The following is a 72,089-nucleotide window of genomic DNA, read 5'->3' as shown; positions in this document are numbered from 1 at the left end:
TGGTTGATTTACAGGAATTATAAATGCTTTCTTGTTGATTCTAATTCCATAGACATATAGGAGTTAGGTTAGCTTGAATAGGCGAGTAAGAACTCGACAAATTCTTATGAGCAATATTAACCCTGTCAACCAATAAACTAGATAAATTAGTTAGTCAATTCAATTGAAGAATACAATAGGAATGTTAGATAGCCCATAACCCTAGATCGTTTTCATTACATTGATATCATAAAAATCTGCTCTTTTTCTGTTAAAAGTTTATTATTTATATTTTTTTATTTAATTAGTTTAGAATCAAATATTTCTAGGTTTAATTCTTGTTTAGATAATTATGATCGTCTAATTTAGTTAATAATTAATCACAAGTCCTCGTGGGTTCGACATCCGACTTTTAGTCACTTTATTACTTGACGACCGCATATACATGCGTGTGCGTTTGGCCGCAACAAGTTTTTGGCGCCGTTGCCGGGGACTTAGAAATTAACTATTCTACTAGATTGGATTTTTACTCTTTGCCTATTCAAGTTTTTATTTTTTTAATTTTAACTTAGTTTAATATTTTATTATCTTTGTTGACATGGCATCTTGGAATGAGAATTGGTCAAATATTGGTTACTCTTATTATAGTGATCCTTGTCCATATTGTGGAGGACCACACTTGTGACAAAATTGTGCATCTCAATTTGATGTGTGGAATTTTTGTAATATGTGTGGTGGTCAAGGTGGCCATTGAGATGGTTGTCCTAATTCTTATTATCCTTCTCATAGTTCTTATTATAATATTTTTAATAATATTTATGAGTTTGATAGGAGCAAGGAAGTGGAGGATATGGAAAGCATGACTCATATTATGGACATGATGAGGCAAGTAGTCGAGCTACAAGATGAAAATCAAAAGGCTGCACAAAGAATTAGTGCATCAATCATGAGAATGAAGGCCGAGGCGGAGGAAGTGGCTGAAGAGAACGAGTTCCCACCAGCAAAATAATTTTGAAGAAGCAGATATAGTGAGCCAATCTTGGCTAGAGGAACAAGCTCAACTTATAAAATCTCATGAGTTTCTCCGTGATGGTCTTTCAAATATGACAGAACAACTAATAAAAGCAAGAACTGAGCTCAGGCAAGAGATAGACCAATTTGGCTCAGATATCCATGACTTGCATGCTCGATTGAATAAAAAGGTTGAGGCGTCTGATGCCCTACAACCAATTTTTGTGGATACTGGCCAGCTTGTGGAGCGGAAAGAGGAATTCCAACTATTTGACCAAAATATTATTAATGATGCCAAGGTTGACGAAGAGCTCAAAATTGAAGATGTCAAAAATAATGCAATTTTGGAGTTGGAGCGTATTGGACCTCATTCTAAATACTTTTCAACATTATGTTTGGTTGGTGACATGGAAATTGATCCATTCGAGCATATGGAGGAGTCAATAGATGAGGAACAAAGTGTTTATATTCTGAAATTTGTCACACCAAGGAGACAAAACGACATTCCTCACTTAAAGGCCAAGAAGTGCAAGATGCGATACCTACTACTTGGGTTCTTTATTTTTACACCACCGCCCCATGAACGTGACAGAAAATTTGATGCAAAATTGGGGGCGCAATTTATATCCTCAAGGTGGAGGAAAAAGTGGTTCACGTCGCGCCGCGACGTTAAATTAGGCGCTTGTTGGGAGGCAACCCAACTTTACTGCTTTCTTTTATTTATGTCTATTTTATTATTTTTATTATTTTTGTAGTGTTGTTTTATTTTGTAGGATTTTGAGCATAGGAAGAAAAGCCACTGGAAGTGTGCAAAAGTGAGCCATGTGGTTAGAACTTAATGTGGGGTGCCCGCACAAAGGACTGTACCTGGGAGAAGTCTGAGTATCCCGTGAGCTGCTAATGCTTCGGCCTTTGGCCTACCAGGGAGTCTCTTTTTCCCTCTTGTTATTTTCACTGTGCATTGAGGACATTGCACAATTTTAAGTGTAGGGTGAGGAGATTGTCTGGGTGATTCTCTGTGCTATGTTAGCTTAGTTATAGTACTCGTTCTTAGTGTAGTAATTAAAAAAAAAACAAAAAAAATCGAAAAAAATTGGACTTTTCCCGACGATGGATTTTGTGGACAGCTTTCTTGAGGGATTAAAGTCTAAACAAAAAAATCCAAAAATATGTCTTTTAGTTTCCTTTAGGTAGTAATAATCCCCTGTGGTTTTTCTTTGCGCCTCGGTTCTTTTCCATGGGATGTAGTTTAAACCGGGTAGTTTTTTCTTTTAGAGTAGTTTAGGGAATAAAATGGAGGAAGAAAGATGAGATTTCTAGGCGCCATTGACTTGTTTGATAGTAACATATTTAGGCTTTGGCATGTGTAGTGTCTTCCCTATGATTTGAAATTATTGAAGATGCCTTGCTTAGTTGGATAGCATGTCTTGTGATGCCTATGTCTCGTTTTCTTACTTATGTTCACTTTGTGCTTAATGCTTAATATATCGTGGCTTTGTGAATACTTGCATTTGTTTGAGAGTCGGAATGAGATCGTCCTTAGTGAGTCATGTGCCATGTGTGAAGTGAGATTTTTGTGTAGTCCATGTATTGTACTTGTGTCTAGAACTTGCCCGGTTTGTGAGTCGAAGCGAAATTTTAGGTGATGCTCGATTTGAAAAATAATTTTAGGCTTTCTTTGATCTTTTTGAGCTTTATTGCTTATCACAAATAAAATTTATCCCTAGTTAACCCTTTTGAGCCTGTAGACTTTTACTTGGCACCCACATTACAAGCCTACACCCTTTTTGTTCTTAATTGACATTGTTTTGATCCCTTTTCCTCTTAAAGCACTTTAATTGTGAGATGAGCGCTAAAAGAAGTAAGAATGAACTAAGAGTGGGGTGGCTTTTGAGTGGAGCCAATAAAAGGAAGAAAGGAGCACTTGTTTTTCTTTTAAATAATACACCACTAGCAAAAATTGAAAAAAAAAAGAATAATCTGGAAGAAAAAAAAAAGAAAAAAAATAGAGATGAATAAATTGTTGTCTTGTTCTTGCTAGTGGGTATGAATTAATGTAGTGCGTAAAGAAGAAGGGAGCATTTTTGGGGTGATATTGTTTGTGAAAGTGAAGTGGATTGAAGAATTTGCGCTTAAGGTTGATTATGTGATGTGTTAAAGTGCTTAGGAGGGTTAGTCACTATTCCTAAATATACCCTACCCGTCACTTAGCCCACATTACAACCATGAAAAGTCCTAATTGATTTTAGATCGAGCGAGCCTACATTAGTAGAGATTTACATTATGGGCAAGCCTATGGTACCAATTATATGCATGTGACTTCTTTTGTGAGGGTGAGCGATATTTTCTTTGATATATATGAGTCCTTAAAATATATTTGATCATGAGATTCGAATGTGTGGATTCAACTTACTCTCTTGCCTTGGTTGTGAGGGCTCATGGTTTCACGAAGGATAGGTAACATTATTAGACTTCTCTAGGATGTTGGGTGTTCAAGCCATGAGTGCATTGTGACATTGAGTCGGTTTTTGAGGCTAGAATTGTGTGAGCATATTGTCTTTGTTTGAATATTTTTGAAGAATGACATAAGTAAAGGGAAGTGTATGATGATTGCATATGCTAGAGTTTAATTGTTACTATCAACCATAATCATTGGTGTAGTGTGCTTCGAATATGTTAAGTGCTCATAGATAGAGTAAATTTTTGTTGACTCGAGGACGAGCAACGTTTAAGTGTTGGGTATTGATGATAGGCTATAATTACGTATTTTAGTCGCTTATTACACTCTAATTTACTGCACTTTAGTTGAGTTTGCGCTTTAATCGCTTGTGTCTTGCACTAACTGTGTGTTTTATGCCTTGTAGGAGTAATTCCGAGCAATATAGATGTTATGCAATGAATTCAAGTGATTTGGAGCTTTGAAATCTGAGTAAAGTCCCAAGGATACAAGCCGGGATCGCGTTTGGGGGTCAACGGATGATAGTTAGAGCGAACGAGGAATCGAGCAGGCTTATTGTGTACTGTCTAGTAAAATAGATATAACTTTTTGCTCAAAACTCCATTTTGGCTCCACAATATATGGTTGGAAAGCTAACTCAAAGGGTTACAACTTTCATGTTTTACGTTTTTCCAAATTCGGAATGGAACAGGGTGACAAATGCGCAATAGCGCGGTCGCGCTAGTTTTAGCGCGCCCAGAATCAGAACACTTGTCAACTAGCGCGCCCAGATGCGCGTCCAGGTGCGCGACCGCGCTAGTTAAGCCCGAGAAAAGTGTCCTTTTCATATTGGAGAAGGTATAATTGTTTGGCCCCAACCCTACTCGATATATATACATAGGAGAACGTTTTTTAGAGCAATTTTTGACCAAGGAAGAGCACAGAGCCGCCATGGAGGCCGGGTTTCATCTTTTCTTCCACCAACTTAGTCTTTTTATGTTTCTTTGTATGATTTGTTGTTTTGCTACCATGTCTATGTGGAGCTAAACTTCACGTTCTAGAGTTGTGGTTCTTTCATGACTATTGTTATTCGGATATTGATTTTGATTTCTTAGTTTATCATATTGGTTTATTTATTCAATCCTGCAATTAATTATTTGATTGCTTGATCACCAATTGAATACTATCTACGAATCTAGAATTGAACTCGAAAGTGAGAATTCTAGATTGCATATAGGATTGAGTAGAGCAAGTTCTTGAACCTGGTCCTCGGGGAACAGACTCGCGGTTAGGATAGACATATACCTAATTGCCTTGCTTGGTTGGTTTATAGGAATTATAAATGCGTTCTTGTTGATTCTAATTCCATAGGCATATAGGAGTTAGATTAGCTTGAATAGGTGAGTAAGAACTCGACAGATTCTTATGAGCAATATTAACCCTGTCAACCAATAAACTAGATAAATTAGTTAGTCAATTCAATTGAAGAATACAATAGAAATGTTAGATAGCCCATAACCCTAGATCGTTTTCGTTACATTGATATCATAAAAATCTGCTCTTTTTCTGTTTAAAGTTTATTATTTATATTTTTTTATTTAATTAGTTTAGAATCAAATATTTCTAGGTTTAATTCTTGTTTAGATAATTATGATCGTCTAATTTAGTTAATAGTTAATCGCAAGTTCTCGTGGGTTCGACATCCGACTTTTAGTCACTTTATTACTTGACGACCGCGTATACTTGCGTGTGGGTTTGGCCGCAACATCCCATTTGGGGAGAAGCGCATCCTATCAAGGATTTTTCTATACCCAGGGCTCGAACCCGAAACTTCTGATTAAGGGAGGAGTAGTCACATCCACTGCACCACATTCTTTGATGGTGACCAATGTGATACTTACTATCTTGGACTTTGGAATCTAGACGTACTACCAAAAACAACTCTAGTTTAGCACTAAATTTCATTGTATCAGGTGTAAGATACCATCAATGTGGGACTTTGGAATACTCCCAAAATACCTTTTTCCTTTTTCTATACTCTTTAACTTTCAAGGATTAAAGAGTATTAATAGGCAATAATATTCAACTTAATACCATTCTTGTATTTACGACGATGTCTAAACAATTATATGATGGTTCAGACTATCATTTGTGACCCTTTTGTAGTAGTGTACTGAGATTTTTTCTTAAAAGCTTTTTCTTTTATTACGTCAGGAGAGGAGGACGGGAAAAAGGAAAGGAGATACTATGCTAAAAAGGTCTAAACCCTCCATCTCAATTCTCAACAGTAAAGGCAAAAAGAATTTACCAAGTGAGCTAATTCTCAACCGCAATATATTGGAACTGCAATTATGGTTGTTTGAGTCAGGGGTGAGCGTTGGCCGGTTCAGTTCGATTTTACAAAATTCGATTCGGTTTGTTCGGATTTCGATTTTCTATTTGGTGCACCAGTAACCGAACCAAAATTAGTTCGGTTTCTTCGATTTTTGCTAATTCGGTTCGGTCGATTTTCGGTTCAATTCGATCGGTCCATCGCAGGTGCGGCCAAGGGCCAGTCCAAGGGAAACCGTAGAAGCGGCCCAGTTTCCGCCGAAGCGGTTCCGCAGAAGCGGGACCCAGACCGCAGAAGCGGTCCAGGCATTTTTGGGCCAGGTTCGCAGAAGCGATCCTAATTCCGCATAACTGATCTTCGCAGAAGCGGTTAGTGCACCGCAGAAGCGAAAATAGCTGAGGCAGTGAGGTCTTTTAAAAATTCGGGGTTGGGTTCATTTCAACCCTATTTTCTTCCATTGGAGTCGATGGGGAGCAGCTTTGAGGTGCCATTGGAGTCGATGGGGAGCAGCTTTGAGGTGCCATTTTCGTCACTCATCATGAGGTAAATAATTTATGCTAGCTTTAAGTTAAATATCAAGTTTTCGTCACTCATCATGAGGTAAATAATTTATGCTAGCTTTAAGTTAAATATCAAGTTTATACATGGATTTAGGCAAGAAAATTATGGAAAATTTAGGTTTTAGTGGAAAACCTAGAAATTGGCATTTCTTGGAATTTGGCCACGATATTGAGTATGGAATTTAGTGAAAATTATATATTTGAGTTCTCAAGGTCATGGGTAATCTTTTTCTTCGAAAAATTTCGGATTCCGGGCACGTGGGCCCGAGGGCGTTTTGGTCAACTTTTCGATCAGAGTTAGGAATTGCTATAAATTAGTTTGTAATGAATATTTGAGCATAAATTAATGGATTTGCGTAACCGTTGGCTAGTTTTGGAGCATGGTGCATCAATTAGAGTCCCCGGAAGGGCATGGATTGCCGGTCATGGATCTTCGGAGCGAGGTGAGTCTTCTTCTAACCTTGTAAGAGGGAATTGTCCCCATAGGTGAAATAATTGATTATGTGCTCCTATTGGTGGGGGCTACGTACGCACGAGGTGACGAGAGTCCGTGCGTAGCTACTATTATGCTATTGTCCGGGTAGTCTAGGACCCAAAAGCATGCTATACTTTGAATAGTTGTAATCTTATGGATAGTTGAAACGCTTAAACCACATCAAAATAGTAAATGAATTTCTAACAAGATCCAAACCTCATTTTCGTAAATTGTTGAAAGAGAATTAGCTTTTCCTTGAATAATTGCCCCATGTTGGCTTCTTGATTGAATGTCTCTATGTGTTTATTTTGGAACGGGCCGAACACCTCGGCAGATTAAATAGATGCATCTATAGGCGCGCCGTCGACCCTCGGCAAGTGCACAGTTTATTTCTTTTGGATCGGGCCGTCACCTCGGTGTGATCTGCGCATGGTATATTGTTACTTGAGAACTGTAAATGTGAAAATTGCCCTTCGTGGCTGGATATAAATTGAGAAGATAATAAAGAGTAAACCTTGAAAATTCTTGATTATTTGTTGAAGGCGTTTATCTGTTTTCTGGCTTCGTGAATTAGAACTGCTATATAAATCCATGATTTCCTCACATTTTTAGTATATTGTCAATTGACCTCTAGTGAGTGTCGAAGTTGACCATCTCGTCTCTAATTCTTCGAGATTAGGTGGGATACTCATTGAGTACACGTTGTTTACGTACTCATACTACACTTCTGTGCATTTTTGTTGCACAGGTATATTTATTTCTAGCAGCCACCGGGCGTAGTAACACGAATGATTTGGGGCTAGGTGAGTTGCACTATTCGAGGCAGCCCGCAGCTAGTATAGCCCTCATTAGTACATTGTATTTATTTCCTGTCCATTGTATTCCGGACGGATGTTGTATTTTATTTCCTTATCAGTAGATGCTCATGCACTTGTGACACCGGTTTCTGGGATGGTTTGAATATTGTATTGAGTACTTATCATTTAAATTTGATTTGAGATTATATTCTTTAAAATTGCTAAATTTGAAGGAAAATCATAAATTTCAGAAGTATTAAAAGGAGAATTTGATTACGTAAATTGGTTGGCTTGCCTGACAGCAGTGTCCAGCGCCATCACGACCCTTAGTGGATTTTGGGTCGTGACAACATGGTATCAGAGCCCTAGGTTCCTAGGGTCTCACGAGTCATGAGCAAGTCTAGTAGAGCCTCGCGGATCGGTACGGAGACGTCTGTACTTATCCTTGGGGGGCTGCAGGACTGTTAGGAGTACTTCCCTTCTTGATTCCTCATCATGCGATTTGATCCTTGGAGGCGTATGCCTTTAATTCATTCTACTCAATCCTACGCGGCGCGAAGCGCTTGTTATAAATCGAGAATTGAAGAAGCACAATGGTACTACGAATGCGGTGCAGAATGTTTTTCCCGGTATAGTTGATGGGATTATTATCGTCGCCTTATGGAAGAATATTTTATTATTTCAACTCAGTAATGATACTTCTGAGGGCTTTGAGGCTAGGCACCAATTGCCACGATGCTTATGAACGATTGTTCTGCAGTAGTGATATGATGGTAGGATGTTGCCCACGTGTCGGGGCAGTGAATGACTTGAAGGGAGGTCGACTCAGTGCTTACTCAGGGGATTCAGTATTTTATTCCCGGCAGGAAAAAGGCAATCGAACTAAGGAGGGTCAGATGTGGGCTGGTGGAGGTAATGAGACTTGGTATTTGCAAGCGTAGTGGAGTTTTTTCTATGTTGGGGTGTTGTTGTCCTAATTGAACGTATTAAGTGTGTCGGTGTTATACTCTTCTACAATTCGCCTTTGGGGCAAGATATTGTGAAATAGTATCGGAGATGCAACTGTCAGATATTGTAGGGTGCGGTGGTTCAGGATTGGATCAGTATTTCTAACGTTGGCGATTCGAGAAAGATGACCTTCGGAATGGTTTAAGGTTAGTAGCGATTTGTGGACTCAAGTACTATGAAGATAGATTTTGTTAAGGCAACAACCGGGCAGCAAAAGGTGAGAAATGCATGCGGGAAGTGTCAGGCGGAGTTTTGAACTTCTAAAAGGCCAGGTGTATGAAGCAAAGGTCAGGTAGCTGATTAAAGAAGCGAGGTTGCCCAAAGTAGGAGAGTGGCGGATGCCGCATATGGGCTTGGTGGTAGGATGGTTACGCACCTTAAGGAAAGTCTGGAGTGATTTGGGGATTATAGTGGTTGGCGATTGAAGCCTACGGATTTATTTGAAGTATGGGCTATCATGCGGCAGGAGATTTGATATAACAGGACGGAGCTTCGTGAATGGAGAAGGATACAACCTAACTTGGGATGGGAGGAATATTGCCGCGCATTTAATTGATGTCCACGAGGGATGAATGGACTTGTGCAGCCGGAGAATGAGCTCGGACTCAGGAGAGATAACCGTTGTCGCAGTGATTGTGCCCCACGTAGCAGCGTTGGAAGATGCCGGGGAGGGACTCTTACATGTGGGGTATTCATGTGTGCAGGTTAGCGCTCGCGTGGTTGGCGAGGCTTCTGCGAAGAGTTCTACTGGTTATATAGCGAAGGGAATTGTTGTGCGAATGTTGATAATGATTCAGAATATAAAAAGGGGGGGGGTTCTACCGTAAGGTATCGAGAATTTTGGCGGTTGATTGCGTAAAGCTATGTCAACAAGAGATGAAACACTCCGGTGAGTCCCAGATTTGCGAAATAATGGCTTCAACCTAAGTGGGAGAATCCCACTGCTTGTGATTGGGTTGCATAGTTAGCTACTTACGAGGTTTCTGGTGATTAGCATATTGATGGGTTATTTCAGCTACGGGAAAGGAACATAAGTGGTAATTCAAGCTAATGAATTGTCGAAATGCATGCTATGGTTGGCCTTATTGGCTCATGTTCAGACTTGGGGAAAGATTCAGGATTTATGCCTTGTATAAATGCAGGTTTCAAAGGAAGTAATTCCGCCGGGTGCCTCATCGAAAGGGTATTCATGTGTTAATTAGATTTATGAAGTTGATTATATTCGGGACCAAGTCAGAGCGGATGGCTCTCAGTAACGGTCCTAACGGATTCAAAGGAGGTAAAGTATGGTGCCTAATGATTTCGAGCCTATAAGTACAGTCAAGAATCAAGCTTTGCAGCAGCTTATGAGTGGAGGCTCAGAATGTTCTGTGATGTTTTGACCTGCAGTATAGCACTTGAGAGGAGAATGAGAAGAGATTTCGGATTTGTAATAGGATTAGCAGAATGGTCATGTCAGTTGAGGGTGTGAATATGCGCGCAAGGAAGGTATGAAGTGGTTCGCGGGATTTGAGACAGCATGGTTTCGTGATTCAAGGTCACTCGAGACGAGTGCGGATGGAGCATGTTATGTGTTGGATAGAGTTAGTATTATCTCTAAGGCAATCAAGGATAAATTGGAAGAAGGTAGATTGATTAGCCATAGTTGAATTTGGCATATTGGTGTTAGTGATCAGTTTCCTCAGCGTGATCGAGTTATGCAAGTGAGTTGTGATGGTGCGTATCAGGCTTTTCAGCCGCCGCAATTGATGTTGTTCAGAAGCATACTACTATTATGGCTTGTTATGTGGAAGCAGAATTTCCGGAAGGGCAATGGTGGCTTAGGCCACTACTTAGAAAATTGCATATTCTACGATTATGGGAATTCACCTGTGTGATACTATGGATCTCCTGAAGTGAGTTCAGTGAAAAGCTTTTATGTGACGAAGTGTTAACCTATTAGTGGTTCCGAAGCTATGATGAAAAACAAGTTCTATCGTATACTGGCATGTTAAGTGCAGTGAGTGATATGGAATTTACAGTGAAGATCAAGGTAGCAGCTCGGTGTGGACAAGGATGTCACGAGCTCAGATGAGTAGGAAAGGAGTTTCGATGTTTAAGGTAAGTTGGTATTGTCTTCAGCGTCACCTGGATTGGTGTTTTGTAAAAAAGGGCCTATGTCATGGTTGATGGTCCTTGATCGCTTTTCAGCGTTAGTGCGGTCGGTGGTTTGGAGGTATGGCCCAATTATTTGTTATGGTAGGTTATGGGGGGGTGTCTCACAAGAAGATTGTATAAGTGTGGCAAGTAGTCACCGGATTGATTAAATACTTAAAACAAGTATGGAGGTGGTGATGATATCGTTACGTTGAGAATATATGCCTGGAAGGCACTCAGTTACTGAGTTGTGGATTGTGGATGAGTACTCCGGTCAGGATGGTTGTCCTTGTGTGTTATGAGAAGAGGGAAACTAGTATGGACCTTTGAAAGGTTATTGGCTTAGTTTGATATGATCAGGATCGGCTTGAGGTCGGTGGATGGATTCAAATGTGAATATGGGCTCTATATCAGGCCAAATGTGTTCATTCCAGTAATGTGCTCCTTGTGGAGGAGTAGTCAAGGGTGTTGTTTGTTGTCAGATATTTCATGTAGGGACGTGATGCGCCGTGTGAGTTGAGAGGTGGCTTGAGGAACTGCTTATGTGTTGAGGGGCCGCGTAGAGATGATGTTATAGGAACAGGATGGCTTATGAGATTTCAAATCGTATATTGCACCTCAGTCGTGCTTGAGTATTGTGGCTTCTGGCGCTATATGGCTCCCAGGGATGGAATTATGCACTTAGCGTGCTTGTGACCGAAATTCAATATTTTTATTGTAATGAGCAAATTTAGCTCCATGTGCAATCTCCTTGTGTGAGATCTATGTTTGGATCGGGTTGCACGCTGCAACAGTATGATGTTGAGTATAGTTTTCTACATGTTATTTTTGTATGTCTCGCCTCCTATATTCTAAAGAAAGTCCGTTTAGTGCGAGAGTTAGGTAATTCCTTCCAGAGTTCGTTATCATTGTATTGTGTTCGAATGGGTAGCCTATTGGCACATTGTGGCGTCATATGTGACTTTGATTATGTCCGGGGTAGCTTACTGCCTGAGCAGTTCGTACTGGGTGAGATGAGATCATTGGATTCAGGATCAGTGCAATCTGACTATGAAGTACATTAAGGAGCTAAGACCATTATTTGGTTCAAAATGAAGTGATGGTTATTGTCAGGAGTATAGACCCAAATGATTGGTTGATTCGGCAGTTGATTATGACTTTCTACACATCTCTTCCGTTGTGGCGGCATTGTAAGAGTTAGAGTAAGGCCTGTGTATGTCATGGGGTGCAATGGGAGCATGAGATTAGTAGGATTTAGACTAAGTTGATCAGAAAAAGGTTATTATGGTCCGGTGAGTAAAGTGATGCTAGGTATGAATTCAGCAAAGTTATGCAGTCATGTTTGGGCATAGGGTGTAGTGATTGATACGGTATTCGTATGTTGGAAACAGGCCTGTCAGAGAATTCCGGATGTTGGAATTAGGCTCTAAGGCCTATCTGCTTCAATAAAAGGGAAAATCTTCAGAACTGATCGAGCTAATGTGCTCAACTGAGTGGCGGTAGCACGGGAAGGTGCATGAGAAGTTATACGGTGATTTCAGACTAATTCAGTGTAGTTCTCAGCACGTTCGAGGACGAACGTATGTTTAAGTGGGAGAGAATGTAACGACCCGACCGGTCGTTTTGAGCTCTAGCACTCCGTTCAGCAGCCTGAGGCCGTAAGCAGCTTCATTTCAGGTATTATGACTTGTGCGCGTGGTCGAAATTGAATTTCGGGAAGTCCAGAGTTGATTTGGAAAGAGAATTCTCATTTCGGAAGCTTAAAGTTGAAAGAATGAACTAGGATTAGAATTTTGAGTAACCGACCTCGAAATCAGGATCTGAGGGTTCCAGCAGGTTCGTAGGATGATTTCGGACTTGGGCGTATGCCCGGTTCGGGTTTTGGATAACTCGGGAACGTTTTGGCGCCTACTGTGGAAGTTAGCATTTTAGAAGAAATTTGACAAGTTTGGCTTGAAGTGCATTTCAGTGTTATCGATGTCCGTTTGGGATTCCGAGTCTGTGAATAGCTCCATATGGTGATTCTGGAGTTGGGGGCGCGACCGGAAGTGAATTCGGAGGTCCGTGGGTCATTTTGGAACCATTTGGCTAAAGATAGAAATTTGAAGGTTTTTGAGAAGTTTGACCCGAGGTGGACTTTTTGATATCGGGGTCGGAACCCAATTCCGAAAGTTGGAGTAGGTCCGTAATGTTGAATATGACTTGTACGTAAACTTTGAGGTCAATCGGACGTGATTTGATAGGTTTAAACATCGGAAATAGAAGTTTGAATTTTTGAAGTTCATTGAGTTTGGATTGGAGGTCAATTCATGATTTTAGCGTTGTTTGAGGTGATTTGAGGCCTCGAGCAAGTCCGTAATGTGTTTTAGGATTGGTTGGTATGTTTGGTTGGGGCCCCGGGGGCTCGGGTGGATTCCGGATGGTTAACGGATCAAATTTGGAAGTTGAGGAATAGCTGAAGGTATGTTGCTTCTGTCATAACCGCATCTGCGGTTTTAGAACCGCAGAAGCGATACCGCAGATGCGGTCAGTCCATCACAAGTGCGGCCAAGGGCCAGTCCAAGGGAAACCGCAGAAGCGGCCCGGTTTCTGCCGAAGCGATTTCGCAGAAGTGGGACCCAGACCACAGATGCGGTCCAGGCATTTTTGGGCCAGGTTCGCAAAAGCGATCCTAATTCCGCAGAAGCGGTTAGTGCACCGCAGAAGCGGAAATAGCTGAGGCAGTGAGGTCTTTTAAAAATTCGGGGTTGGGTTCATTTCAACCCCATATTCTTCCATTGGAGTCGACGGGGAGCAGCTTTGAGGTGCCATTTTTGTCACTCATCATGAGGTAAGTAATTTATGCTCGCTTTGAGTTAAATATCAAGTTTATACATGAATTTAGGCAAGGAAATTATGAAAAATTTAGATTTTAGTGGAAAACCTAGAAATTGGCATTTCTTGGAATTTGGCCACGATATTGATTATGGAATTTAGTGAAACTTATATATTTGAGTTCCCAAGGTCGTGCGTAATCTTTATCTTCGAAAAATTTCGGATTCCGGGCACGTGGGCCCGAGGGCGTTTTGGTCAACTTTTCGATCGGAGTTAGGAATTGCTATAAATTAGTTTGTAATGAATATTTGAGCATAAATTAATGGATTTGCGTAACCGTTGGCTAGTTTTGGAGCATGGTGCATCAATTGGAGTTCCCGGAAGGGCATGGATTGCCGGTTATGGATCTTCGGAGCGAGGTGAGTCTCCTTTCTAACCTTGTAAGAGGGAATTGTCCCCATAGGTGAAATAATTGATTATGTGCTCCTATTTGTGGGGGCTACGTACGCACGAGGTGACAAGAGTCCGTGCGTAGCTACTATTATGCTATTGTCCGGGTAGTCTAGGACCCAAAAGCATGATATACTTTGAATAGTTGTAATCTTATGGATAGTTGAAACGCTTAAACCACATCAAAATAGTAAATGGATTTCTAACAAGATCTAAACCTCATTTTCGTAAATTGTTGAAAGAGAATTAGCTTTTCCTTGAATAATTGCCCCATGTTGGTTTCTTGATTGAATGTCTCTATGTGTTTATTTTGGAACGGGCTGAACGCCTTGGCAGATTAAATAGATGCATCTATAGGCGCGTGTCGACCCTCGGCAAGTGCACATTTTATTTATGTTGGATCGAGTCGTCGCCTCGGTGTGATCTGCGCATTCTATATTGTTACTTGAGAACCGTAAATGTGAAAAGTGCCCTTCGTGGCTTGATATAAATTGAGAAGATAATAAAGAGTAAACCTTCAAAATCCTTGATTATTTGTTGAAGGCGTTTATCTGTTTTCTGGCTTCGTGAATTAGAACTGCTATATAAATCCATGATTTCCTCACATTTTTAGTATATTGTCAATTGACCTCTAGTGAGTGTCGAAGTTGACCATCTCGTCTCTACTTCTTCGAGATTAGGCGGGATACTCATTGAGTACACGTTGTTTACGTACTCATACTACACTTCTGTGCATTTTTGTTGCACGGGTATATTTATTTCTAACAGCCACCGGGCGTAGCAGCGCGGATGATTTGGGACTAGGTGAGTTGCACTATTCGAGGCGGCCCGCAGCTAGTATAGCCCTCATCAGTACATTGTATTTATTTCCTGTCCGTTGTATTCCGAACGGATGTTGTATTTTATTTCCTTATCAGTAGATGCTCATGCACTTGTGACACCGGGTTCTGGGATGGTTTGAATATTGTATTGACTACTTATCATTTAAATTTGATTTGAGATTATATTCTTTAAAATTGCTAAATTTGAAGGAAAATCATAAATTTCAGAAGTATTAAAACGAGAATTTGATTAAGTAAATTGGTTGGCTTGCCTGACAGCAGTGTCCGGCGCCATCACGACTCTTAGTGGATTTTTGGTCGTGACAGACGTGAACACTAAGCATAATCTAAGGAAGTTCAAATCCCAAAAGTATGTAGCTTCCATTACAACATCTTTGGATGATGAGCTAGAAATAAAATGAGAAATATGCACATTGGGAAATTCACTCGAATTGTTGTAGTGAGGTGCTTTAAAAAAATTGTAGAAAGAACTATTTAGTACAAAGACTTTGGAGTCGTACCCTCTATGAAAACTTCGGCTTTTCGGTTTACATAACCGAGCACCGAACCGAACACCAAAATTATAGAAAACATAAACCGCAAGCCGATCAAAAGCCGAAAAACCGAAACCGAATAAATCGAAGTTTACGGTTCGATCGATTTTTTCGGTTCGGTCGATATGATGCCCACCCCTAGGTGCAGGGCTGTGTCACGATCCGGATTTCCCATCCTCGGGAGTCGTGATGGCGCCTACTGATGTGAGCTAGGCAAGCCAAACTTTTAATCTAAATACTTCATTAACCAATTATTTCCTTTATAACAAATATAAGGCGATAACGTGATAACAACGGAAATTCAAATTTAAGCGAAAGGCAACAATAACATTTATGAAAATTGTAACTATTACAAATACTTAAGCCTTAACCACCCAAAACCTGGTGTCACAGTGTCACAGAGGGTCTAAGATTGCTACATACAAGGTCTGAAGAAATAACGGTACACTGTTTCTGAAACAAGGAAAATGAAATAGGGAATAGAAGATAGAGGAGACGCCAGGGCCTGCGGACCCCTGCAGGTCTACCTTGGATCTCCGCGTGGACTGAAGGTAGCCAACTGATCTACTGTCCGAAGTCAACAGCACTGGGATCTGCACAAAAGAGTGCAGAGTGTAGCATCAGCACAACCGACCCCAAGTGCTGGTAAGTGTCTAGCCTAACCCCGGCGAGGTAGTGACGAGGCTAGACCAGACTACCACATAAACCTGTGCAGTTCAAATATATACAACGGAAAAGAAATACAGAAGTAAACAAATAAAGATGGGAGGGGGAAACATGCTTCGGGGGAAAAACGGGTAAAAAAAGAATATCAAGAGAATTATAAAGGGATAAAATCCAACCACTAACAAGAATAAGGAAACAAAAGCTTATTTCACTTTCTTTTCACATCTTGTTGCAGGCGTGCAACCCGATCCCATTTCTCATATCTTGTGGCAGGCGTGCCACCCGCTCCCATTTCATGTATCTCGTGGCAGGCGTACCACCCGCTCCCATTTCATGTATCTCGTGGCAGGCGTGCCACCCGCTCCTATTTCATTATATCTCGTGGTAGGTGTACCACCCCCTCCCATTTTATATATCTCATGGCAGGCGTGCCACCCGCTCCCATTTCATTATATCTTGTAGTAGGCGTACCACCCGCTCCCATTTCATTACATCTTGTGGTGGGCATACCACCCGCTCCCATTTCATTATATTTTGTGGTAGGCGTACCACCCGCTCCCATTTCATTATATCTTGTGGTGGGCGTACCACCCGCTCCCATTTCATTACCAACAATAATCACAAGTAATCCCGGCAAGGGAACAATAATATCAAACAAACATCCCGACAAGGGAACAATGATATCTCAACAATATCTCGGCAAGGGAACAATAATATCAAACAAACATCCCGGCAAGGGAAAAATGATATCAAACAAACATCCCGGCAAGGGAACAATGATGATAATAACATGTGAGGCACAATAAACCACAACGGAGTCATAACAATGTATAACACAAGACTCACGGGCAACACAGACGTATAGATACTCTTCACCATGCCTATACGTCGTACTCCACAATTAACACGTAGCAAATAGACACAACTCCTAATCCCTCAAGCTAAGGTTAGACCAAACACTTACCTCGATGCCACGAACACAATTCACGATTCAATTATAGCTTTACCCCTTGATTCCATCACCAATTCGCTCGTATCTAGTCACAAGTTACTTAATTACATCAATAAACGCTAAATGAATCAACCCCAATGCATGAAAATGAGTTTTTCCAAAGTTTTACCCAAAAAGTCAAAAATCGCCCCCGAGCCCACATGGTCAAAACCCGAGGTTCGAAACAAAACCCGATTAACCATTCCCCCAGGAACTCAAATATATAATTTATTTTGAAATCGGACCTCAAATCGACGTCCAAATCCCAATTTTTGAAAAACCTAAGTTCTACCCAAAACACCCAATTTACCCCATGAAAATCATTGATTTGAAGTTGAAATCATGTTAAAAGATGTTAAGAATTGAAGGAAGTTAGTTAAAATCGACTTACAATTGAATTGGAGAAGAAGAAATCCTTGAAAAATCGCATAAGTGTGTTTATGTTTGAGAGAATATGAAAGATGGGTTAAAAATTCGGCTAAGTATAAAAGTTGCAGGTCTCAGATGTGGGAATTGCAAACAGGGGTTTGGGAATTACGAAGCCTGGGAAATGCGAACATGGGTTTGGGAATTGCGAAGCTTGGGAATTGCAAACATGGGTTTTGGAATTGCGAAGCCTGGGAATTGCGAACATGGGTTTGGGAATTGCGAAGACTTGGAATTGCGAACATGGGTTTGGGAATTGCGAAGCCTGGGAATTGCGAACATGGGTTTGGAAATTGCGAAGCCTGGTAATTGCGAAGGGAGGTTGGGAAATGCGAAGCCTGCAGGCCTGCAATTCCTTAAGTCCAAAATTTCACCTCGTGGCCTATCCAAAACTCACCCGAGCCCTGGGGGCTCCAAACCAAATATACACACAAACTCAAAAATATCCTACGGACTTATTCGTGTACTCAAATCACCAAAATAACATCATGAACATCGAATTAAACCTCAAGATCAATAAAATTTCTCAAACTTCTTAAAACATCAAATTTTTCATTTAAAGTCCGAATCACGTCAAATGACATCCGTTTCTCACCAAATTCCACAGAATCATCTTAAATCATATATAAGACATATACCAGGCGCCGGAATCAAAATACGGGCCCGATACCAACATGTTCTAATCAAATTTCATTTCCAAATCCTTTAAACAATTTCAGAAAATAATTTTCTTTAAAAATCATTTCTCGGGCTTGGGACCTCTGAATTCGGTTCCGGGCATATGCCCAAGTCCCATATTTTCCTACGGACACTCCGGGACCGTCAAATCATGGGTCCGGGTCTGTTTACCCAAAACGTTGACCGAAGTCAAATTAATTCATTTCATTGTCAAAATTTACCATTTTTCACATATAGGCTTTCCGGCTACGCGCCCGGACTGCGCATGCAAATTGAGGTGATGGTAAAAGTGGTTTTTTAAGGCCTCAGAACGCATAATTCATTTTAAAAATAAGTGATGACCTTTTGGGTCATCACAGGCTGAGTATTTGACTTTTTGATCATTGAACTAATCATTTTGAGTGCTTTAAATCCATTTTTTCGAAGATAAACTAGGCTCATTTCCTATAAGAGAAGAGATTTTTACATTCCTATACACTATGAAACTATATTACCCCACCTACTCAAGTTTTACTATAATTATATTTTATATACCCAATTATTATTTATGTACATTTTAAGGGAATTAATGATATTAATTAGTGTCCTAAAATAACTCTACCGTATATTCCCACTCCCCCCACGTTTCTCTCTCAACATCCTACCCCCCTCCCCCTCACCCACGTATCTTGCTCTCACCCATGATTTTTTCTTCAGAAATCCTCCATTAACGCCTATTTCATCTCTTTTTCAAAAACCAGACGAAATTTTTACTCTTATTCAAAATTCCTACCTCCATTAATGTCTCTGATTAGCTTGATTTTCAAAGAAGAAGAAGATATCTACGTAAAGCAAAGGAATTCTCTCTACGTCTTTCTCTATCTCTCAATCCCTAATTTCAGTAATGTAAAGCAAAGGAACAGAGAGCAGCAATTCCACCATTGACAACCATTAGAAAGCTTTGAAGCTTTGAATTCGAATTTGGGTTTTCAAAAATCATTATTTGTTTGCGTTGGGTGTTGTTGCAAACAATTGGGAATATGGTTCGGAGTTTATATCTCAATTTTGAGGGTGTTTTGGTGAAGATTAGACTTGTTTTGGCTGAATTTCAGATTGAAACTCGAAGAAGAAGAAGAAGAAGAAGAAGAAGAAGAAGAAGAAGAAGAAGAAGAAGAAGAAGACGTGATATACATTATATTCACGAAATTGTAATAAAATTGTAGAAAAATTGTATTCTGTTATATATATATTTTTCTTTTATTTACGNTATATATATATATATAACAGAATACAATTTTTCTACAATTGTATGAAAGTTGAAAAAACAATATTATATAAAAATAATATTTAAGTTATATGATATTGTAGTTGTATATAACTGAGTAGAAATAATGCATGAAAATCGTAAATGAGTTGTAGATAAGCTGTAGATAAGTTGAATAATATATAATTAGTTATATGAAATTTATTTTTACTATGTATAAATCAGATAAAAAATATACAAAAGATATATTGTATAAATTTTGTATTTTAGTTGTATGTTATTGTATTTGTATTTAACTGGGTAGAAATAATTTATGAAAGTTGTAGATAAGTTGTATAGTATATAATTAGTTGTATGAAACTTATTTTTACTATGTATAAATCAGATACATAATATACAAAAGACATATTGTATAAAAATTATGTTTAAGTTGTATGATATTGTAGTAGTATATAATTGGGTATAAATAATGTATGAAAATTGTAAATAAGTTTTACAAGCCTATGGCATAAGCTTTGGGATTTTTCCGGTCTCTTTTAATTTAGACGATTAGGTATTCAAAATTCATCAAATATGAATGGACCCAGGTTAATCTGTTTTGGATTTCTGCTTCGTCTAATTCTGTCCAGATCTAATTATGTAATTGATGATGGTACTTCTTATTCTTTTCCGATAATTCTAGTCAGTTTCTCTTCCCTTCCCTTTGTGCAAGGGTTCAAGAGTATTTGAAGTTTTTTTTTTTGTTTTTGTTTGTGAATAGCATGTAACTTTTTCTCCCCTGACTATTCTGCACGTCCTAGGAGTTAGCGATGTTTTTCCACTAAAGTCATAAATGCATGCTTTACACTGTACAGAAGTAATTATTTTGTTCCACACAGTTTGCTGGAAAGCTTCACTTTCCCTTTCAATCTGAAAAGTGTTTCATTTGTTATTAAAGTGGCAACTCTTTCTTTCTTTCTTTCACCTGTGAATAGGTTCATTCAAATAACTTTAGCGCGATATTATAAATGCGTTAAAATTTTTATCAAACAAATACAAATTAACATAGATCTCGAACGTAGCAAGTTAATTGTATTATATTATAGTAAAATTTCAAACCTAAATTCATTAATGTTTAAATTTTGAATCAGCCTCTAACTGCACATCAATCAAATACTGTAATTCACAAAGAAACTTCAACATCACTCTTCCATTATGTCCTATATATGTTTAACTAAGTCTGCATCAAATTTATGGGTTCGTTTGAATAACTTTAGCGCGATATTATGAATACGTTAAAAGTTATATCAAACAAGTACAAATTAACATTGATCTCGAATGTAGTAAGTCAATTATATTATTGTGGTAAAATTTCAAGCTGAAACTAATAATGTTTAAATTCTAAATCAGCCTCTAACTGCACATCAATCAAATATTTTAATTCCACAAAGACACTTCAGCGTCACTAATCTCCACGTCATCCCAACTGAAACAATTACCTAAACGAGGAGTTTGCGAAGCTACAGTGTTTTCGCAATTCCCAGAATAACCTTCGCATTTGCCAAGCTACAGTGTTTTCGCAATTCCCAGCAAAACCTTCGCATTTGCCAAGCTACAGTGTTTTCGCAATTCCCAGAATAACCTTCGCATTTGCGATGCTACAGTGTTACACCAGAACCAGCAATATCAAATTTCTCCAAAATGATCCGAAACCACCCCGAAACTCACCCGATGCCCCCGGGACCTCAACCAAAAGCACAGACATATCCCATAACATCATTCAAACTTGTTCCAATCATCAAAACACATCAAACAACGCTAAAACCATCAAATCACATCGGATTCAAGCCTAAGTTCTTCAAAAACTTTCGAAATGCACTTTCGATACCCAACCAAATCACCTCCGAATCATCTGAAATTTTGCACACATATCAAAAATCACCTAACGAAGCTACTGCAACTCTCGGAATTCCATTCCGACCCATGGATCAAAATCTCACCTATCAACCGGATTTCGCCAAAATACTAACTTCGCCAATTCAAGCCTAATTCTACACCGGGCCTCGAAAATCAATTCCGATTGCACTCCCAAGTCATAAATCATCCCCCGAAGCTAACCGAGTCACCGGAAATCACATCCGAACCTTCCAACTCATAAGTCAACATTCGGTTGACTTTTCCAAACCAAACCGTCCTTAAAGAGACTAAGTGTCTCATTTCTTATCAAAGCCAGTCCAAATCAACTCCAACACACCACCTACCGATAACGAAACATGAAGAAGCATAAAATGAGGGAAACGAAGCAGTGACACATGAGACGACGGGTCGGATCGTCACAACTCATTACACATTCCATGCTTCGCATGCCCATAGAAGATATATACATCTCCAATCCACGGTAAAACTCAACAAGAACTCTCTCCTAATTCCATTTGCACAAGCTAAACTGCCAGGACTGAATCCTTCTATCCAAGCCAAGCTAAGCAAGCTGTCAGAACTCAAGAGCTTTGCTGCGCAATACCTGCAAAAGCTCATTACCTCGAACACATACGAAGAATTAATCATATCCTTATCTTACCGATTCGATCCACTAACATGCTACTTCATTTATCTAGATTTCCTTCTGATTCATTTTCAACTTGATATCCCCTCTTGCTGTAGCACCACAATGCCTCAACCCCAGGTTTACCACACGAGACTCGAACATAAGACCACACTGTCTAAGACCCATAAGCCACTGGATACTCTCTCAAATGTTCCCAGAAATACCACATTCCAGAATACTTTACTCTGAAGAACTTCCTGCGAATCTAAATTAGTTACCTTTACTTTCCAGATACTGATACATAGAATCCCATAATTATCCTAAAATACCACAAGTCTCGACCTTTTCAATGAAAACACAGTCTCTGACTACATACACCACCTTAAGACACCTGATTTGTTACATGTAGAATCTTGGACACAATAAACCATTCTCTAGAGTCATTCACTCTTATTCAACCGCAAATTACCTGACTTAACGAACAGAACCACTCGTGCCTTATTGGCACTCCGATACCGCAAAATGAGATCCTCATCCCAATACCGCCAAGCAACTTCCTGCTCTATGCACCGAGCATTCTTTACCAACAACAACTCTAGACATTCCGTGATTTTCATACCCTATGGAACATAATATAACCTTTGTCAAAATTTTGCTTCACTCATGCCATCCTCGGCTCAATTTCTGCAACCTGAACTGATCCGCCAGCATACCTCGAAACGGAACCGACATAGCACACAACCGTGCAATCAGCTAATCAACAGCAACCTCCCCAACTTGGCTCGAAGCCATATACCAGGACACACTCAACAACTCATAACACTTTTACTCTAATGATGCCACAGTGCCATAGTAAGATTAAACTCAAATCATGTACGAGTTTGTGAAAACACAGATCATCTAGTACTGTAATCCTCTACAAATCTCGCATTCATCCCCACATCAGTTGAGTCCACCCTCTTGAGCGACCCGAATTTTCAAATTTCAACACGTACCCTTCAATTACACACGAGATCTTCTAACATACACATAAGGATCATACCACTTAAGAACACTCCGCAGGAGATAACCCACCTGCTTCGCCTCAATTTAGTATTTCAGCATACCTTCCACCGTCATACACATTTCACAGTCATTTAGTCTTCCTGAGTCTGAACTCATACCGCCACATGTAACGCACTTCACTCCCCAACTAGGGGACACGAAAATATTCTTCACGCGCCCATACTCGGGCTACACATCAAATCACAATAGGAAACAAACACTTTACAGTTCATCTATTATCCAGCAGACTTCTTCGTCACTACCAAGTCATATAGATACATCTCGCAGTACTAACATACTCATCACATGGATATCCAACCGCCATTCCGGCTAATAGGGACAATACCGAACATATAAGTTCAAAACACTTGCTCACACAATCAGCACCTCGGTGCTCAAGCCATAGGCAAAGATCCGGCCTCAAGTCCTCCAGACTGGCCCAACATACTCACGAAGATTACATCTCGCCCCTCGATCGGGGAATCACAAACCATCAAGGCACATATAATACTGAGCGCTCACGTGCGCATACAGACATGTGGAAGGAATTTCAAGAGTTATATCTCAAGCTGAATCAAGTACGCACGATAAGAATTCCAAGAATGTGAAGTTTTCCTAAAGGTTCTGCAGCCTCTCGAGGATAAATACAGACGTCTCCATACAGATCCGCGAGACTCTACTAAACCTGCTCATGACTCGTGAGACCTAGTAACCTAGGCTCTGATACCAACTTGTCACGACCCAATTTCCAACCCGGTCGTGATGGCGCCTCTCGTGAAGACAAGGCCAGCCAACTAACCCAAATCGTCTCTTTAACAATTATTAAACATAAATGAATAGATAAATACAGCTTAACGACAATACTAACCAGTATTTACAACCCAACACAACCCGACCGGGGTGTCACAAGTCACGAGCATCTAGAGAAGTCTAAATACAACTACAGGGCCAACAATATACGGAATAAAATTTAGAACCAAAGGAAGTAATCCGGTGCCGCAAACGCTGGCGGTCACTCTGCTCAGCTACGATAGCAATACCTTCAACCAGCTCAAAACCCACTACCGGGTGAACAATACCTGCATCTGCACGCGAGGTGCAGGGAGTAAAGTGAGTACTCCAACTCAGTGAGTAATAAAAGTAAATAATCACTGAGCAGCAAGAAATCACGTAAAGCAACCAACATGCTATACAGAAGCCGGGTGAAATTTTCTGAGAAAAACAGTGAAATCTATGAAATCTTTAGAAATACCTTGGCTCAGTTCAAATCTCTTTCAAAAATGATCTTTTCAGTGATTACGAAAACGATTTCAAAACAGTTAGTGCTGATACGCACAGAAAATCCGCCCCTCGGGCACAAATACCACGGTATAACAGGTAAAGAGGCAAATAAGTATGCAAGATGAGCACATAAAAGTTCGCCCCTCGGGCAATATCTCAACACAGTACCGGCCCCTCGGGCATGATTTATGTTCCTGGTCAGTCATTGTTACCTGACCGGTCAGTCATTGTTACCTGACCAAAACGCGTATTACAGTGCCATTGTTATCACTGGTCAGCTATTGTTACCTGACTGGTCAGTCATTGTTACCTGACCAAAACACGTATGACAGTGTCATTGTTACCACTGTCCAATTCTAAATGGGTACCCGCGCTCACTGTGGGTGTGCAGACTCCAGAGGGGCTCCTACAGCCCAAGCGCTATATCATCATAAGGCCTGAAAGCCTGAACATATCAACATGAGGCCTGAAAGCCTTCTCACAATACACTCGAGGCCTGAAAGCCTCCTCACATATCACTCGAGGCCTGAAAGCCTCCTCACATATCACTCGAGGCCTGAAAGCCTCCTCACATCACTCGACATATCCTCACATATGGCCCTCGGCCTCAATCAGTCCTAAAAATAATCATAAGCCCCTAATGCTCAGCTCAAACAATAATTTCAAACATCAGTTAAAACTCAAGGTTGAGTAAAAATATAGCTGAGTTCATGAAACAGTGTAATTCAAATGGACTGAGTTCAAATAATATTTTTCAAATAGTGAGGAAAACAGTGATGATAGCTCACAAGGATTTTAAACAGTCGGCAATAAGCCCCAAGTATGGCAATCAACCCCAAGTCATGATAATATCAAATAAGTTTCAATCAAATACGCGGTAAAATCAACAATCGGGACGGACCAAGTCACAATCCCCAACGGTGCTCTACCCCACGCTCGCTATCCGACGTGCAAGTAAACTCAATATAGCACTATGGCGTGCAAACTCCGGGGTTTCAAAACCCTCAGGATATCATTTACAATCATTACTCACCTCGAACCGGTGAAATCTCTAGCTCGCGACGCCCTTGCCCCATCAAATCGGCCTCCACGCACGTCGAATCTAACCAAAATCAGAGCGAATACATCACAATATGCTAAAGGAACAATACCCAATCGAAAACAATCGAAAAATATCAAGAATCTCGAAATTAGCAAAACCCGAGCCCCGGGCCCACTTCTCGAAAAATCAAAAAATTAACATCAATGGATTCCTCATCTTCTCACGAGTTCATACATACCAAGAACTCTCAAATCCGAGCTCAAATGACCCATCAAATCCTAATTTAACTTCTCAAAATCCCAAGCCCTAGTTCATCAATTTTTAGGCTTAATTTCCATGAATTTCTAGGTTAATTTCACATATAATCATGTTTTTAACTCATAAAACTTACCTCTAGTCAATCTCAGTCGAAGCCCTCTTCAATTGCTCCCAAAAAGCTCTCAAGATGTTCAACAATGGAGGAAAATACCCTTAGCTCGCGGATGAAATGTTATTTTAAAATCTTCTCTGCCCAGCTCTTTTTCGCTTATGCGGTCCCGTTCCCGCTTATGCGGGACCGCTTCTGCTACTTTTATACCGCTTCTGCAGTTTTCCACTTAAAGGCTTCGACCGCTTCTGCGGTTATTCACTCGCACCTGCGGACCCGCTGATGCGAAAAGGGATCCGCTTATGCGGAACTCATCAATTCAACACAAGATCGCTTCTGCGCTTTTCCGCCCGCTTCTGCGGAACCGCTTCTGCGGTCCATTTCCGCAGAAGCGGAAATACCAGATGACAGAAATCTCAGACCTGAAGCAACTTCCAAAAACTCTCGTTTAACCACTCGAATTCACCCCGAGGCCCCCGGGACCTCAACCAAAAACACCAACACATCCTAACACCTCATTCAAACTTGTTCAATTCCTCAAAACACATCTAACAACGCTAAAACCATTAAATCACATCGGATTCAAGCCTAAGTTTCTTAAAAACTTCCGAAATACGCATTCGATCAAAAACCCAACCAAACCACCTCCGAATCATCTGAAATTTTGCGCACACATCCCAAATCACCTAACAAAGCTACTGCAACTCTCGGAATTCCATTTCAACCCTCGGATCAAAATCTCACCTATCAACCGGAATTCGCCGAAACACTAACTTCGCCGATTCAAGCCTAATTCTACACGGGACCTCCAAAATCAATTCCGATCACACTCCTAAGTCACAAATCATCCCACGAAGCTAACCGAATCACCGGAAATCACATCCGAGCCCTATAACTCATAAGTCAACCTCCGGTTGACTTTTCCAAACCAAGCCTTCCTTAAAGAGACTAAGTGTCTCATTTCTTATCAAAACCAATCCAAATCAACTCTAACACACCAAATACCGATAACGAAACATGAAGAAGCATAAAATGGGGGAAACGGGGCGGTAGCTCCTGAGATGACGGGTCGGGTCATCACATATCGCCGGTTCGAGGTGAGTAATGATTGTAAATGATATCCTGAGGGTTTGAAACCCCGGATTTGCACATCGTAGTGCTATATTGTGGTGACTTGCATGCCGGATAGCGAGCGTGGAGCAGAGCACCGTTGGAGATTGTGACTTGGTCCGTCCCGATTGATGACTTTACTGTGTAATTGACTGAAACTTATTTGTTATCATCATGACTTGGGCTGATTGCCATATTTGGGCTTCGTGCCAGCTATTTGAACCCCTTCGGGGATGGTTGTTGATATTTCCTCACTGTTTTGATTTTATACTTGAACTCAGTCATGTATTTTTCCACTGTTTTCAAAACTCAGCCAAGTTTACTTGTTGTAACACTTAAAATGATATTTCCAGTAATATTTTGGGCTGAGCATCATGTTTATTGTTGCCCGAGTGACTTATGTGATTTTTGTTGACTGAGTAAGGCCGAGGGTCTGTATTGTGAGGATACTTTTGGATCGGGCTGCACGCCGCAGCAATATATATATATATATATATATGGACCGGGCTGCACACCGCAGCAGTGTTATTCAGATACTGGTATGAGGCCAAAGGCCTAGATTTGATGCCACGAGATGGCTTGATATTGCACTTGGACCGTAAGGGGCCCCTCCCGGAGTCTGCACACCCCCAGTGAGCGCCGTCGACGATAAATGGATCGGGCTGCACGCTGCAGCGATATGTGCATCGGGTTGCACGCCGCAGCGGTACTAGTACTGTTCTATGTGTTTACTTTATTTTATTTGTCTGCCATTATCTATTGTATGTGCTACTTCATGCAACATCTACCTGATTGCCTGGCATTGTCTGATGACTGAGTGTTGTGCCGAGGGGCAGATTTCTGTGCTTATTTGCACTATTTGTTTGCGTTCATTTGCATGACCGCTGAAAAAGTCATTTTCAAAAGAGGTATAAACTGAGCTGAGATGTTTCTCTAAAGATTTCACAGTTTCACTGTTTTTTTTTCTTTTTCTCAAAAGGGTTTTGCACTGCTCTACACAGCATGATGATTTGCTATGCGTGATTTCTTACTGCTCAGATGTTATTTACCTTTATTACTCACTTAGTTGGAGTACTCACTTTACTCTCTGCACCTCGTGTGCAGATGCAGGTATTTATCCACCCGTTAGCGGGTTTGGCTGATCAGAGGCAGAGTTATAGGAGTTAGTGAGGTGACTGCTAGCGTCCGTAGCACCGTTTTCTCTCTTTTGTTCACTATTATGATTTTGTATATTTTAGACCTTGTAGTTGGATTTAAACTCTAATAGATGCTCGTGACTTGTGTCACCCCGATTAGGGCTGTGTTGGGTTATATTTCCGCTAATTAATATCATGAAATCATATAAACTGCTTATGAACTGTTTAACTGCTTAAAAGAGGTGTTCTGGAATGGTCTGGCTGGCCTTATCTTCACGAGAGGCGCCATCACGACCGGGGCGTAGTTTGGGTCGTGACAAAAAACATGAATATAGTGAATACAGAATTTGTATGACAAGAACAAAAATTCTGAAACACAAATTTTGACAAACCATGTATAAAATATGAATTATACTGAATGTACAAAGGTTAAATCTTACATCATCATTCCATAGTTGACCATCAAATGAGAGAAGGTAAAATCAATTTTTGAAGTGACTTCATGAACTCCACAATCCAACGGTAATGGCAGTGATGACTTGTGTTTCTTGTAATATTCTTCCTTATCCTTTCTACAAGGATTTGGAAAAAATATTATATACGTATAATAATTGACAAAACAATACATTATAGATTGGAAAAATAAACTTACTTTTGATCATGTTTAGCAAGAAGACCATCACGAACTCATTTCTCGTATTCTTGAATGAATAATGTAGGATGTGGCCCCGATATTGAATCATGTTCAAATGGGTATTTTGTTTTTTCAAATATGGGAGTCAACTTTACTGAGGTACCTGTGGTTCATCGACGTCATTAATACCGACATTTAATTATAGTTATCATGGAGAAATATATCATAACTCTATAATACGGTGTTTGTATAAGAATTTACTAACCGGCCGAGTCAAGTTTTACTCGTAAGGCGAAGAATACCATCGACTTGGATGCCAAGTCCTATGAGAGGTTAAAGGGGTTGAATCAACAAGTTTTGATGCTTGATGTATCACAATTCTAGTATCTGGGATTTGACTTGGAAGGAACTCATCCGGCAACTCAAATTTTGATACATGTATTTCTCTGGATACATCATCTCCAGTTTTGGGTGGTATGATACACGGCACATCCAATGTAGTAGGCCCCTCATTTTTTACTTCACCACATTCAGGATTAACCTCTGTAGATGCATTTTTTGTGTCTCCAGTTAAAATAGCATGTTGGTGTTCGTCGGCATGAATGTCGGTGTTCAGCTTCCTTTCCATGATCTAATAATACACCCAATAGAATATATTAATATAGCACAAATTTTACAGACTTGTATTTTGTTAATGTATACAGATGTATATGCGTGTATTCTGAACCATGTATGTTGTTGTATACATTATTAAATTGAAGAATAGTTAAGCATGTTTTAGAATATGTATTTAGAAAAATCATTAATTCAGATATAACAATGTGTTTACATGTATTTAAGTGTATTATGGAACATGTATGTTACTGTATACATGATAAAACTGAAGAATAATAAAAGTTGTTTTAAAATATGTATGTAGAAAATCCTGAATACATATGTAAAACTGTATTCACATGTATATAATTGTATTTTGTAACATGTATGTTGTTGTATACATGATTAAAACTGAATAATAGCAAAATCTAACTTACAATATATATTCAGAATATAGTTATATAAACATATACATACACTGATTACACAGGTATCGCTATACTACATATATATACTAAAGAGGTTTAAAAACGTTAACATCTGAATTCTCCCCAACAGCTATATCACTTTGTGTTTGGCATTTGGGATTATCGTGCAAGTTGGCCTCGGATGACATTTGAATACCACCAGCATGTCTCCCGGTAGATTTCTTTCTTTGGTATACCCTTTCTGTATTCTGATTTTCTTTGACGTGTTCAGAAAACTTTTTAAAATTTTCATTGATCAATGTTCGTAGAGAAGTGAAATCGCCCATCACCTAATCAATACACAAACAATTACAGAGGGTTTAGAAATATATATATATATATATATATATATATATATATATATATATGAAAGTTAATACGTAAACTGTAAAGTTGAGTATATTTTAACAGTACTCACATAATCCTTGAATGAATTTAGATCCTTCCTCAAAGAAGACAAATCATCTGATCTAGAGTTTGCTGGCTTCTTAACATTCAATACAGTTTCCTTGATTTCAGTATTACCAGTAGGAGGAAACTTGGTTTGAGGTATTACGGACACATGTGGAATTGGACTCTCTGCAGTTGAGGGATCAATTAGCTGTTGTTTGCGCTTTTTGTGGGGCGCTGATGAAGATGGATCAACACTTGATTCATGTTTCTTCTTAGGATGAAGAGGCGGTGTAGGACAAAAGTCATCTGAATCATCTTCATTGTTATCTGAATGAATAGGATTTTTGTCTACATCAACGCCTTCAGGAGGAACCCGAATAACAGCAAGATCCATATCGTTTGGTTGAATGTTGCTGTATACCATCTGAAAATATAGATACACTCAAAGTAAATGACACTTGCTGTATGATTACAAATGTAATACGATGGGCAATTATCCAAATACATATATTCTTTTGTATTGTATACAAAATTATGCACATTGAATTAAATGTGTATCTGTAAACTATTTTATGTATTCTACTGTATTTCAGTTAATTTGGAAAACAGTGACATTGATGTATGTTGTATGCAACTGTATTTAATTTTTAATTCTAACAATGTATTATGTATTCTATTGTATTCGACCTAATTTTGAGACAGGGACATTGATGTATCATGCATTGAACTGTATTTCAATGTTAATTTCAACAATGATCTCACTAACAGAAATATATTCTAAAACAAAAATATCAGCCAATTTACGAATGGTAAATTACCACGTTTCCATGGTTGTTGAACATGTCGTTCATCAAGTAAGCATAAGTTGGCTGGTTGACAATGGATTTCCAATTGAGTATTCTGGGAATCCGGTTATCAACTCCCAGTGCAATTTTAGGGTCAACCTTTGAACAACACTCGTAAAACCATACTTGCATAGCGAGAGGCATCCCAGTTATCCTATAGTACTTCTTCTGAGAATCCCTCTTCTTGCTAATTGATTTAATAAGGTGTTCGAATGCATCCTTACCCCATGGATAATCAGAATATCTCCCGCTCTTGACCAAGTCAAAATGTAGTCTTGGGATGGTAAAAGAGTTCTTCTCGGTGGATAATATGAAAGTGCGTATGAAATACAACACACCTATTTTGATGGCATCCCTATCATTGTCAAAACCCCAATTCTTGTCATCAAAGCATTTCAACAAATCTTTCTTCTTGACATTCTTTGCACCGCCAAAGTATGTATCCACAATCTTGTTAGGCATCTTTGTGTTAAACTGAAAATCTTTAGCGTCACTAATACAATTGAGACCAGTAACCAGCGTAAACTCCCTGATTGAAAAAGATAATGTTGTACCGTTGACGTATATTGAAAATGAATCATCATGACTTCCTTCCAGCTACAAAACCATGAAGCACCTGAACAATTGTGTTGGACCTCACACCGCTTCAAATCGAGGAAACTTCCAAAACAAGTAGTACCAAATATTTTGTACTGCTCTGGAGTAAGTTTTTCTTTGAGGTCGGAGACTATGTCTGTGTTAGTGTAGGAACTGATATGCGGGGATAAAATAGGCGGGTGTTTAATAAATAGTTCAATTTCCTGCATACAACAAAAATTACAAAGATTTAATAAATGAGTGAAAATAAGATGAATACAGTTGTTTGGAATACATAACTCATTCATGTTTTGCAAACATAATGTATTGATAATTACCACAAAAAATGAGAGTTATGACAATGACTGTTGCTCTAAATACAGCAGAATACAGTTGGCTTGAGAATACACAGGAAAACACTTAGTTGGAATACATAACTAAAACTAGAACAACTAGTGTATTTAAAAAAACTGTGACATGAACTAAAATACATCTAAATAAAACATACAAAAGTGTCACGACCCAAAAACTAACCCTGTCGTGATGGCGCCTATCATGGAACTAGGCAAGCCGACACACTCCCAAACAATTTGATATTTCATTAAAGGATAGATAGAAGCCTTTTTTATACTGAAAATTTCATAAAAGAGATCAACTCGAAAACAAAATGCAGAAATAAATAGCCCGACATCGGGGTGTCACTAAGTCATGAGCAACTACTACACTGTTCTGAACTATAACAAGACTAACATAGTCTAAGATTAGACAAAATACACTAAAGGGAAGATAAAGAAGAAGAAAAGCAGGACTGCGATCGCCAGGCATCTACCTCGCTATCTCCGATGAAAGACAGCAACTGGAATAGTCAACAGCTGCTACCTAAAAGTACAAGAGGGGATGAATTGCATATTTTTTAAAATTTAAACTCTATTAGTTGACTGATTTACCAATTAGTCGACTAGATGCAATAACCTAACAGTTATAGTAGCAGAATATAGAACACAGAAAGTAAGTGCAGGAATTAAAGACACCGGAATTTTATACTGGTTCGGATTCAATATGAATCCTAGTCCATTCCCCTTGGGTTGCAAGGGAGTTCTCTCTAGTAAATGCATTTTCTTCGAGTACAATGGAAATGACGTGATAGCTCAGTTCCTATGACACTCGTCTCTTTTGATACAATGCCTCACCAGTGTTAAACTCTCCTTTTTCTCTGTCTTGTTACACAACAGGTCTCAAAGAACTACAATGTTTGTTTGCAGTAGAATAAAGAGAGAATCTTGGTTTGATCAAAGTATGTTTTTCTAAGGCTGCAAGCTGAGTATAAATACTTTGGTGAAGTCCTTGTGCTAACGAGATTTGACAACCCAAGAGATTTGATCCTTGGAAAGAGATTGATTCTTTCCAAGAATAAGATTGCTAGCCGTTGCTCTTTCTTGATAAGAGGAGATTGATCGCCTTCCTTCTATAGTCATTGATGATGAGGTTTTAATTATTGGTCTTTCAATCATTGTCAGCTCCTAATCGCTTTCCTTCTCCAGCTGTTGATGAGGAGGATTTGCTCCTTGATTGTTGGTCTTTCCACAATTGGCAGATCAGCTAATCTTCTTATGGAATCCGGATTGAATATGCTGGCCTTGATTGTTGCCTTAAGTTTAGGCTTGCAAAGATTCTTTCCATCGCAGCTATCCACAATCTTTGCTGATTGATTTCTTTCCTTATGCATTCAGACTTGCTTCAACAATCTCATAGTAGCTCCTTGATTTCTTGATCTCTTCTGATTGATTTCCTGCACAGATATATTATTTTGATCATTAAAATTAGATCTAACAAACAACTGTCAAGAAAAGTATAAGACAGAGTAGTGTCTCTAATATAAGTTTGATGATGAAGAGAATTGACAAGCAACAACAATTTGGTGTTAGCTCTATATTGGTGGATGATGAATTTGGTGTGATGTTTCATGACATGTCTTTTTAAGAAATTCTCTTTTAAGCTTTTGAAGTTATAAATCTAAGAAACAGAGTTATCGGTCATGCCTAATAATCTTTTATGTACTGTATCTCGCTAAGTGCATTATTTATATTCTGTATTTCTATCCAGTTTTTCATTTGGCGCCATGTTTTGTTCTATTTTTATATTGCTATAATTTATAGTCGAGATTATGCCTCTGAAATACTTAGAATGTGAACAAGATAAGAATATTTCACCTCGATAGTCGTTCTTCGTGTTGGGCTCGTGTTGTGTACGGGCAACACCAATCTAGTTTTATATAAAAGCAATCATTTCACCAAAGTGCATGTCATTCCATATAATATATTATTTTATGTAAGTGTGAGCTTATGCAAAAGACACAAACATGTTTAAATGATATTGCTGTAATTTTTCAAAACCACGTGTAGTAAATATTTAAATGTTGCTATAATTATATCGAATAAGAATTCAATTCCTAAAGCATTAGAGAAATTGATTTGATATTGACTTAACTTTTATGTTTGCAGAATCATTAGTGTTATAAATTCTTGCGAACCATTATATCTCTCCCTCTACCTCTCCCTCTCTTGAATTGTTATATATTTTCCAAGTTATTTATTCTAATTATTGAGTTTAGTATTTAAACCTTATAAAAAAACCAGTGAATAGAAAATATATTGTTTGAGTAGGAAGCAGTTCTAATACAATATGAAGATGCACTATAGGTCATATATAGTCAAAAGTTAATATGGAATTAATACAGTTACTTTACATTGTTTAAATAAAAATATAATTTATATAAGGCATTCGAAATTATTTATTTGAAAGTTCTAAATATTTAGACTTCCTACATCTATATCTATATCTATCTATATTATTATAAAAGTGGGAAGCCCTAAACTAAAAAGTTAAATGTAACAACCCGACTGGTCGTTTTGAGCTCTAGCGCATCGTGCAGCAGTTTGAGGCCATGAGCAGCTCCACTTCAGGTATTATGACTTGTACGCATGGTCGTAATTTCGGGAAGTCCGAAGTTGATTTGGAAAGAGAATTCTCATTTCGGAAGCTTTAAGTTGAAAGAATTGACTAAGATTGGTTTTTGAGTAAACGACCTCGCAATTGGGATTCGAAGGTTCCAGCAGGTTCGTATGATGATTTCGGACTTGGGCGTATGTCCGGATCGAGTTTTGGAAGACCCGGGAACATTTCGGCATTGTGGAAGTTAGCATTTTTGGAAGAATTTCATAAGCTTGGGTTGAAGTGCATTTCAGTGTTATCAATGCGCATTTGGGATTTCGAGTCTGGGAATAGCTCTGTATGGTGATTCTGGTGTTGGGAGCGCGATCGGAAGTGAATTTGGAAGTCCGTGGGTCATTTTGGAGTCATTTGGCTAAATATAGAAATTTGAAGATTATTGAGGAGTTCGACCGGAAGTGGACTTTTTGATATTGGGGTCGGATTTTTATTCCGAAAGTTGGAGTAGGTCCGTAATGTCGAATATGACTTGTGTTCAAAATTTGAGGTCAATCGGATATGATTTGATAGGTTTCGGCATTGAATATAGAAGCTTGAAATTCTAAAGTTCACTAAGCTTGGTTTGGAGTGCGATTCATGGTTTTAGCGTTGTTTGATGTGATTTGAGGCCTCAAGCAGGTCCATGTTATGTTATGGGACTGGTTGGTGTGATTTGATGGGGTCCCGGGGGCCTCGGGTGTGTTTCACGGTGGTTTCAGATTATTTCGGGCTGTTTTGCAATAGCTGATGCTGGTTTCTGGTGTTGTTCTTCGCGTTCGCGAAGAAGGGGCTTTATTCTTTGTGTTCGCGACGAACGAAATCTCTGTTGCACAGGTATGACTTCGGAGGCTCATACCTCGCAATCTATAAAGAATTTGGAGATGATCCAAAAATGAAAGTTGTAGACTTTTTTGTCTAGTTGTCAGAAAGGTAAATTATTTATTATTTTGATTTGCGTACAAAAAGTTATGGCGGGTACACTACAGGCTGTCCGGGAAGATGAACAAGAAATTTGTGTTGCACAGGGCTGACTTTGGCAGCTTATATCTCAAAATCTATAAGGAATTGGGAAATTTCCAAAACATGAAAGTTATAGATCTTGGTGTCCAAATTCAAAACGTTAAACAATTTTTCATTTGGAGTTTTGTACAAAAAGATATGGCCATTATACTAGAGGATGTATGAGAAGAGTTTGAAAAATGGTTTTTGGGAATTTTCTTCTTCGCGAACGCGACGGCGGTGTCGCGAACGCGAAGAGGAGTCGTCTGGGCAGTGTATAAGTGTAAAGAATTGGGTTTGGCTCATTTCATCTCATTTCCTCCATGGGAGCCGACCTAGGAGCGATTTTGGAACTCTATTTTCATCATCCATGTCAAGGTAAGTGATTCCCACCTATCGCAAGTTAATTACTTGGATTATATCTAGATTTTAAGATGGAAAATCATGGGAAATTAGTGAAAATTGGGGTTTTGAAGAAAAACTTAGAAATTTGGTATTCTTGGAATTTGACCACGATTTGGGCACGAAATTGGGAGTAAATTTTATATTTGAGTTCGTGAGGTTATGGGTAGACTTTATCTTCGAAAAATTTTGGAATCCGGGCACGTGGGCCCGAGGTTAATTTTGTCAACTTTTCGATCGGGGTTAGGAATTGTTATAAATTGGATTATAATGAGTGATTGATCATATATTACTGAGTTTACATAATTATTGGCTAGTTTTGGAGCAATGTGCATCGGTTTGAGTTTTCGGAAGGGCATGGAATAACGGTTATGGAACTTTGGAGCGAGGTGAGTCTCCTTTCTAACCTTGTAAGAGGAAATTGTCCCCATAGGTGAGTTTATTGGTTATGTGCTCCTATTTGTGGGGGCTACGTATGCACGAGGTGACGAGAGTCCGTGCGTAGCTACTATCATGCTTATGTCCGGGTAGTCTAGGACCCAAAATCATGTTTTATTTGTGACAATTGTAACCTTATTGATAGTTTAAATTGCTTAAATCATACCGAAGTGGCAAATGACTTTCTAAAAGAATTAAACTTCATCTTCTTGACTTGTAAAAGAGAAATTTAATTACATCTCCTTGAATAATTATTTCCCTGATGAAGTCTTCACTGACTGTTTGAATGTGTGTTTCTATGTGTACCTGTGTCTCATGTATGATTCGCGAGCAGGGTGATTGTTTATTTATATTTGACCCCGTGGCATGTATGATTCGCGAGCGGGATAATAGATGCATCTATGGTTCGCGCCATTCGACCATCTAGCAGTGCACGGTTTAAATATTGTTGAATCGGGCCGTACGACCTCAGCATGATTTGTGCATGCTTGTATTGCTTGCCTTGATATTTATAAATGAGGACATTGCTTTCCCGGAATGAGAATAAATGTATAAATGATAAAAACGGATTTGAAAATTTCCCTATGAATAAAAGTATTGTTTACTTTCTCTATTCTATTGAGTTATAGCCATGTTTATAGAAATTTTTGATTTATTGTACAATTGGTATTTTATTATTGGACCACTAGTAAGTGTCGAAGTCGACCTCTCGTTTCTACTTCTTCGAGGTTAGGCGGGATACTTACTGAGTACACGTTGTTTTTGTACTCATGCTACACTTGCTGTGCATTTTTGTTGCACGGGCACATGTACCTCTAGTGGCCTAATGGGCGTAGCAGTACGGATGATACATAGACTTAGGTGAGCTGCATCCCTCGAGACAACCCGCAGCCAGCAGAGTCCCTTTCAGTGTATTATATTTACTTTCTGTCCAAGTTTGTATTCCGGACAACTATTGTACTTTATTAGATTTCCTAGTAATTGTTCATGCACTTGTGACACCGGATTCTGGGATAATTTCGGGATTGATTAGTGGTTTTGTAAATACATCATTATTTATTCAGTGGAACTTATTATTTATTGTTTAAATGTATAAAAGAAGTGATTTCAGAAATATCTAAAACGAGAAATTTCTAGTTAAATGGTGTTGGCTTGCCTGACAGTGGTGTCCGGTGCCATCACGACCCTTAGTGAATTTTGGGTCGTGACATTAAATTACTTAAATACCCTTCCAAATAAATATAAATTTGATATTTTTATCTATATCTATCTATCTATCTATCTATCTATCTATAAAAGCGGGAAGGCTTAAACTAAAAAGTTAAATTACTTAAATACCCTCCCAAATAATTAAATAGAAATACTAAATATATTTGAAGGGATGTAACCCTTCACCACAATTAAAGTTGAACTCTTATTCTTTTCCACTTTTTATTCAAGAATATGTTGACATATTACAGTGTTAAATAAGCTATTTTTTCAGAAATTCCAAATTTAGTACGACTTCTTCCTAACAAGACAACCGAAATGTATGGCCCATTCTTTTAGGTAAAGAGTGATAAACAAATTACAATGAGTTAGTGAGAATTAAAGGATCACATGGGATTAACTGACTCTCTCTCACTTTTGAGAGAATCTCCCACCTCTCTCTACTCAACCCCTTCATCTGGTATTAGCAAGCCATGAACTTAGAACCAACCCCTTCCCTTACACCCATTCCGCCAAAACCACCGGACAAAGACATTGATTCCCCACCATCAATGTCTACTAATCCAGTAAATGCTACTAACCCTTCGTTTAAAGAGAAACTGCTCTCCCAAGAAAATTTAATACCTGCCAGTATTAATCCCAACACTGCCCTATTGGATTGTACTGATCCAATGAGAGAGGATCCCGCTCAGGAACCCCTATCATCAAAATTCATGCATATTACCTTAACGAATGATGATAGGCAGCGTATGTACTCACCATGGCAGTTCTCACTCATAATCAAACTGCTGGGGAAAAAGGTGATGCATCAATATTTAAAGAAAAAGATCCAAGATCTTTCGAAACCAACTGAATCATTCCCATTAATTGATCTGGGGTCTGATTTCTATATAGTTAAATTTACTAAAGAAGAAAATATGGCAAAAGCCTTACAACAAGCCCCATGTTTCATTAGTGGTCATTATCTCTCTGTTAGGCGATGGGAACCCAACTTCGTTGCTAGCAAAGCTAAGGAATTATATTCTGCTGTTTGGGTGCGTCTACCGCAGTTGCCTACCGAGTTTTACGATGGAATTGTACTTGGGAAAGTTGGAAACTCAATAGGAAAGCTGTTACGTATTGATGCTTGCACCAGTTCCACAATTAGGGAAGGTATGCGAGGCTGTGTGTGCAAGTACCACTGGATCAACCAGTTCAAACAGCTGTCCAAATTGGCACTCATCTGCAACAGTTGGTATATGAAGGGGAGAATTTTTTGTGCAAGGACTGTGGACGATTGGGTCACACGGCACCCACATGCACCTACCCCAAACTAAGGCTAATACAACAGAATCAAATAGGGCCTTAAGAGATAGCATCAACCTCAACTAACAAAGGACAACCTACAGAGGAGCAGTGGCAAACAGTGTCCTTCCCAAAGAGTTACAAAAAAAACAGATATGCTACTACCCCTTCAAGGAACAAGCATGCAGGCAACCACTCAGGTACCAGTATCACTAATTCTAATGGAAGAACAGGTAACCCTCTAACTGCCCAAAATTTGATTTTTAAACCAAAGTTTACTTGTAATTCCCAGGAAAAAAAGGTAGTAACTCCAAATCTCTTAACTGGTAAACAACAAGTTCCTGTGGAGACCCCTTTAATGGCTATCCAAACTACAAATCAATTCTCTTTATTACTACCTACCAGTAATGATTTACCCATAGATATAGAATCTGCTGCTATGCATTTAGATGAATCTGACCATAGCCAATCCACCGATCGGTTCCACTTCCTTTCCCCACGAAACCTCCCTACTACCCCCCATAACGACGAGCCACATGGCAACAAACTTGCATGCAAAACCACCCCTGCCATAATAGCGGCCCCACCTCTTAAACAATTTGACACGGATTTATCCACCCTACAAGTAACCTACTTGGCACACTCTAATGGCCACGTGGCCATGCAACCTAGCTGCCCAATCCAGGAAAAGCTGGAAGACGAAGCAATGGAGCAAAGCATGCACGATCAAAACCCCATATCTAACACTCAATCATTGCCTCACGACTTCCAAATTGCTCCTGTCTCTACAGCTTCTACTCTGCACTATGAATACACCACCCCTACTTACTCAAAGGAGAATAGCACTAAGTCAGTTACCATCACAAAATCGCCCATCAATACTAGCAAGAATGAGCACCCAAGTTCCAAACCCACACCCCCAATCTATGTCACAAACAGTCTACCCCTGGATCACCAACCAACAACATGGTTGGAGCAGGGACTCCAGGGACAAGCTGTGTTCTTCACTGTGCACATGCAGAACCAGGAAGTTTTCTTTGTCCTCCAAAATTCCCAGATCCTAGCCCACCTGATTTCAGAATGGATGAGGCTTGCCATGTCCAATCACATCAACCACCTTTGGGTGATGAATGTGCTTGATCCAATTGCCCCAGCCTTGGCTCCAGCCCTACTCCACAGCATGCAAACGCACTGGAATCTCCCCCACCACTACAACCCATTGCAGAATATGCAACTTCTTTAGCATCTGCCCTTCTTCATTCCACAGGATCAACACAGCCTGCCACTGATCCATGCACGGCAGCCCCTGCCTCATCACTTCCCACCTCCAGCGGACATCCACCACCACCACCCTCCTCCCCCCTCACAATGTACCCGTACAAGAAGAGGAAAAAATGGTCGAACAAGAGCAGATCATTCCACCTCTGAACATCACATCATTCACATAAATTTCAAACCTCCACGCAGTCAAGATCATGCTGTTTCAGGCAATGGAGGACAAGAAGTTTGTGTGCAAGTGCCCGCAGGAATTGTACAAGTGCTCTCTCGATATCAGGCCTCCACTAAACGAGGCAGTAGGAAACTTCGCTGTAATACTCAGCCCATCAGTGAAGGGAAATGTTCTTCAGAACCAACACATCGACTCCTCAATGAATAGACTTCCTAACTTCATTATTTGGAACATTAGGGGTGGTAACAACGATGAATTCAAGCGTCACTTTAGGGATCTGAAAAATACTCATAACCCTTCCTTAGTTGCTCTCCTAGAAACACGCATGAGCAACCACATTGGCCTCAGAGATGAGTTCAACTTTTCGAACATGGTGGAAATTCCTGCTCAAGGCCAATCAGGTGGTATTGCTATACTATGGGATGACTTTCATGTCCAACTTAGCCATATCCGTCTTGATGGTCAGGAAATACATGCAATGATACAGGAACTTCCTAATCATCTTCCTTGGTTATTTAGTACGGTTTATGCTAGTACTAATGTTCACATTAGATCCCAGCTTTGGGGAAACTTGGAAATTCTGGCTAATAACAACAAAGGTATGTGGTTTCTAGGAGGTGATTTTAATGAGGTCGTAAGTCGACATGATAAATGGGGTGGCAGACCTATAAATCGTAATAGAGCCTCTAGGTTTCTCTCTTGTATTAACCACTGCCAATTTATTGATCTTGGTTACAAGGGGGCTAAGTATACATGGTCCAATCATCATTTTAATAGTACTAATCTTATTTTGGAAAGGTTGGATAGATGCTTTATTAATCATCAATGGCTTGATATTATCCTAATGCTTTTGTTACTCACTTTCCAAAAACCTATTTTGACCATACTCCCCTACTCATATCCTTGTCACAGCATACTAGGCTTCACACTAAGCGTGCTTTTAAACTCGAAACCTATTGGTGCCAACATCCGGATTTTAATAATATTGTTAGAGAAACTTGGAATGGTCAGAATTTAGTTGATGCAACCAATCTCTTCACTAGTAAGGTTAATGATTGGGCTGCACAAAACTTTGGGGACATTATTAGGAAAAAAAGACTAATTCTTGCACGACTTAGTGGAATCCAAAAAGCCATAAGTTACCCAAATAGTGTTTTCCTCCAAAATCTGGAACAAAATCTCACTAATGAGTACAGTACTATTTTAAAATTAGAAGAGGATCACTGGAAGCTTCGATCCCGTATTAATTGGCTTAGCGAAGGGGATGCTAGTACCAAATTTTTTCACATAAGTGTCCTTAATAGGAGAAGGAAAAATCGTATCTCCTTCTTCAAGGATGCTCATAACAATTGGATAAACGACCCTGACCAAATTCTCCAGCATACTTTTAGCTATTTCCAATCCATATTTCAGACTAACCAGGAATCCTCTAGTTGGACAAACAATCAAAGCTCTATGGTCTCATCCAGTAACATTGATTTATCAGCCCTGGACAAGCCCTTACAAAATTTTGAAATCAATAGAGCCATTTTTTCTTTTAAACCTTTTAAGGCTCCTGGACCGGATGGATTCCACCCCTTCTTTTATCAAAAGTATTGGCACATCACCAAATATGCTATTTATGACCACTGCCACTCTATCTTTGAAAACTATACTATCCCGGATCATATTAATACTACCCTTCTTTGCCTAATACCTAAATTCCCTAATGCTAATGAGCTTAAGAACTTTAGGCCTATTGGCCTCTGTAACACCTCCTATAAAATTAATTCTAAGATAATCGTAAATCGATTGAAACCCTTCCTAGATAAACTCATAGGCCCTTTTCAATCAAGTTTTCTCAAAGGAAGACGTGCGGCTGATAATGCTATTATCATTCAGGAGATTGTCCATGATTACACTAAGCTTAAAGGAAAAAAAGGAAAAATGATGCTGAAAATAGATTTGGAAAAAGCTTCCGACCGACTGGAATGGTCTTTTATCCGTAGAGCTCTCCATTATTTTCAATTCCCTCCTAATATCACCAAACTCATCATGTCTTATGTTACTACCTCTAGTGTGGCTGTGTTAGTTAATGGGTCTCAAACGGAGTTTTTTAAGCCATCTAGGGGCATTAGACAAGGTGACCCCATGTCACCATATATTTTCATTCTTTGTATCGAACTTTTATCCACGCTCATTAATCATCAAGTTGACATCGCCCTTTGGGATCCTATTAAAATATCTCCTCAAGGACCTAACTTTTCCCATTTGTTTTTTGCGGACGATTTAACCTTAATGGCTGAAGCCAATGAAAAGAGTGCTTCCACTATTAAAGGTTGCCTTGATTACTTCTTTAAATTATCAGGGCAACAAGTAAACTTTTCAAAATCAAAAATCATCTTCTCTAAGAATTGTCCTACTACCCAACAAAATTTTGTGTCCTCTATCCTAAATCTAAAAATTAGTAGTAACTTTTGAAAGTACCTTGGCTTCCCTATTTTAAACACTAGCCCCAAACCAAGAGACTACACTTTCATTCTTGATAACCTTAATAAAAGGCTCAATAACTGGAAAACCCAGTTTCTTTCCTTAGCTGGTAGAGCTACTCTCATTCAAACAACTCTCAATTCTCTCCCAAATCACGTCATGCAGTATACCATGCTACCAAGGAAAACTCATAGGCAAATTGACAAAATCCAACGTGAATTCCTTTGGGGGAGCACTCTTATTTCGAAAAGAATTCACTACATCAAATGGGATACTGTTACCTTGCCAAAAAAATTCGGGGGGTCTATGAATACATAAATCCCTTGACAAGAATAAAGTTGCCCTTACGAGTCTTTCATGGCATCTTCTTAGTCACCCCCACACCACTTGTGCAACCTTGCTCCAATCCAAATATAAGAACAAGTTTACTAATGCGTCCCATTCCTTCATTTGGAAAAACATTCTGACAGGGTGGAACATTTGTAAGAATGCTATTGCATGGCATGTTGGGGATGGTTCCCACGTCAACTTTTGGCATACAATTTGGTTACCATGCAATAAAATCCTAAGGAGCATGCTTCATGGGCCGCTAACCCCTCAAGACTCTAATCCCAACTTCTATCAAATGGGACATGGAACCTCTCCAAACTTTCCTTTGAGTTGCCTCCCCAAATACTAACCCAACTTCCATCTGTCCACTCTAATGGTAATCTAAGCCAAGCAGATATACCCTACTGGGGTCCCACCACAGATGGCATTTTCACCACTAGGTCAGTGTACCCTTTGGTTGCTGCAACTATGGATCACAACCATGGAAAAGAATTCCAGTGGATTTGGAAATTAAAAACTTGGAATAAGCTAAAATACTTCCTCTGGCAATGCTACCATGACAGGCTACCCACAAAATCCTTTTTAAATCATATTGGCATAACCACTCCTCTACATTGCCCAGTCTGCCCCACAATAGAAGAAACCTCTACCCATATTTTTCTGGAATGCCCTATAGCAAAGCAGTTATGGGAAGCACTAGGAGTCCACACTCACTCAATACTTACTCTCTTCACCCATTGGATGGATGGATTATATAATCAGAAACCATTTACTATATACCCATCCTTAACTTGGGACTGTTTATTCTCATTTGCACTTTGGCTTCTCTTGCTAAATAGGAATAAAAATATCTTCCACAACCTTTGCACCACAGTAGAAAGCAACATGGTTATAAAAGGAGCCATGGAGTATCTGCACTGTAGTAATATTAACTGTAATAAAACAGATAGACCTCTTTCACTAGCCACTAAATACTCTAGCGTCTATCGTGTTCAGGTGTAAAAACGCTAAGGGTTTTTCTTCTTCGATTTTAAGCTCGTCGCCCATTAATCCTAACCTAAAAAAAAAAAAAATCTACCTATACCCGGTTCAAGATAAACCCTTGAAAAGAACCGTGGCCCAAAGAAAAACCAAGGGGGAGTTACTACACTACCTAAAAAAAATAAAAATTAAAAAATTAAAAAAAAATCTTTTTGGTATTTTCTCTAGACTAACTTTCCTCAAGAAAATTTTCTAAAGGATCCGTCATCAGGAAGAGTCTCTATATTCCATTTTTTTTCCCGACTTAGTCCCTCAAGAACCCCGTCGAAAGAGATCCGTCGTCGGGACAAGTCACTTACTATTTCTACTTACCTAATGAACTACTATTCTACATCAAAACAATCAAAGCAAACAGTTAATTGTTACAATTACAACATACAATGAAGTATCCCCCACCCCACACTTAAAATAAAGACATGTCCCCATGGCTTCAAAATATAAAGAACAGTGAGGTAAAGGAACTTCCCTGAGGCTCACTCTTGGTCAGAAACTGTGTCTGGGTTCACGTTGCACGCACGACCCAGCGCTCGCAACCAACCGAAGAATTTCTTTTCTGATTTCACTTGCCTGTCAGCCACTACCTCAACACGGGCACTCAAATCATTGACTGAAGTACTCAAATCATTGACTGAAGTACGCAACCCAGCCATCTCCTGTGCTAAATCTGCCATGCTAGTGCTCCGGCGTGGCTGTGATGGTCCGGCCTCGTCCCTTCTCGGGAGGAGCTGTGATCTCTGCAGNGGAACATTTCATCTCCAATGATTTTCGCTACATCAAAGTCCCTCTTGGTGACGAAGCACCAAACCAATAGAGCCCGTAAGCTGTTCACATCTGACGTGTTGCCCGTGGGCAATAACCTGCTGCAAATAATGGTGAACCAGCACTTAGCCTCCTATGTGAACGACCTGGAATGAAGGGTCATGTACTCCTGTATCCAAACTGGCCGTCCCCCTAAGCATATTGTCTTAATCAGAGTGTCCCAATCGACCCTTGGGGAGTTGTGGTAATAATCAGTGTCACCAGTGAACGGAGGCAGCTGCAAGACCTGGCGAATCTTCAGTTATGAGCCATCTACCACTTTGCCGTGCACAATCACAGAACGGCACATATGTTCCGGGCAGTTCGCATAGAACTCCCGTACTATCATTGGGTTGGCCGTTTCAGGTTCCTCAAACAAGAACTCCATCCCCCTCCGTCTGATTTCCTTGTACATGTCCGATTTTTCTACATGGAGGGAAGCCCTGTCAATAGCAATCTCAGGGACAAAGCTTTTTGTAGCTTTAGCATGAAACCTGTCCTCTGCCTCCCGTGACTCGAACCGGGTGGCATCATACGTCGTCAATTCGGAAGTGCTTTCCGTGTTCCTACGCTTCTTTCGGGCCATAGTACCTGCAATCAATTCAGTATAACGATCAGGTGCATCCTAACATGTGTCAATCGGATGGGTACTTAAACTTCACCACCCGCTGGCACCAAACAGTTCCCTTTTGTCAAACATGGCCAGTATAACCATCTAGTAAGGTGCCAAAGTTGATAACATCCACTATTGCCCCCACACCACTATCAATGCTACAATTCCGCCTTATAAAACCCCATGCAAGCTTCCACAAATTCATAACTGTTAAGTGCTACCACCACCCACCCACATGGCCTTCCACAGTCGAGTAATTTGACAAAAGAGACAACTCCCAAGCCACATGCTGCACTTCACCCCACACAAAAATTGTCAACAAAGAACACACCCACACTTCTACACAAATCAACCCCAAATACCATCTACAACACCAAACTTGGAGTCTAAGACCCCATTGCAACCAAAATCAAGAATTCTACACAGTAACTACTACATAATACAAAGTACACAAAATAAAGAAAAAAAGTAGAACAACTTACTTGAAAATTACAGCGGAGTCTTGGGGAAAAACAACTTACTTGAAAAATTAGAACAGATTTGGGGGGATTTTGGAGAGGTAGGGGGGCAGTTTTGGGAAGAAGAAGAAAGAAGAAGGAGGAGAGAAGTGGGGTGGTGGGTTTGGTTGGAGGAAATGAAGAAGAAGAAGGAATAAAAATGGGGGTTTTGGGTTTGGGGAAGAAGAAGAAAGAAGAAAGAGGAGAGAAGTGGGGTGGTGGGTTTGGTTGGAGGAAAGGAAGAAGAAGAAGGAATAAAAATGGGGGTTTTGGGTTTGGGGAAGAAGAAGAAAGAAGAAGGAGGAGAGAAGAGGAGAGAAGTGGAGAGAAGAGGAGAGAAGTGGGGTGGTGGGTTTGGTTGGAGGAAAGGAAGAAGAAGAAGGAATAAAGATGGGGGTTTTGGGTTTGGGGAAGAAGAAGAAAGAAGAAGGAGGAGAGAAGAGGAGAGAAGTGGAGAGAAGAAGAGAGAAATGGGCAGTGGTTATGGGGAGGGTGGGGTTAGGTTAGGTTAATTAAAGGAGGAAAAGAGGGGGAAATAAAAAATAAAAATAAAAAAAAATTTCTGCAAATGTACCTGGGCCCGTTTTGACCTACCGCGGTCCTACCGCGGTTACGCCGTGACCGCGGTGAACCTTCACCAGAGAGGATCTCTGACTGCGGTGATCCTTCATCAGAGGGGATCTCTGACCGCGGTCCTATCGCGGTTACACCGTGACCGCGGTCTGGGCCTGTTCCTGGATGCCAATTTCGGGGTTCTTTTCATTGTTTTGCCCCTTAGGCACTATTTTTACCTCTTTTAATGCCTACCTTACCCATGTTATGCCCAGGCTCGTGATGCAAAGTCCTCCGCACTATCCTGCATATATACAATATGTTAGAAATTATATTTATCGTGGCAAGAGGCAGTGTATAACCTCATTAGCGCTGGCTACGCGCCGGTTTAGCGCGGGTGCGCTACTTCAGGTGCTCCCGACGTTTTTTTTTAATTTTTTTTACATGAAGTTATATACTACACTTACAACACATTCGTGGGTTGCCTCCCATGCAGCGCTTGATTTAACGTCGCGGCACGACTCAAGTAGTTGAGCCGTCACTCCTCATTCGCGTACTGGGGTTCTTTCAAATTGATCACCACTGTATTCCCTTTTTCTTTAGTTATTCCAAGGTAATGTTTCAACCTTTGCCCATTTACTGAGAACTTGTTTGTCCCATCTTCTGATTCGATCTCAACTGCTCCACTTGCGAACATTTGCACCACTCTAAATGGTCCTGACCATCGGGACTTTAACTTACCCGGAAACAATCTCAACCTTGAATTATACAGTAATACCTTGTCACCGGGTTTGAAGTCTCTGTCCACAATGTGTTTGTCATGCAGCTTCTTCATCCTTTCCTTGTATAGCCTCATGCTTTCAAAGGCTTGATATCTAAATTCTTCTAGCTCATGTAACTCTGTAAGTCGATTTTGTCCAGCTGCATCAGGATCCATGTTCAATTGCTTTAGTGCCCACCACGCTCGATGTTCTAGCTCTACAGGCAGATGACAGGCCTTCCCAAATACCAACTTGTATGGTGACATACCTATTGGTGTTTTGAATGCAGTTCTATAGGCCCAGAGTGCGTCATCAAGATTCTTTGCCCAATCAGTTCGTGTGGCATTCACCGTCTTGGTTAATACACTCTTTATCTTCCTGTTGGACACTTCAACCTGCCCACTGGTTTGCGGATGGTAAGGGGTGGCCACTTTGTGGCTTACATCATATTTTGCAAGTAGTTTCTCGAAGGCTCTATTACAGAAGTGAGTGCCTCCGTCACTGATGATCGCTCTTGGTGTCCCAAACCAGGTGAATATATTCTTTTTCAGAAATCCTACCACCACTCTTGCATCATTAGTGGGCAACGCTGCAGCCTCTACCCATTTAGACACGTAGTCCACAGCAACAAGGATGTACTTATTGCCAAATGAGCTGACAAACGGACCCATAAAATCAATCCCCCAAACATCAAACACCTCTACCTCTTGAATCGGGTTCATAGGCATCTCATGGTGACGGGAAATGTTCCCAGTCCGCTGGCATTCATTGTAGCCCTTTACCCAGAGGTGCGCATCTCTAAACACAGTCGGCCAAAAGAATCCGGCTTCTAGCACTTTCGCAGCTATCCTGACCCCTCCAAAATGTCCTCCATATGCTGATGCGTGACAAGCCTGCAAAACAGAAGATTATTCTATCTCGGGGACACACCTCCGGATAATATTATCAACACATATTCTAAACAAATAAGGCTTGTCCCAATAATACATGCGGCAATCACGATAAAACTTTTTCTTTTGGACAGATGAAAGGTCGTAGGGGACTATATCACAGGCCAGGTAGTTCGCAAAGTCTGCATACCATGGCGCTTTCTTAAGACTAGCTGCGAGCAATTGCTCGTCTGGAAAGGTTTCCAGAATCTCTTCGACCTCGACTGATTTTTCATATCCTTCAAGTCGTGATAGATGATCAGCGACTTGATTTTTTGTGCCCTTACGGTCACAAATTTCAAGGTCAAATTCTTGCAACAGCAGCACCCAACAAATCAGGCGCGGGTTAGACTCCTTCTTCTCAATTAGGTACTTGAGAGCTGCATGGTCAGTGTATACAATTACCTTGCAACCAATCAGATATGATCGGAACTTGTCAAAAGCAAACACCACCGCTAACATCTCCTTCTCCGTCATAGTGTAGTTGAGTTGTGCACCGCTTAGCGTTCTGCTTGCGTAGTAAATTGGGTGCATCAGCTTATCCTTTCGCTGCCCCAAGACTGCTCCTATGGCGTAGTCACTTGCGTCACACATTAGCTCAAATGGTTGCTCCCAGTTGGGGGCAATAATGATGGGTGCAGTTACCAACCTTTTTTTCAGTTCCTCAACCATTTCTATTCCGCCATATCGTATGCCACCAGCGGAGTTGAAAGAATTGAAGGAGCAGCTTCAGGAGCTCCTGGATAAAGGGTTCATTCGGCCTAGCGTGTCACCTTGGGGTGCGCCAGTTCTGTTTGTGAAGAAGAAGGCTGGCACATTGAGAATGTGCATCGATTATAGGTAATTGAACAAGGTAACAATTAAGAACAAGTATCCCCTGCCTCGCATTGATAATTTGTTTGACCAGCTTCAGGGAGCGAGGGTGTTTTCCAAGATTGATCTCCGTTCGGGTTATCACCAGTTGAAGATCAGGGATTCAGATATTCATAAGACTGCTTTCAGGACTAGATATGGTCACTATGAGTTTCTTGTCATGTCTTTCGGGCTGACCAATGCCCCAGCAACGTTCATGCATCTGATGAACAGTGTATTTCGGCCTTATCTGGATTCATTTGTCATAGTGTTCATTGATGATATTCTGGTATACTCGTGTAGTCAGGAGGAGCATGCGCAGCATTTGTGAGTCGTATTGCAGAGATTGAGGGAGGAGAGGCTTTATGCAAAGTTCTCCAAGTGTGAGTTCTGGCTCAGTTTAGTGGCTTTCTTGGGACATGTGGTGTCCAGCGAGGGTATTCAGGTTGACCCGAAGAAGATAGAGGCGGTGCAGAGTTGTCCTAGACCGTCCTCAGCCACAGAGATTCGTAGTTTCCTTGGGTTGGCAGGCTATTACTGCCGGTTTGTTCGGGGTTTTTCCTCTATTGCATCGCCTTTGACCAATTTGACTCAGAAAGGTATTTCATTTGTATGGTCGGACGAGTGTGAGGAGAGCTTTTAGAAGCTCAAGACAGCTTTGACCACAGCTCCAGTATTGGTTTTGCCATCAGCTTCAGGTACTTATACGGTATATTGTGATGCTTCGCGAGTTGGGATTGGTTGCTTTTTGATGCAGGAGGGTAGAGTTATTGATTATGCTTCTCGTTAGTTGAGGCCCCATGAGCAGAACTATTCCGTTCATGATTTGGAGTTAGCTGCTATAATTCATGCATTGAAGATTTGTAGGCATTACTTGTATGGCTTATCTTGTGAGGTATTCACTAATCATCGCAGTCTTCAGCATTTGTTCAAGCAAAAGGATCTTAATTTGAGGCAGCGGAGGTGGCTAGAGTTACTTAAGGATTATGATATCACCATTCTGTATCACCCGGGGAAGGCCAATGTAGTGGCCGATGCTTTGAGCCGAAAGGCGGTGAGTATGGGGAGCTTGGCATACATTCCAGTTGGGGAGAGGCCATTTGCAGTTGATGTTCAGGCCTTGGCCAATCGATTTGTGAGACTAGATATTTCAGAGCCCAGTCGAGTGTTGGCTTGTGTGGTTTCTCGGTCTTCCTTGTATGACCGTATCAGAGAGTGCCAGTATGAGGATCCGCATTTGCTTGTCCTTAAGGACAGAGTTCAGCATGACGATGCCAGGGATGTGACCATTGGAGATGATGGTGTGTTGAGGATGCAGGGCCATATTTGCGTGCCCAATGTGGATGGGCTTCGGGAGTTGATATTGCAGGAGGCCCACAGCTTGCGGTATTCCATTCATCCGGGGGCCCTGAAGATGTATCAGGATCTTAGGCAGCACTATTGGTGGCGGAGGATGAAGAGAGATATTGTAGAGTATGTAGCCCGGTGTCTCAACTGTCAGCAGGTGAAATATGAGCATCAGAGACCGGGTGGCTTGCATCAGTAGATTGTTATTCCTAAGTGGAAGTGGGAGAGGATCACTATGGATTTTGTTATCGGACTCCCACGGACTTTGAAGAAATTTGATGCTATTTGGGTAATTGTAGACAGGCTGACCAAGTCCGCGCACTTCATTCTGGTTTGTACTACTTATTCTTCAGAGTGGCTAGCAGAGATTTATATTCGGGAGATTGTTCGGTTGCATGGTGTCCCAGTTTCCATCATATCAGATCGGAGCACTCAGTTTACCTCTCAATTTTGGCAGACGGTTCAGCGAGAGTTGGGTACTCAGGTGCAGTTGAGCACAGCCTTTCACCCTCAGACGGACGGGCAGTCCGAGCGCACCATTCAGATATTGGAAGATATGCTATGCGCCTGTGTTATTGATTTTGGAGGGTCATGGGATCAGTTTCTACCGCTTGCAGAGTTTGCCTACAACAACAGCTATCAGTCCAGCATTCAGATGGCACCGTATGTGGCCTTGTATGGGAGACGGTGTAGATCTCCAGTTGGTTGGTTCGAGCCCGGGGAGGCTAGATTGCTGGGGACAGATTTGGTCAGGATGCATTGGAGAAGGTTAAGGTGATTTAGGAGAGACTCCGTACAGCGCAGTCGAGGCAGAAGAGTTATGCGGACAGGAAGGTCCGAGATGTATCCTATATGATTGGTGAGAAGGTCTTGCTGAAGGTATCACCCACAAAGGGTGTTATGAGATTCGGAAAGAAAGGGAAATTGAGTCCGCGGTTCATTGGGCCTTTTGAGGTACTTAGGAGGATTGGGGAGGTGGCTTATGAGCTTGCCTTGCCACCTAGCTTGTCGAGTGTGCATCCAGTTTTTCATGTTTCTATGCTCCGAAAGTATATTGGAGACCCATCCCATGTCTTGGATTTCAGTACAGTTCAGTTGGAGGGTGATTTGACTTATGACGTAGAGCCAGCAGCCATTTTGGATAGTCAGGTTCGGAAGTTGAGGTCAAAGGATGTTTCTTCGGTGAAGGTGCAGTGGAGAGGTCGGCCCGTGGATGAGGCTACCTGGGAGACCGAGCGGGAGATGCGGAGCAGATATCCTCACCTATTTGAGGCTTCAGGTATGTTTCTTGACCCACTCGAGGACGAGCGCTTGTTTAAGTTGGGGAGGATGTGACGACTCGACCCGTCGCCACGTGAGTTACTGCCCCGTTTTCCCCATTTTTTGCTTCTTTATGCTTCATTATAAGAGTCTTGTGTGAACGAGTTGATTTGGATTGGTTTTAGAAGGAAATGATACACTTAGTCTCTTCAAGGAAGGTTTGTTTTGGAAAAGTCAACCGGATGTTGACTTATGCGTTAGAGGGCTCGGATGTGAATTCCGGTGTTTCGGTTAGCTTCGGGGGATGATTTATGACTTAGGAGTGTGACCAGAAGTGATTTTGGAGGTCCGGTGTAGAATTAGGCTTGAATTGGCGAAGTTAGTATTTTGGCGAATTCCGGTTGATAGGTGAGATTTTGTTCCGAGGGTCGGAATGGAATTTCGAGAGTTGCTGTAGCTTCATTATGTGATTTGGGATGTGTGTGCAAAATTTCAGATCATTCGGAGGTGATTTGGTTGGGTTTTTGATCGAATGCGTATTTCGGAAGTTTTTAAAGAACTTAGGCTTGAGTTCGATGAGAAATGATGGTTTTAGTGTTATTTGAGGTGTTTTTATGATTGGAACAAGTTTGAATGATGTTATAGGAGGTGTTGGTGCTTTTGGTTGAGGTCCCGGGGGCCTCGGGGGGATTTCGGATGGTTAACGGAAGTTTTGGTTTGTGAACTTAAGATTTTCTTGCAGCTGCTTCTGGTATTTTTGCTTCTGCAGAAATGGGACCGCAGAAGCGGTACCGTAGAAGCGAGATGTGAGCCGCAGAAGCGGCAGGTATCACAGGTGCGGAGTGGCTGACCGCATCTGCGGAGTCACAGATGCGACCAAGTGACCGCAGATGCGGAGTTTGGAGAATTAAGGGGAAACCGCAAATGCGGAGTTTTGTCCGCAGAAGCGGAAGGCGCAAGTGCGGAAATTCAACCGCAGAAGCGGAAATATCCGCAGAAGAGTCACAGATGCGGCATAGGAGCCGCAGATGCGGAAATGACTGGTCAGTGCTATTTAATTTCTCCTTCGCGAAATTTCAAAGGGGTTTCATATTTTCACTTCGGACTTGGAGAATTTGGGCGAGTTGGAAGAGAGAAATCAAGGAACTTCTTTGAGGTAAGGATTTCTGAGTCTAAAACACAATTCTAAGGTGTTATTACGTGAATTTAGACTGAAAAACTAAGGAATTAAGGAGTTAGAATGGAGGTTAGGGCCTGAAACTTAAGAGAGTTAAAATGGGGATTTGAGGGGTCATTTGGACTCCGATTTTGGTAATCTTTATATGTATAGACTCGCGGCAAGATAAGGAGTCCGTTGATGTTAAATTTTCTGATTTTCGAGAAGTGGGCCCGGGGCTCGGGTTTTGCTAATTTCGAGATTTTTGCTATTTTTTCGATTGGGTATTGTTCCATTGGCATATTGTGACGTATTCGTTGTGGTTTTGATCAGATTCGACGCGCGAGGATGTCGATTTGAGAGGCAAGGGCATAGCGAGCTAGGATTTTGGCCGGCTTGAGGTGAGTAATAGATGTAAATGATGTTCTGAGGGTTTGAAACCCCGTATTTGCACATCGTAGTGCTATATTGAGGTGACTTGCATGTCGGGTAGCGAGCGTGGGGTAGAGCACCGTTGGGGATTGTGACCTGGTGCGTCCCGGTAGATGAATATACTGCGTATTTGACTGAAATTCACTTAGTATCATTTTAATTAAGCTGATTGCTATATTTGGGCTTCGTGCCAATTGATTGAATCCTTCAGGGATTGTTATTACTAGTTTCTTACCATTTTTTTACATATCATTGAACTCAGTCCTGGTATTTAATACTGTTTTGCAAACTCAGCCACCTTTTCTTAAAAACTTGAAACTTAATTAATATTTGAATGAAGTTTGGGCTGAATATTTCTATATGATTGTGCCCGAGGGGCTTATGTGATTTTGGACTGAGCATGGGATCGGGCTGCACGCCGCAGCGGTATGATATTGATATTGATATGAGGTCGAGGGTCTAGTTGATGCCACGAGATGGCTTATTATTGCGCTTGGGGCGTAAGGGGCCCCTCCCGGAGTCTGCACACCCCCAGTGAGTGCCGTCGACGATAAATAACTGGAGCGGGCTGCACGCCGCAGCGGGTACTGGAGAGTACCGGTTTATGTGTCGCATTGCATATTTGAGTGTCATTTACTTATTTATCTGTTGTGGTATTTCCATAATTGTTTTCATTTATTTACTGATTTTATACTACTTGGTAAGTTGCTGTATTTATAGAATTACTTTGTGCCTACTCAGGATTTCTTATTCTCAGTCTTTATTTATGTTTATTACTCACTGGGTCGGAGTACTCACATTACTCCCTGCACCTTGCGTGCAGATCTAGGTACATCTGAGGCTGTGTGAGTATTTCTCTGCCTAACAGCTTATCCGGGAATATCAAGGTAGCTGCATTTGACGTCCGCAGTCCTGATCTTCCTCCTATCTTATTGCTTTATTTCCGTATTTTCTAGAGAACGATATGTAGTAGGCTGATACCCATGTATTAGAGGCTCAGACTTGTGACACCGGATTCTTCGGGCTGTGTAGTAGTATTGATATTTGGGATTTTCGCATGTTTTAACTCCATTTTAGAATTTCAGTATTATGACTTAGTAATTTATCTGTGTTAATTAATTTATGAACTGGATAAAAATGGTTAAGGTTATTAAATTGGTCGGGCTTGCCTAGTAGTGTGTTGGGCGCCATCACGATCGGGGTTGGGGTCGTGACAGTTAGCAAGAGCATATAATATACATCCTATCGGCATGTTGTCTAAATGCACAGTAATAACATGGGAATCAAGTATGGCGATTAATAGCATGTTTGAGATAGTGTACGAGTATTAGACAAATTAGGTGAGGTGTGTGAAATTCCTATAGATATGATTTCTATTAGCGTGCAGAAGTAGAGCAAGCCCAACAGAATAGCAAATAAAATACATGGACCCTATAGGCATGTTCTCTACCCTTTATGCAAGAATAAAACACACCCATTACCCAATTTCACTAACGCCCCAATTATTTGTTATTACAAGTTACAGGACTAAAATGGAATAATACAAACTCAAAGATGATAGAAATACAGACTAAAACAAGTACAAGCCCCCATCAAACAGTACATGCCCGCTATAAAATAACCTAGTGAAATTTTGGGCCTTCAGCAGCCACACCAACCAACAGACCCAAATCTCAGGCTCATAAGGACAGTAGAATCTTCCTTAATCCAATGCCTAGGTCCAACAATGCATATGGCCCAACACCAGCCCCACGAATAACTTACTTAGCCAAATGGATGCCAAACTTAACCATACAGGTGACAGACCACTCGTGGAATTAATTAAACAACTTTTCACACTTAACTCCTAAAGCTGTAACTTATAACAGTTCTAGCCAAAGAACATAGACAAGATCACATGAAATACTGACAAGTTTACAAGGCAGGTTCATACTTGTATTCTCAGAAACAAAGATAAAGGATCATTGGATAGTGAACTATACCAAAAGAGTCTCAAGAGTGAAATGATTGAGAATTACCCTAAAAGAACTTTAGACACAAGATTTAAAATGAAAATCTAATAGACTCGTTGATAAGAACAAGTAGAGCATAGCCTTCACAAGAAAGTTTTAATATGAATGCCCAGTGAAAACAACAAAACAGAACAGGTTCATGATCGATCAATCACTTAGTTGAGGATAAAAGAACTTGAACATGCTGAATATCAGTTACAATACCAGCAAAACTTATAGTAAACAGAAGACATGCCAATGTTCAAATCAATAGGACAGACAAGCATCAAACCTTGTACCACATATGGGCAAAAATGCTGGTTATGAGATTTACACTAAAGGTCTTAAAAATATTGAAGAACACAGGATTGAGCAAGCTAAGAAAAACACACAATAGAGTTACAAATAGCATGGGAACATGTCATAGCTAATAGTAGAACTCCAGAAAGGTAAAAAGTTGGGCATGAATGTCTCAACAAGAATTAGAACACATTCTGGTCATGAGTTGGATACCATAATAGTACAGAACAAGGCAAGAAATCAAACTCAGAATAAGCAACAGTAATAAACATTCGAGCACATACATTAGCAAGCAGGCTTAAGAAGGCAGAATCAAGGTAACAAATAGGACAGTTGGACTACTAGAAGGTATAAAGCCTCAAAAAGAGCTTCAAAGCAGACAACATCATGTTGGTTCATAAAAATCTCAGAGACATATATATGCAGAGCAGGAATTCAAAGGAGAAGAAAATGAAATTGCAAGAGTCATAGGTACATTACCACTTACAGATGATCAAGAAAACAAAAGGAGTAATTTCAGCAACACTTCAAGGTCAATAGCAAAATGAACAGTAGAACCCAGGAATCTCAGTACGTCAAAGTTCCCACGAGTTTCGAATGAACCCCGGGCAGGGAAATCGGGAAGGGGTTTATATAGTAGAAAAATTAAACACACAAACAAGGAAAAATATCAATTAAACATAAAAAAGGAAAGAATAGCATGCAAAATCGATTAGAATCAATTTAGGAGGAATCAGGTAAACCCTAGTTTAAAACGAAGAACAAAAATAGTAAAAAATCTCACTGAATCGGACCCATAGGGCCTAGTAGTGAGTGTATCAGGTTAGAAACATGAAGATAATACAGAATCGAAGTTGAACGAACACCAATGACTCAGCTTCCTTAAATAATCGAGTATCAAATACTTGTACGTTTAAGAGATGGTAAGCGTCTCCGTGTGTGCAACAAAGGAAAAGAATCATGGAATATTTCCTTGTGATTATCGGATTGGGACTGGGATTTAAGTGGGGTGGCTAGGGTTTGCAGAAGAGAGGAGAATGTTCGAGAGAGTATAGAGGCGGCTGGTTTGAGAAGAGGTTGGGTGAGTAAGGGTCGTTGATCTTGAGAGATCAACAACCGGGATTTAAAAGATGAACGGGGTGGTTCGTTTAAACGGGTACCGATCGGGTTAATTAAAAGAGTTATTTGGTTTGGGCTAGGGGATTAGGCTTAGAGGTTTTGGATGTTTGAGCCATTAAATTGGTCTGAAATTGGCTCCAAATTGGGCTACGAAATACACGAAAAATTTTATTAAAAAAATATTTATAAAAAGTAATTAACAAATAGTAAAAGTATTATTTATGTAGTTAGATTCTTTAAAACAATACTTTTAACATTATAAAAATATAAAAATTGTAACGACCCGGCCGGTTGTTTTAAGAATCAACACCCCGTTCCCCTATTAACTGTTTTCCCCGTATTTATTTCTGCTATTGTGAGTTGCCGGGAGGATTCGTTTGGAGTTTCGGAGAGTTTTGGGACACTAAGTCCCTAAATGAGAGTTTAAGCTTTAGAATTTGGACCGTAATCGGAGCAGCATAAAGACGGCCTCGGAATGGAATTATGTTGGTTCTGTTATCTCCGTTGGGTGATTTCGGGCTTAGGGGCGTGTTCAGATTGTGTTTTGGAGGTCCGTAGCTTAATTAGGCTTGAAACGCTGAAAGTCAAATTTTTGAAGTTTCCGGTTCGATAGTGAGATTTTGATATTGGGGTCGGAATGGAATTCCGGAAGTTGGAGTAGGTCCGTCCTGTTATTTGGGACGTGTGTGCAAAATTTCAGGCAATTCGGACGAGGTTTGATAGACTTTTTGATCAAAAGCGGAAATTGGAAGTTTTGGAATCCTTAGGCTTGAATCTGAGGGTGATTTGGTATTCCGGCGTTATTTTGAGTGTTCCAAGGGTTGGTACAAGTTTTAATAGTGATATATGACTTGTTCATATTTTTGGTTGAGGTCCCGGAGGCCTCGGGATTATTTCGGAAGGTTGACAGAAGAAATTGGGAGATTTGGAAGCAGCTTCAGCTGCTGCAGTGCTGTCATAACCGCACCTGCGGATTGGGGACCACAGGTGCGGGCCCGCAGAAGCGTGTGGCCAGTCGCAAATGCGGCCAGAGGAAGGAAAATCAGGAGTTGCAGGTGCGGGTGCTCTAGCGCACCTGCAAGACCGCAGATGTAACGACCCGACCGGTCGTTTGGGGCTCTAGTGCGTCGTTCAGCTGTTTGAGGCCCTGAGTAGCTTCACTTCAGGTATTATGATTCTTACGCATGGTCGGAATTGAATTTCGGGAAGTTTGGAGTTGATATAAAGAGAATTCTAAGTTCGGGAGCTTTAAGTTGATAGAATTGACTAAGATTGGATATTTGAGTAAACGACCTCAGAATCGGGAATCGAAGGTTCCATCAGGTTTGTATGATGATTTCGGACTTGGGCGTATGTCCGGATCGGGTTTTGGAAGACCCGGGAACGTTTCGGCACCTATTGTGGAAGTTAGCATTTTTGGAAGAATTTCATAAGTTAGGGTTGGAGTGTATATCAGTGTTATCAATGTCCGTTTGGGATTCCGATTCTGGGAATAGCTCCGTATGGTGATTCTGGTGTTGGGAACGCAATCAGAAGTAAATTCAGAGGTCCGTGGGTTATTTTGGAGTCATTTGGCTAAAGATAGAAATTTGAAGGTTTTTGAGGAGTTTGACTGGAAGTGGACTTTTTGATATCGGGGTCGGAATCTAATTCCGAAAGTTGGAGTAGGTTCGTAATGTCGAATGTGACTTGTGTGCAAAATTTGAGATCAATCGGACGTGATTTAATGGGTTTCGGCATCGAATGTAGTAATTGGAATTTCTTAGTTTCATTAGACTCGAATTGGGGTGTGATTCATAGTTTTAGCGTTGTTTGATATGATTTGAGGCCTCGAGCAAGTCCGTAATGTGTTTTGGGACTTGTTGGTGTGATTGGACGGGGCCCCGGGGGCCTCGGGTGGATTCCGGATGGTTAACGGATCAAATTTGGAAATTTGATGAAGGATTGCAGCAGCTGGTATTTGGTGTAACCCCACCTGCGAGGTTTTGGCCGCAGGTGCGGAGCCGCAGGAGCGGCCATGAGGGTCGCAGATGCGACTTTGGCTGGGAGTGCTGGGACCGCAGACGCGGTCTCCCCGTCGCAGAAGCGGGACCGCACTTGCGGTGAAGAAGGCGCAGATACGAAGTGGAGGGGGCTGGAGGAGGATCGCAGAAGCGGGCCATGTGCCGCACCTGCGGAACCGCAGCAGCGGTCAGCTGACCACATGTGTGAAAGTGCTGGAGGCAGTGAGTTCTTTAAAAATCGGGATTTGGCCCATTATCCTCCATTTTTCTTCTTGGTTGGGCGATTTTGGAGCCTTTGAAGAGGGGGATTTCATAATCAAACATGAGGTAAGTTAATTCCACCCCTTGTGAGTTAAATACATGGTATTATTACGGATTAAAGTGTGAAAATTGGTAGAAACTTGGGGCTTGAGGGAAAACTTAAAAAATTCGTATTCTTGGATTTTGACCACGACTTTGGACATGAAATCGAGAGTAAATTACATATTTGAGTTCATGAGGTTATGGGTAAACTTTATCTTCAAAAAATTTTGGAATCCGGGCACGTGGGCCCGAAGGGGTTTTTGTCAACTTTTCGATCGGGGTTAGGAATTGTTATAAATTGGATTATTATGAGTAATTGAACATATATTAATGGGTTTGCATAATTATTGGCTAGTTTTGGAGCGTTGTGCATCAATTTGAGTCTTCAGAAGGGCGTGGAATGCCAGTTATGGAACTTCGGAGCGAGGTGAGTCTCCTTTCTAACCTTGTAAGAGGGAATTGTCCCCATAGGTGAATTAAATGAATATGTGCTGTTAATTGTGGGGGCTACGTACGCACGAGGTGACTAGAGTCCGTGCGTAGCTACAATTATGCTTAAGTCCGGGTAGTCTAGGACCCAATACCATGCTTTACTTGCAATAATTGAAATATTGTTGTCAATTGAAAAATGCTTAAAATACATTGAACGTGTATTATGATTTTCTAAAAGACTGGACATCGTTTCTTGATTTTTAAAAGAGAATTGTTTTTCCTTGAATAATTGTTCCCTGATGAACTCTTGATTAACTGTTTGTTGTGTTTATTTATATTTGACCGAGTCGTATGTATGATTCGTGAGCAGGGTAATAGATGCATCTATGGTTCGCGCCATTCGACCCTCTGGCGGTGCACAGTTTAAATATTATTGGATCGGGCCGTACGACCTCGGCATGATTTGCGCATGCTTGTATTGCTTGCCTTGAAAATTTATTGAAGTTGATATTGTTTCTTCCCGGCTTGAGAATATTTGTATAAATGATGAAAAGGAATTCGGGAATTTCCAAAGAAAGAAAGAATTGTTTACTTGCTTCATTCTATTGAATTACAATCATGTTTATAAAAATCCTCGACTTATTATATTATTGACGTATCATTACTGGACCACAAGTAAGTGTCGAAGTCGACCTCTCGTCTCTACTTCTTCGAGATTAGACGGGATACCTACTGAGTACACGTTGTTTTTGTACTCATGCTACACTTGCTGTGCAATTTTGTTGCACAGGTACATGTATTTCTAGTGGCTTACTGGGCGTAGCAGCATGGATGATACTGGGACTAGGTGAGCTGCATTTATCGAGGCGACCCACAGCAAGTATAGTCTCTTTCAGCGTATTGTATTTACTTTCTGTCCAATTTGTATCCGGACAATCATTGCACTTTATTCAATTTCTTAGTAATTGATCATGCACTTGTGACATCGGGTTCTAGGATGTCTATGGGATTAGTCAGTATTTTGAAATTGTTAAAGATATCATTATTTAATTAGTGGAATCTATTCTTTATTGTTTAAATGTATAAAAGAAGTGAATTCAGAAATATCTAAAACGAGAAGTTACTAGTTATCTAGTGTTGGCTTGCCTGACAATGGTGTCCGGCGCCATCACGACCCTTAGTGGATTTTGGGTCGTGACAACATGGTATCAGAGCACTAGGTTCCCTTAGGTCTCACGAGTCATGATCAAGTCTAGTAGAGTCTCGCGGATCGGTACGGAGACGTCTGTACTTATCTTTGGGAGGCTACAGGGTTGTTAGGAGCACTTCCCTTCTTGATTTCCTCATCGTGCGATTTGATTCCTTTGAGGCTTATGCCTTTGTTTCCTTCCCAATCAATCTTATGCGACGCGAAGAGCTTGTTATAAATCATGAATTGAGAAATTCTAAAGGCACTACAGAGGTGGCGCGGGATGTTTCTCCCTGCGTAGTTGATTCGACTATTGTCGTCGCCTTGCGGAAGGATATTCTATCGTTTCAGCTCAGTAGCTGTACTTCTGAGAGCCCTGAGGCTAGGCACAAGTTGCCATGATGCTTATGAACGGTTGTCGCGCGGTATTGATGTGATGGTAGGATGCTTGCCTACGTGTCGGGGCAGTGAATGACTTGAAGGGAGGTTAACTCAGTGCAAGATTTAGAGATTCTGTATTTTATTCCCTGCGGGGGAAAGGCAATCAGGCTAAGAATGTTCAGATTTGGGTTGATGGAGTAACGAGGCTTGGTATTTGCGAGCGTGGTGGAATTTTCATCTTTGATAATTTGCGAGCGTGGTGGAATTTTCATCCGACCAAAACCCGATCACCCATTCACCCACGAACTCAAATATATAATTTGTTTTGAAATTGGACCTCAAATCGAGGTCCAAATCTCTAAAATTTGAAAATCCTAAGTTCTACCCAAAATCACCCAATTTCCCATGAAAAACCCTTGATTTTAAAATATAATCATATAAAAAGATGGATTAGATTGAAAGAAATGAGTTAGAAATGACTTACTAATGATTTGGAGAAGAACCCTTCTTTAGAAAATCGCCCAAGAGAGTTTAGGGTTTGAAAGAGTTTGAAAAATGGATGAAATCTCGTCTGAAATCCCACTTATCAGGTGCAGATCGACTAGGGGTTCGCAATTGCGAACCCTTCAAAAGTCTGCTACCTTCGCATTTGTGAAGGATTTGTCGCATTTGCGACTCCTGAGGATCTTTGCCATCTTCGCAATTGCGAGGGAAATTTCGCATTTGCGACTGCTGGGATTTTCTGCGGTCTTCGAATTAGCGAAGAATTGCTCACAAATACGAGCAAACTGGCTAGGGCATATTTTCGCAATTGCGAACAGCCCCTCGCAATTACCAAGCTGACAGGCTTCGCAATTGCGATCCCTGCTCGCAATTGCGAGATCAGAGGCCAGCACCAGACCTGCAACCTGCAACAACTTTCCTAAGTCCAAATTCACTCCGTAGCCTATCCAAGACTCACCCGAGCCCTCGAGGCTCCAAACCAAGCATGCACGCAAGTCTAAAAACATCATCCGGACTTGCTCGTGCGATCAAATCATCAAAATAACATCAACAACTACGAATTCAACCTCAAATTATAAAATCACCCAAGAACATTGAAATTTTCATTTTCTCAACTATAGGTCCGGTTCATAGCAAACCAACTCCGATTCTTACCAAATTTCACAGATTCTACTTATATATTATTTTAAACTTGTACCGGGCTCCGGAACCAAGATACGGGCCCGATCAAGAACATGCATCATTTCATTTCAAAAAGCCTTTATATTTTCCAGCAAACAATTTTCTTTAAAAATTCTTTTCTCGGGCTCGGGACCTCGGAACTCGATTTCGAGCATACGCCCAAGTCCCATATTTTACTACGAACCCTACGGGACCGTCGGATCACGGGTCCGGGTCCGGGTCCGTTTACCAAGAATGTTGACCAATGTCAACTTTAATCAATTTTAAAGGCCAATTTCATTATTTTACTTAGATTTCACATAAAAGCTTTCCGGAAATACGCCCGGACTGCGCACACAAATCGAGGTGAGACAAAAAGAGGTTTTAAGGCCTCAGAACATAGAATTTACTTTCAAAACGAGTGATGACCTTTTGGGACATCACAGAATGCATCTCACCTAAGTCCCCGCATTAAAAATGCCGTTGCGCCCACAAGGCCACTAAGTATATATGTGTCTGAACAACAATATGTGCAGCAAGTGTAGTGTGAGTACGTAAACAACGCGTACGCAATAAGTATCCAGTCTAAACTCGAAAAAGTAGTAACGAGGGGTCGACTCCGACACTTACTATGGTCTATAAATAAAATACCGATTATATAATTAAGCATGGATAACATAGAATGACTGTAAGCTCAATATCATGAAGTAAGTATCCAATTCTTTTATCAGTAAGAAATTTCCATATTTATTTGTTATCATTTATCATTTTGTATCTCAGGCCAATGAAGCAATATTAATTACTATAAATTGCAAAGCAAAAAATTAAATCATGCGCAAATCATGTCGAGGTCGTACGGCCCGATCCAACATAAATATTTAAACTGTGCACTGCCGAGGGTCGAACGGAATGAACCATAGATGCATCTATTAAACTGCCGAGGCGAACGGCCCGCTCCCATGAGAGTAGTGAAAATTTACCCCGCTCGCAGAATATAATTGCGACACGGTTACACATAGATTTACATAAGTTATTATAATATTCCTCAATTATTTTCGAAAATACGAAGTTCAAATGAAAACTTTTACAATCTCAAAATCCTCAATTTCAACTCTTTTCAAGACAATTAATAAGCAACCGCAATCTTGCTTCTTCTCAAGGCAAATAATAACCATAAATCAAATAACAATATCAACAAGGCATGATGTAACCTAAAACTACCCGGACGTAGGCATAGCTAGTAGTTACGTACGGACTCTCGTCACCTCGTGCATACGTAGCCCCCACAATTAGAAGCACACATTAATTTAGTTCACCCATGGGGTTACTTCCATCTTACAAGCTAGAAAGGAGACTTACCTCGCTCCGAAGTTCCATAGCCGGCTCCCAAGCCTTTCCAACAACTCAAATCGATTCCCAACACTCCAAAAATAATCAATAAATATGCATACCATAAATATATATTCCAATACTTATTATAATCAAATTTACAATAATTTCTAACTCCGCTCGAAAAATCGATAAAATCAACCCTCGAGGCCACGTGTCTGGATTTCGAAAATTTTCGAAGATAAAAATTACCCATGACATCACAAACTCAAATATATAATTTTTTTCTCAATTCCATGCCCAAATTCGTGGTCAAAATTCAAAAATACCAATTTTTAGGTTTTCTACCAAAACCCCAAATTTTCATTAATTTTTCATGAATTTCCATGTTAAAATCTATATATAATCCAAGTATTTAACTTGCAATAGGTGGGAATCACTTACCTTGACATAGATGATGAAGATGGAGCTCCACAATCCTCCTAGGTCGTCTCCCATGGAGGAAATGAGATGAAATGAGCCAAACCCATTTTTGCAAACTTATACACTGCCCAGGCGACCCTTCTTCGCATTCGCGGGCCTCCAATCACGTTCGCGATGAAAAAAATTCTCAAAAGGCATTTCCAAACTATTCTGATATAGCCTCTAGTATAATGGACAAAACTTTTTGTACGAAACTCCAAATGACAAATGGTTTATCTTTCTGAAAACTAGACACCATGATCTATAGCTTCATGTTTTGGATCCAAATTCCTTATAGATTGCGAGATATGAGCCTCCGAATTCAAACCTGTGCAATAGAGATTTCCTTCTTCGCGAACGTGAAGAACAAAATCCCAAAAGCCAAATCCGTCTTCGCGAACGCGAAGAACAACACCAGACATCAGAAAATCAGCATCTAAAGTAGCCCAAATGATCCGAAATACACCTGAAACACACCTGAGGGCCGCGGGACCCCATCCAATCACACCAACTTGTCCCAAAACATGACACGAACTTGCTCGAGGCCTCAAATCACATCAAACAACATCGATGTCACAACCCAATTTCCATTATAGGTCGTGATGGCGTCCAACACTGTTGTTAGACAAGTCAACCCTAATCAACTAGTGAGTTCAAATTCTTTTAAATAATCATTCTCGACATTTACTTAACTTAAATTCGATACAATCGATAATTTATGAATTATAAGGCGACTGAATCGGGAAAAGACTAAAGGGGATCATGCAATATGAATACAACCCAAAAATAATAGTCTACAAATGTGTGTGCCAGGAACTAGTGTCACAAGTACTAGGGCAACTAGTAGAATGTACAAAAATACAACTAATCCTACTGCCTGAAATAGAATAGATAGTAAATGACAAAATGGAGAGACTCCGGCATGCTGCTGAATGGCTCAGAAGAGGTATCTCACCGTGAGATCTCGATCAGGTATCAAGAACGCGCGCCGGACAGATAGCCAGATGCACCTGCCTCAGATCCTGTACATTTAAGTACAAAAGCATAGTATGAGTACATAAACAATATGTACCAAGTAAGTATCCAGTCTAACCTCGAAGAAGAAGTGACAAGGGGTCGACTTAACACTTACTAGGGTCAATAATGATATAATTCAAGTGTTACACTAAGCATGGATGGCGATGGCATGAATATAATGACAATCCAAGAACAAGTAGAGACAAAATACTCTTTCCTAACAACATATCAGTTTCAGCCATATCATGTAATAAGTTACATTCCCAATCATTCAAGCAGTGTAAATCACGGAAAGTTCCACATAAATAACATGCGCACGTTGTGCCGAGGTCGTACGGCCCGATTCGATTCAATCATAAACTGTGCAACGCCAGAGGGTCGAATGGCGCGAACCATAGATGCATCTATTTACTACCGAGGTGATCGGCACGATCCACAAATAGCAATTTATTATCAAGTAAGCACATTTTGCCCATTTATAGTCAAATAATTTGTACAAGTTCTCAAGTAAGTGAGTGTAGCCGTCTATATTTATTTACCCATTTCTAGAATGACCTAAGTGATCTTAGTAACAAGCAAGGACGTAAGCATTTGCAAGTATAGCATGATACGGGTCCTAAACTACCCGGACAATTAGCATAATAGTAGCTACATACGGACTCTCGTCACCACGTATGCACGTAGCCCCCACGGATAGTCACATATATTTATCTAATTCATCTATGGGGTTTTTCCCTCTTACAAGGTTAGAAAGGAGACTTACCTCGTCCCAAAGCATACTTCAAATTTTAAGAATGCGCTCAAACCCTTAAATCGGAGCCGAACGATCCAAAACTATTTAAATGGAGTAAGAACTAGTCAATATACGCTCAAGAGTTCATATTTAAACTATTAAACTAATTTTCCAACCCTAAATGCAAGGTTTCTAAAATTCACCCCCAGCCCACGTGCCCGAATTCCGGAAATATTTGAAGAAAGTTGTTACCCATAACCTAAGGATCAAGAATATATGATTTCTACTACATTCCATAACAAATTTCGTGGTTAAATCTTGTTTTTATCAAAACCCTAGGTTTTACTCTAAAGCCATAATTTCCACTAATTTACATGTTATAATCTACCCATAAACTATGTATTAAACTCACATTAGGTAGAAATAACTTACCTCACAATGCTAGGCTGAAATCTCCCCTTTTGACGCTCCCAAATCGCCCAAGAAATGAACGAAATGTGTCAATAATGAAACATTCTCGTATTACATAAAGGCCACTGCCTTCAGCGATTTCCGCACATGCGGTTAGGGGACCGCATCTGCGGTCTTGCTTCTGCGAGGGATCGTCCGCTTCTGCAGAATTAGGCCGGGCAAGCTAGGGCCGCATCTGCGGTCTGGGGACCGCTTCTGCGGTTCCACTTTTGCGGAAGAGGAGCCGCATCTGCGGAACCTGGGCTCCTCCCCTTGGGCCGCATATGCGATTGGTAAGCCGCTTCTGCGATCTCGCACCTGCGGCTGGCCAACCGCAGGTGCGGTTATGACATAACTGGAGCTTCAGCTCCTTCTCAAATTTCCATCTTAGCTCGAGCCTCGTCCGATCGACGGTCGGGGCCCCCGAGGCCCCACCCAAACATACTAACAAGTGTGGAATCACAAAACAGACTCGCTCGAACCCTCGGAACTCCCGAAACAACGCTTAATCTAAGAATCACACCCTAAAACCAATTGAATCAAACTTATGAACTTCAAATTCTTAAATCTACCTCCAATGTACCGAAACGTACTTATACTACTCGGATTGACATCAATTTTTGCGTGCAAGTCTTAAATGACAATACGGAACTATTCCCGATCTCAGAATTCCGTTTGGACCTCGATAACACAAAAACCCGCTCCAAACCAAATTTAAAGAACGTCAAAATCCTTAGTGAATCAAAATTAACTATTAGGCGCCAAAATGCTCCCGGGTCATCCAATACTCGATCCGGACATACGCCCATGTCCGAAATCATCATACAAACCTGTTGGAACCTTCAAATCCTTATTCCGAGGTCGTTTACTCAGAATGTTGATCGAAGTCAAACTTGGCCTTTTAAGCCAACCTTAAGGAACCAAGTGTTGCGATTTCAACCCAAACTCTTCCAAATCCTGAACCAACCATCCCCACAAGTTATAAATTAGTAAAAGCAAGTACGGGATGTCTTATTTAGGGGAACGGGGTTCTAGAAAGCAAAACGACCAGTCGGGTCGTTACATTCTCCACCTCTTAAACAAACGTTCATCCTCGAACGCGTTTAGATTCATACCTGAAGTGCTAAATAAGTGTGGATATCTGCTCTCCATATCCTCTTTGGACTCCCAGGTCGCCTCCTCGACGGGTTGGCCCCTCCACTGGACCTTCACCGCATAAATCCTCTTGGATCTCCGCTGGCGGTCCTGTCTATCAACAATGGAAACTGGCTCCTCCTCATAACCCAAGCTCTCATCTAGTTGAATAGTACTGAACTCTAACACATGAGACAAGTCGGCGTGATACCTCCGAAGCATAGACACGTGAAAAACCGGGTGAACCCCTGATAGGCTGGGAGGTAAAGCAAGCTCATAAGCAACCTCCTCAACTCGCCTCAACACCTCAAATGGGCCTATGAACCTTGGGCTCAACTTGCCTTTCTTCCCGAATCTCATAATACCCTTCATCGGCGAGACTTTCAAGAGAACCTTCTCGCCGACCATGAATGATACATCCCGCGCCTTCTGATCCATACAAATCTTCTATCTAGACTGAGCTGTGTGAAGTTTTTCCTGAATCAACTTTACCTTTTCCAAGGCATCTTTCACCAAGTCAGTACCGTACAACTTAGCCTCGCCAGCCTCAAACCACCCGATAGGAGAACGACATCGCCGACCATATAAAGCCTCAAATGGAGCCACTCGATGCTGGACTGATAACTGTTGTTGCAAGCAAACTCGCCAAAGGCAAGAAATGATCCCACTGCCCTCCAAAGTCAATCTCACATGCTCTAAGCATGTCCTCCAGAATCTGAACTGTCCGCTCCGACTGTCCGTCAGTCTGCGGATGAAATGTTGTGCTGAGCTCTACACGGGTCCCCAACTCACTCTGTACGGCTCTCCAGAAATGGGAAGTGAACTGAGGGCCCCTAGCTGATATGATGGAAACGGGCACACCGTACAACCAAACTATCTCCCAAATGTAGATCTGAGCCAACCTCTTTGAAGTATAAGTGGTCACAACCAGAATGAAGTGTGCCGGCTTGGTCAACCTATCGATAATGACCCAAACTGCATCAAACTTCCGCAAGGTCTGCGGCAACCCAACTACGAAGTCTATAGTAATGTGCTCCCATTTCCACTCAGGTATAGGCATCTGCTGAAGTAGGCCACCTGGCCTCTGGTGCTTATACTTAACATGCTGGCAATTTAAGCACCTAGCCACATACTCAACTATGTCTTTCTTCATCCGCCGCCCCCAATAATGTTGCCTCAGGTCACGATACATCTTCGTAGCACCTGGATGAATAGAATACCGTGAACTGTGTGCCTCCACTAGGATCCTCTCCCTCAATCCATTGACATTAGGAACACATAGGCGACCCTAGAGTCGCAGAACACCATCCTCGCCAATAGAAACCTCCTTGGCACTACCCTGTAGTACCGTCTCTCTGAGAGCTGCCAAGTGCGGATCATCGAACTGCTAAGCCTTGATTTATCCCAATAATGAAGACTGAGCAACAACACACACAAAGACTCGATTGGGCTCTGAAATATCCAACCTCACAAGTCTGTTAGCCAGGACTGAACGTCAAGCTAGTGGCCTCTCCAACCTAGTGGCCTCTCCAGGACTGGAATATCCAACCTCACAAAGCTAGTGGCCTCTCCTCCGCTGAAATATATGCCAAGCTACCCATACTCTCTGCCTTCCTACTTAAGGCATCCGCGACCATATTTGCCTTTCCCGAATGATAAAGGGTGATGTCATAATCCTTCAGTAACTCAAGCCATCTACGCTGTCTCACATTGAGATTCCTCTGCTTGAACAAATGCTGTAAGCTGTGATGATCAGTATAAACCTCACACGACGCCCCATACAAATAATGCCTTCATATCTTAAGAGCATGAACAATCGATGCTAACTCTAGATCGTGCACAGGGTAATTCTTCTCAGGAACCTTCAGCTGACGTGAAGCATATGCAATAACTCGCCCCTCCTGCATCATACACATCCTAAGCCAACGCGTGAAGCGTCGCAATATACCGTATACATCCCTGAACCTGAAGGCAACACTAGAACCGATGTTGTAGTTAAGGCTGTCTTGAACTTCTGAAATCTCGCCTCACAATCATCGGACCAACGGAAAGGAGCACCCTTCTGGGTCAATCTAGTCAAAGGTGCTGCAAAGGATGAAAAGCCCTGCACAAATCGGCGGTAATAACCTGCTAACCCCAAGAAACTCCTGATCTCAGTCACTGAAGTAGGACGTGGCGAACTCTGAACTGCCTCAATCTTCTTAGGATCCACTTTAATTCCCTCTTCTGATACAACATGCCCCAAGAATGCTACTGACTCAAGCCAAAACGCACACTTGGAGAACTTAGCATATAGCTTCTGTTCTCGCAATGTCTGAAGCACTACTCTCAAATGTTGCTCGTGCTCCCCCGGGCTACGCGAGTAAATCAAGATGTCATCAATGAAGACAATAATAAAGAAAATAATATAAGGCTCGAACACCCTGTTCATCAGGTAGATAAATGCCGCTGGGGCATTAGTCAAGCCGAAGGACATCACCAGAAACTCATGACGGCCATATCTAGTACGGAAGGCAGTCTTCGGAACATCTGAGTCCCGAATCATCAGCTGATGATACCTTGATCTCAAGTCGATCTTAGAGAACAACCTAGCACCCTGCAACTGGTCGAACAAATCATCAATGTGCGGCAATGAGTGCTTGTTCTTGATGGAAACCTTGTTCAACTGGCGGTAATCAATGCACATCCGCATAGTCCTATTCTTCTTTTTCACAAACAACACTGGTGCACCCCAAGGTGACACACTCGGTCTCACAAACCGCTTTGCCAACAACTCTTCAAGCTCCTCCTTCAACTCCTTTGACTCTTTCGGAGCCATACGGTACGGTGGGATAGATATGGGCTGGGTACCTGGAGCCAAATCAATACAGAAATCAATATCACGATCCGATGGCATGCCTGGAAGGTCAGAAAGGAACACATTGTCGAACTCCCAGACCACTGGAACTGAATCAATCGTAGGAAACTCTGCGGTGGTGTCCCGAACATAAGATAGATAATCCAAACATCCCTTCTTGACCATATGCCGAGCCTTTAGAAAAGAAATAACCCGACTAGATGTACTAACTGAGGAACCCTTCCACTCCAACCTTGGCAACTCTGGCATTGCTAAAGTAATAGTCTTGGCATGGCAATCTAGGACGGTGTGGTATAGGGATAACCAATCCATGCCCAGGATGACCTCAAAGTCGGTCATATCAAGCAACAGGAGGTATGATCTAGTCTCAAAACCACAGAATGTGACCACACAGGACCGATAGATCTGATCCACAACCACAGAATCGCCCGCATGAGTGGACACATGAACATGAGTACCCAAGGACTCACGAGGAATATCCAGAAGATGAGCAAATAGAGATGATACATATGAATAGGTAGACCCTGGATCAAATAGCACTGAAGCATCTCTACCGCAGACGGAAATAATACCTATGATAACGACATCTGAGGCTAATGCATCTGGTCTGGCCGAAAAAGCATAGAATCTGGCTGGAGCGCCGGCTGGCTAGCCTCCACCTGTCTGAGCAGCAGCTGGCTGACCTCTCCCTGCTTGGCCTCCACCTCTAGGACGGACTCTACCAGTCTGCTTTCCGTCTCTGGGCGGCTGGACAACCGGTGTTGTAATCATGGGTTGCTGACCCTGCTGCACTGCCTTGCCCCGAAGTCTGGGGTAGTATCTCCTTATATGACTAAGGTCTCCGCACTCGAAACAGCCCCTCGCAGTGACCTGCTGCCATGATGTATGAACCTGATGGCCTGTAGACCCGCTGGAAGAAGCCTGAATAGCGGGTGGGCGGTACGAACTCTCCGGTATAGCACTGAAGTAGGAGCCAGAAGAACCCTGGGATCTGAATACTCGCTGGAAGAACCCAGATACCTGGCGGGCGGTAAGAACTCTCTGATATGGGGCTGAAATAGGGGTGCACTGGAGCACCTCGAGAAGGTGGTGGTGCTGAATATAGGGGCCTGCTGGGCTGACCCCTCCCAAACTAACCTCTTCCCCTAGCCGGGGAACCTCTAAACTCTTTAGAGAATCGAGCCCTCTTGTCCTGCTGCATCTGCTCTCTACCTCTCAGACGGTAGTCCTCAATCCTCCGGGCAATCTCCACTACCAGCTGATAAGGAGTCCCCATCTCAACCTCTCGGACCATGTTGGCCCTAATACTAGAATTCAACCCTGCAACAAACCTCTGCACCCTCTCTGCGCCAGTAGGAAGTATCATCAGTGCATGGCAGGACAACTTAGAAAACCTCGCCTCATAGTCGGTCACTGACATTTGACCCTGCTCGAGCTGCTCAAACTCGTACCGCAACTCTTCCCTCTCATAGGGTGGAATATACCTATCCAGGAAAAGCTGTGTGAAGTAACTCCAAGTAATGGGAGGAGAACCAGTTGACCTGCCAAGAACATAAGACAGCCACCATCTACGGGCTCTGCCCTCCAGCTGGAAAGTAGTGAAGTCAACCCCATGAAACTCCAACATCCTCATGTTGTGCAGTCTGTCCCTATACCTATCAATGAAATCCTTGGCATCCTCATGACACTCGCCCCCGAAAATGGTAGGGTGTAGTCTAGTACATCTATCCAATAACTTTTGCGGATCGCCGTTCGCAGCTCGCCTGGGCTCGGGTACCACTGCGATAACTGGCTAGGCCCCATCCGCGAGGAGTGCACCCAGAGTCAGATACACTGCAACTGCATGACTAGGAGCCTGAGCAGTAGGGGTCTGTGCTCCCTCTCCCGCCTGAGATGTGGCTGGGTCTGCTGGAAATAAACTAGCCTGGGTCATGGAATCCATGAACTGGAGCATACAGCCCATGACCTCCTAGAAGCCCAGTGCTGTCAAGAAATCCGTTGGGGCAGACTCTGCTGCAGGCGCCTCG

Source organism: Nicotiana attenuata, unplaced genomic scaffold (genome assembly GCF_001879085.1).
Source record: "Nicotiana attenuata strain UT unplaced genomic scaffold, NIATTr2, whole genome shotgun sequence".
NCBI classification, from domain to species: Eukaryota; Viridiplantae; Streptophyta; class Magnoliopsida; order Solanales; family Solanaceae; genus Nicotiana; species Nicotiana attenuata.
The sequence above is the reverse complement of the archived record's forward strand: the minus strand, read 5'-3'. Positions refer to the sequence as shown.